This window comes from Mya arenaria, chromosome 12, assembly GCF_026914265.1.
Source record: "Mya arenaria isolate MELC-2E11 chromosome 12, ASM2691426v1".
In the NCBI taxonomy this organism is placed as follows: Eukaryota; Metazoa; Mollusca; class Bivalvia; order Myida; family Myidae; genus Mya; species Mya arenaria.
In genome coordinates this window covers 25693533-25765621 of record NC_069133.1, presented here as the reverse complement: position 1 = coordinate 25765621, position 72089 = coordinate 25693533, and the positions used below count along the sequence as shown (strand labels likewise).

At 36.2% G+C, this 72089-nt stretch overlaps 2 protein-coding genes across 5 annotated transcripts; both read left to right on the top strand.

Moving 5' to 3' along the window:
* Positions 1 to 5092: 5092 nt before the first annotated feature.
* Positions 5093 to 28001, top strand: LOC128212238 (cytochrome P450 26A1-like). 4 transcript variants are annotated; one of them, XM_052917589.1, is made up of 6 exons: positions 5093 to 5197; positions 10113 to 10355; positions 16704 to 16948; positions 17291 to 17543; positions 23046 to 23468; positions 23959 to 28001. In XM_052917589.1, exons 2-6 carry the CDS (start codon positions 10122 to 10124, stop codon positions 24328 to 24330), a joined length of 1527 nt encoding a protein of 508 aa, XP_052773549.1. In that variant the 5' UTR covers positions 5093 to 5197; positions 10113 to 10121; the 3' UTR covers positions 24331 to 28001. The 4 variants fall into 4 exon arrangements, with proteins under 4 accessions (XP_052773549.1, XP_052773548.1, XP_052773547.1 ...); XM_052917588.1 differs by having other exon boundaries at positions 5142 to 5271; XM_052917587.1 differs by having other exon boundaries at positions 5143 to 7538.
* An 11397-nt stretch (positions 28002 to 39398) lies between these two features.
* Positions 39399 to 71623, top strand: LOC128210402 (hephaestin-like protein). Its single transcript, XM_052914745.1, has 16 exons — positions 39399 to 39821; positions 50722 to 50844; positions 51164 to 51294; positions 55778 to 55990; positions 60810 to 60988; positions 62036 to 62184; positions 62644 to 62750; positions 63376 to 63553; positions 64056 to 64154; positions 64783 to 64970; positions 65264 to 65472; positions 65855 to 66005; positions 66597 to 66809; positions 68518 to 68740; positions 69730 to 70661; positions 71284 to 71623. Exons 1-16 carry the CDS (start codon positions 39676 to 39678, stop codon positions 71556 to 71558), a joined length of 3516 nt encoding a protein of 1171 aa, XP_052770705.1. The 5' UTR covers positions 39399 to 39675; the 3' UTR covers positions 71559 to 71623.
* The last annotated feature ends 466 nt before the right edge of the window (positions 71624 to 72089 follow it).

Sequence of the window (72089 nt, the reverse complement as noted above, 5' to 3'; positions counted from 1 at the left end):
TAATATAAAATTAGCGTCCACCTACAATACGCCAATGAAGCATTTAAAGTTTAAAAGGAAAGCTTATAAAACGCTTTAATAGTTGGCAGACAATTGTTATTTAACAAATTTGAAATTACACTACTCAAAATTGTCTAAGGATCAGATGCAATTATTTTGTTAAAACCGTTCATAACAAGTGAATTGTATGCTGGTTATATATATTATTAATGATAATAACCAATTGGCATACTGTTCAGAACTGTTAAAGTTAACAGCTATACTAACGTCATTGTTGTTAACTTTCAATTGTTAACTACACTGAGGCACTTTTCATCTGCTGTACTTCTTATAAAAACATTCAACATTTCACGTTGAAAATTTATAAATTACTGTAAACGAATTTAATTTCTTTGATAGAAATTTCAAGAATTATTGACAAATAGACGCGCTTGTTTGCGTTCAAGAACTGGTAAAAGTTATATGAAGTGAATAGACGTCAAAGTGAAATGATATCAAATTACATTTCAACATCATGGTCTAGATCATATGAAAAAGAATAAATACCTTATTATTCAGGATGATGTATCAAGTGACTTAAAGGCGTTTTGACATGGATCGACACGGGTCACGTGACGTTAATGTCTAAATAAAGGATTTTTTGACAGAAAAGATATAAAAATATATCATAGCCTATAAAAACTGTGCTATTCTTGGCCAAAATTTCAGCGTTTCATTGTTCTACAAAAATCCGCCATTAGATTCTACATCATTCAAATCTTACCAAATCTAAAATATTTCACACGTGTCACAGTAGAAGCAGAATACCGCATAGTTTTTTTTAATCTTTTAAAGAAATATTTTAAGAACCCCTTTAAAGTCACGTAATTCATCACCCTTATATTATTACTCGTGTGTGGTGGCCGAGTTGTTTCGAATGCTTAAATCAGTGCCAATCTGTATGTGGTTTCTCAAAAATGATCAAGACATGTCATTACATCTAATAGACTAGGATCCTTAGCAATTTTGAACAATATCCATTGTGTTAATTTCAAACCAGCATACGTTTATGTGAGTTGGTGTTTTATTTCATCCTCTCGATATTAGATTTCTATGGAAGCGTTTTAGTGCCAGAGTTAACAATATACGTTAATGCATTGTCCCCAATAAGAATTTTATCGTTATTAGGCTATACGAAGACTTAAAGGGACTCACTCATGTTTTTGGCCCAATAACTAGTTTCTGAAAACACTATTTTATCATTATTTATCGAAGTTGCAAAAAAAAAAATAAAGTTTAAAAAAGAAGTATTTTGGTTTTCGTGGGGTCATTACCCACGTCGGTAAAGGACAAAAAAAGAAGTGGATGACATATTCACTTGGCCACCAGGAGTTAAACAAAGGTTCTGGATATTTTAACAATTTAATGATACATTGACAACACCACGCGACAATGTCAATCAACCAATCACGCAACAATGAAATCGCTGAAATTTGTAAAAGTATTGAAACATATGACCTTCAATGATCAATGTTCCAGCTTTTGGAGTTTTAGCTTTAACACCGGCACCTTGTGATTTGCCACACTTTATTTGTTAATTTAATAAAGAGATACTTAGTGCTAATTACGAGATAGATTCTCTGATTATGAGAGAGTAAGTCGTAATATGTTCCAGCTTTTGGAGTTTTAGTTTTAACAACGGCACCTTGTGATTTGCCACACTTTATTTGTTAATTTAATAAAGAGACATTAGTGCTAATTACGAGATAGATTCTCTGATTATGAGAGAGCAAGTCGTAATAAGGAGGTAATCTCAAAATAAATTTATAAATCTCGTAACCATGGGATATTGAGATAATTAAGAGATACTATTAAATATGTACTAATCCAGTGTGTGTATACCACGTGATAAATTACGTCATATATGCTACGTCGAAAGGCAATATTTTGCTTAAAATGAAGACTTAAATCAAAGATAACTTTCCTTTTACTTAACCATTTTAAATGAAACAACGGGCAGTCTATGTCGCTTAAAGAGCCCCACTTTTGTTTTATAACCGGAGTTTGATAAGGTGATTAGTTTCATCAAACACTTCGACAAACCTGTTTCAAAAACAATGTTTTGACAGTGCTCCGTCAGACAGCCGTATTGTGAAAAGGTTTGTTGAAGTGTTATTTTATAAGAAACTAAACTCTCAATCAAAATTTGGTAAAAGACCGAAGGTGGGGCTCCGTAAGCGGCATAGACTGCGCTATGTTTCATTTAAAATGGTAAAGAAAATGAAAAGTTATCATTGTTTAAAGTATTTATTCGAAGCAAAATATTGCCTTCCGACATGCCATTTATGACGCAATTTATCACGTGGTATACACACACTGTAATCAAGATTATCTGATTACAAGATAGTTTATAACTATTAGAATAGGTCATATTATCTCATAATCACGAGCTAGTTTATAACTATATAAGAGTCTCCTATTTAGGAGGGTTTTGATCTCGTTATAAGGATATACTCTCGTATTTAAAAAATAGGTCATATTACCTCATAATCACGAGATAGTTTTTCCTACTTAGGACGTAGTTTCTCCTAATTAGGAGCGAATATATTCTAATTATGACGTACAACCTCCTAAATATGACTAAGAATCTCCTCGTATATATATTGCAGCCCATCCTTATTTAAGTATTGAAATGTCAAACGAGCCCACAAGATCCGGTTTCTTATTTAAATTCCTTTTATAGCAGTGGTAAAACAAATTACTTCATCATCAATGACGAATTCTTATTGTGTTGAGAAAAAAAACAACACATGGTGTTCTTATGAATAACCAGAAATCGTTCGAGACTCTTTATCGTGACCGACTTATTATCAAGTTACCCTATATTTCACCGAGTGTGCTCCAAAGGTTATAATAAACCAGGGGCGTAGCCACGAGTTAAATATTCAGTTTTTGTGTAGACGAGTTAAATATATTGAAATCTTACACTGAAACATTTTTTTAATATATGCCTCAACTTGGAAATAAAAGTTATTAATAACATTTCATTAGAAAAATTGGTATGCACACGTAACGTTATTTCGGAAATGACGTCGTTGATATTGTGTTCCAGTGCTGTGCATGCTGTTGTTGTTGTTGTTTTTAATTTGAATGAGTGAACGGGCTGATTTCAAAACAGTGAAATATTATTTTTATTTCACTGATGACTCTCTTCAAACAACCGAAAGCAAACTAATCCAGGCAGTCCAACTTAAATTATTTTTGCGGATTTTTAAGTGAGGGAAATGTTAAGTGCGGAACAAAATGACGGATTATTTGAGTGTTTTTGAATTTTAAAGGATATGTTGACCGGGTAAGTAGGTAGGTATTCATCCTTGTTATCGTTATATAAATACGCCTCCCCATTGTGATAGGGTACCATTGCATAAGTCATTCGGAACTCCTCGGCTATTGTTCATCGAAAACAACCTCAGATGTATATGGACGTTTTACAATGTCAGAAATCTTTATATTTAACTACGCTGCAGGTAGATCGCGCAGTAATTTGAATTGAGCTGATTAGCTGAGCGACTTTACTCTTGGCAATCTTTATCAATTATGCAATAATTAACTTCATTGGCAATCATTTTAAACTAACATATAATAAAATACACGTTAAAACACTGCAATTAATTAATACTATTATTTACGATTTTACGGAATACTTCTACTGATGCACCGACATACATCCGGGGTTGTTTTTGATGGAAATGTTCCAAATGGGCACAAGTGAATCCCTGTATAAAGGGATTGTGCGTAAGGGAAACGTCGTTTAAACATTTATAAGAGATTCGTTGTATATGTGCGTTGTTTTTGAAAATCGTTGCAATCGGATATCGTTGTTGTTGTTTTTTTTTTTTTTTTTGTTTTTTTTTTTTTTCTTTGTTTTTTTTAAATCGTTGTTGTTGTTTTTGAAAATCTTTGTAATAGGATATCGTTGTTTTTGTGAAATGTTGGTAGGCAGCCGTTGATTGCATTGCAAACGGAAATTCATTTAGCCAATAACAACCACTAGCGCATTCGACACGAGCTCCCTCTATACTGGTCGAAGTTTACTTAACATATCAATTATGTAAAGAATACAAAAAGAAGTAATAGAATACGCCCAAAAAGCACCATTTCGGACTAGAAATTTTCTTTGGTGAATACCAACACTTTAAACAACATAAATTTTGTTTCAGAGCAAGGGGCCCAAGTCTAAAGGTTACGCCCCTAAATTTACGCCCCTCTAACATCGAATCCTGGATCTACCCCTGATAACATCAATGAAACACCAATTTATGAATTAGCCAGTATGTAAATGATTGACAAACGCTTAAAATAGCATTTAAGAGACTCGTGTGTAGTCATGCATGAGACAACTAAACGCGTATAAGCAATCGGAACTCCTCGGCTAGTATCAAGATATGGCTATCTCGAAGCTTGCCGGAGATGGCCGAGTTGTTACGATCGGCATATAAGGCCATAAAAAGTGTGGGGTTTTTCACGACATTCTTAAAGATAAATGGGGTAGGTTGGTAGACACAACTGTATTTATTTATTTTTGAGAACCTGGATTTTGTACCAAACCGACGTACATCTCAGGATATTTCACTGTTGTTGAAATATTTAAATATTAAATGGTCAAAAATTAACATTATCACTCAAATAAATGCACATTTTTTAGGAAACTTCGACAAAAAAATCCACACTAGGTCGGGGGGAAAAATAGGGTCGGTCGGGTTACACCAGTCAATTGTAACCACGCCCCCCAGGTCCGAGGGTATACAGGGGATAGCCGGGGAAATAGGGTCGGTCGCGTTAGTGCAAAAAAAAATTCTTTTGAACACGCCTTATTTTAGCCGCCGAAGTAATAACAATTGACTTATAAGCTTAGAATAAATGTTGCATATGAAACAACGTTTATAACACAGAAGTATGTTGCAATGTTTTGCAACACATTTTGAGGGCTTAAAGCAAGACTGTTTTAGCGCATTCTATTTTCAAACTGCGGGTAACAATCTTCTTGCACTAAGCCCTCGAGTTTTATCACGTCTAGCTGATCTAAAACCAACTTTTTATTTTTACGTCACAGCTTGCGTCGAATAACTATAAATAACTTAATTGTGTAAACATAGACAGAAGTCAGCTAAAACAGTTTCAGTGTGATTACCTTTGAATGGATATACCGCATTCATATGTTCGTTTATAATAATTATATGTTTATCTTACATTACTTACGATAAAGCTAAATTTTGTATGCATGGATGTATGGTGAGACCATATATTTTTGGTATCATTTCAAAGGGCTTTGTTTGCCGATAACTGATTTGTAAAAACAATATATCTAAAATGTTTTTGTTTTTTTTAATCGGGCTATATTTTGAACCATATAGGTCTGTGGTGGCTCTATGAATTTTGATTAACAAGTCAATGTCCTAGTTTAATATAGCAGATTTTTCACAGGAATGTCAATGTTCTGTTTTAACCTTTTTTTACTTGTCTACATGTAAGTTGAAACGCTGAGATTGCGCAATTTAAGCCTGAGCCCAGGAAGTAAATAGGTGCATAATTGGATCTGACATACGGTCAACGCCCTTAAAGTTTAAAGCAACATGCTCACCCAGATAACTTTTTGCACGGAGCGTATATACATGCAAGCGAATGTTACACTGAATGTCAGACTTATATTTGTTATAAATGTTGCGCCATTAGTATAATTTCATTGCGTACGAGGCCGGTAGTCCGTGTGTACGCATTCCACATTCGCAGTCCGCATACGTAAAAACGAACTAGTTGAAGACGCATTCCGCATTCGTAGTCCGCATACGTAAAAACGAACTAGTTGAAGACACATTCCGCATTCGTAGTCCGCATACGTAAAAACGAACTAGTTGAAGACGCATTCCGCATACGTAAGAACGAACTAGTTGAAGACGCATTCCGCATTTCTCTCCGCATACGTAAGAACAAACGAGTTGAAGACGCATTTCGCATTCGCAATCCGCATACGTAAAAACGAACTAGTTGAAGACGCATACCGCATTCGCAGTCCGCATACGTAAAAACGAACTAGTTGAAGACGCATACCGCATTCGCAGTCCGCATACGTAAAAACGAACTAGTTGAAGACGCATACCGCATTCGCAGTCCGCATACGTAAGAACGAACTAGTTGAAGACGCATTCCGCATTCGCAGTCCGCATACGTAAAAACGAACTAGTTGAAGACGCAGTCCGCATTCGCAGTCCGCATACGTAAAAACGAACTAGTTGAAGACGCATTCCGCATTCGCAGTTCGCATACGTAAGAACGAACTAGTTGAAGACGCATTCCGCATTCGCAGTCCGCATACGTAAAAACGAACTAGTTGAAGACGCATTCCGCATTCGCAGTCCGCATACGTAAAAACGAACTAGTTGAAGACGCATTCCGCATTCGCAGTTCGCATACGTAAAAACGAACTAGTTGAAGACGCATTCCGCATTCGCAGTCCGCATACGTAAGAACGAACTAGTTGAAGACGCATTCCGCATTCGCAGTCCGCATACGTAAAAACGAACTAGTTGAAGACGCATTCCGCATTTCTCTCCGCATACGTAAGAACAAACGAGTTGAAGACGCATTCGGCATTCGCGGTCCGCATACGTAAAAACGAACTAGTTGAAGACACATACCGCATTCGCAGTCCGCATACGTAAAAACGAACAAGTTGAAGACACATTCCACATTCGCAGTCCGCATACGTATATAAGAACGAACTAATTTACTATCGTTTAGTCTATTCCATATACACGCATTCAGCATTCGTCGTAAAATCTATTTTATGTGCACGCATGTCGCATTCGTAGTCCGCATATACGTAAGAACGAACTAGTTGACTAATGTAAAGTCTATTTCATGCGCACGCATTCCGCATCCGTATTCCGCATACGTTATAAAGAACTAGATGGCTATCTTCAAGTCTATTCCATGTGCACGCATTCCGAAATCGCAGTCCGCATACTTTAAAACGAACAAGTTCAATATCGTTCAGTCTATTCCATGTGACCGCATTCTGCATTCTCTGTTTTGCATACGTAAGACGTCTATTTTTTAAGTGTGGTTGCGGATGCGGACTACGCATGCCGACAGCGTGCACATGGAATAATGGCCCCTATTTTTTCTCAAATAGTTTATCACAATAACAATCATTAAGATAATTTTCTTTTGAAGTCCAAAAGCTCTTACGATTGTAAATATTACGCAAATAATACCAAAACAAAAAGAAACGATCATATATTAATCCTATTATAAGAAATTTGGACCCGGTCGATAAAAAAAACAGCTGCTTCAGTAGGTTAAAGAGTTAGCTGTGTTAGTAGGTCAGTGGCACAGTCACGTTCGCACAAATCAGAGATTGTTCATAACGACCTTAACGGGGTATGTAATTCATGGTTTACTTATATTTCACACCAATGTTATAATTTAGACCGAATCAAAGCTATATTATTAACAAAAGGATTTCTTGAATCGCTTATAAACACGGATGACTCTTTCAGGTAAGTTTTTTTATCAGTTAATTGATATAAAAACATGAACAATTATGTATAAATTTGGTCAATTAAGTGCAAAAATATATATAAACGGTTTCACATGACCTATTTAATAATAAAAGTGGAGTCATGTTTGCACTGTTTATTCTTTATTCTTATTCAAATGAAATGTTTTTTTTTTTGTTTTTAGTAATTAAGTTTAAGTAATAAACGACATGTTAATAATTATGTGCTCTACATTTTCCCTTTTTCATGTTTAATAGATATTAAATCATTCTAGCACATATTTTACTGGGATGCTCGGCACGAAATCGAAGGTGGTCTTTTTTGTTAGTACTATTTCATACGTACAATGCGTTCAACAGTTAAATTTAAACGCACCAGTAAACACTATCGTTTTAAGAACTATGTCATAATAATGTTAATTTATATCCGGAATGTCGGTATTAGTGTCTATATATTTCATACTGTAAATAATGTAGATATATTCAGTAAAACCACATTCAATCTATATATTTACATATTTGGTAGTATCCATTACAAGTTGTTGCAAGAATGTCATATACGTACATTAACACAATTTATGTAAACAATGAACTATTTATTATAATGTGAAGTAAAGTGTCAAGATTTTTTGTTCATGTGATAAAATTATTCTGCCAATAAGTAGCCTTTTAATGCATGTTTAAAGGCTGGTAGCTTATCTTGACATTTAATGTATGTAGGAAGATAATTCCAAATTTTCATTGCTTTATAGGCAAATGTATTTTGACATAGTTTGTTCTAGGTTTTACAACAAAAAGATCCTTGTTTTCTGAAGAACGCAAGTTATAGTGCTCATTTTTGGCAAATGTTAACAATTCTGTGAAGTACGAAGGAGTCAAACATTTCATGCTTTTGAAAACAAGTAATGAAAGATGATAATAGCACCTGTCTTCAAAAGATAGCAAACCTGACTGTTTGAACATGTTTCCACAGTGGCTTGTTCCCGACTTCGTTATTAGCTTAATCGCTCTTTTCTGAATATTAGTGATTTTTGTGGTATCTGAGGAATGTGTAAGTCCCCAGACACTACAACAGTACTCCATGTTTGACATGATATATGCATTATAATACAATGATTTCATCTCGTCTGTTAAATAATATGCTATTCTTCTTAGAAGTGCCAATTTTGAATTAAGCATATTTACTACAGTCTTAACATGTGTATGCCATGACAATGTCTGATCAACATGCACCCCGAGGACCTTTTGACATTTCACGTTTTCTATTGACAATCCATCTATTGATAGTTCAAGTTGCAATGCATGTTTTGCCTTATAATTAGTACATAGAATCATACATTTGGTTTTTGATGGATGGATGGATTGACATATTATTTGTCTTACACCAACAGTTCACACTATTAAGACTTTTTTGTAGATCTGATGGTGTGTGGTATCCACGACGGATAAGAGAGTTTCCTGTGGGTTCTCCGGATTCTTCCACAAGATAAACCTCACACTCGCGTAATATCGCGTTTACGAGAGGGAATTATTATTTTTATAACTTACGGGGCTAGAAGGTGACCCGATGTGGGATATAAGGGGCGCAGGAAACCATATCAGGAGAAGGCGAAGCTCGAACCCGAATATGGGTTTCTGCGCCCCGTATACTAGTATCCCATATTGCGTCACCTACTAATCGGTAATCCTGTAACGTATATATCACGTCGACAACCTGTTTAAGTGTTTAAGTATTGCATTTATTCATCGGAATCGGAAAAGAGACGTCATTTTGGTACTGTATAAATTTGTGGACCCAATGTAGAAAAATATGGGGTCACCGCGTGACCAGTCCTTGACCAATGGCGTTGCGTCATTTATGTTGGAGCCGTGAAATTATAATGTTGAACAATGTACTATAAACTTGTTCCATAGTCGTTGTTAAATCAATAAGTTTAAACGTGAACTTTACAACAACCATGTAATGTCCTTCATGCAATGCAGCGATGCCGATTTTCAGCTAATTTCCTCTTTTTTGCCGCAAAACTGTGTGATGGGGAAACTCTTTGTTTTATAAATTAGCATTGACATCCCTGGTTATGGTTTATTTTCGTTTCATTTTCAACTACAGTAAAAAATATCGCTATGTCGAAGTCGTTGGGTCCACTGAAAACACTTCGAGATAACGAACATTCGATATAACCGATATACAAAAAAGGGAAACTTAACCGAAAAAATAGAGATTTTTTTTCGACATGACCAGCATATCAAGATATCGGATTTCGACAGAACGAGTTTCGACTAGATTACTTATAAACAGATACACAGTATTTATTTAATACTGGCCACTAGCTGAACCGTGGGTGGGCACCCCGCCCCTCCTCCCTAGAATAGTCCATGTTAACTTACTAACATGTGCCAATTGCATCATTACTTTTATACACCCGAATCTGCTTAAGGACTGTGGGTATGAACATTGTAAAGGACTGATATTCTTATGAAAGCGTGTTGCATCACGCAGGAAATTTATAAAAAAAACAACAACGTTCAAACCTTGTCTTTTAAGTAGTGGCTTGTATATCTTTATTATTTTCAGGGGAAATAGATGGATTCAGTAACGAGCAACTCCATATTTTCTGAGCCTTCCATATTTTTGGTGATACCAACAGTAGTCTCACTTTCAATCCTCTGTCTTCTGCCATTGGCCAGCTGGATAAGGTGGGCGTGGCAATGGTACCACGTCACCATTGTGTCGCGAGAAGAGTTTCCCGACCTGCAACTTCCGCCTGGAACCATGGGATATCCCGTTGTCGGGGAAACGATAGCGTTCTTGAAAAAGGTTCGTCATTGTTTTCCCCATTGTTTAAATGACACTCTTATTCAAAATCAATACATACACATGTATAATAAACATAAATTTTGAGTGATAAACCGTTAACTTCTTATTAATTAATTCATTTATGGAAAATGTTTATAACTGATAACAAGAATGTAACCGTGTAATGAATGGCTTAAAACGCATTTTTTTAATAATTGGTGAGTGCTAAAAAATTTAGTGCGATCTACTTTTGTCTCATACGGTAGAACAACCATTTTTTTCTCCATCCATCTTTCAAATTTAAATCAGAAACCTTCATGAGAACCATTGTGTTCTACATTGTTCATCCTTTTTGATATATTAAAACAATTGTATTCACCTTGGTAAATCTAATTTTGGGAGTAAGAGTGTATCTTTAATAGATTCATTTTGTATTCAAGATATAATAGTTTATTAAATAAGACGCATAAGAATGAAGTTTCTGGTCACTTGACACCGCAAATGTTACATGTAACCGCAGCGGAGAAAGCCAAACAAAATGGAAAATTGAGAGATGGGTATTTAATTACTTTAAACTTTTTTATGTTTACAACGATTGTGAAGAAAGTTATATTAACTTTAACTGTGTCACTCACGTTGGCACGATGCTGCACGAGAGTGTGGTCTTGTGTTGTTGGGGAAACCGGAGAACCCGGAATCCCACTTGTACGGTTTGGCGACCAACTCACATGCACTCAGGCCGGGAACCAAACCTGGGCCGCCATGGTGAGAAACGAGTATTAAATTAAACAAGAGAAGCAATTTATGGATAGGTTTTTATAGCAGGTCATTTAACAAAAAGTTATATGGTTAGACAAGAGTTAGATTTAAATGCTGGATAGTTACTGACACAAGAGGAAGATATAATGAATGCTGTATAGATTATCAAACAAATGTTTGATATTTAAATAAGCACGAGCTTAATATCAATGCTAGATAGTTCATCAAATAAATGTATGATATTTAACCAAACAAGATGTAATTATCAATGCTTGATAGTTAATCAAACAAATGTTTGATATTAAACTCAGCAATGGGAAAACTTCAAGTTTTGATAGCCAATCAAACAAATGCTTGATATTTAACCAAGCAATAGGTGAATATCAATGCTGGATTGTTAATTAAATAAATTCTTGATATTTAACCCAACAAGATTTAAATATCAATGCTGGATAGTTCATCAAATAAATGTATGATATTTAACCAAGCAATAGGTGAATATCAATGCTTGATATTTTACCAAGCAAGATTTAAATATCAATGCTGGATTGTAAATCAAACAAATTTTTGATATTTTTCCAAACAAGATTTAAATATCAATGCTGGATTGTTAATCAAACACATGCTTGATTTTTTACCAAGCAAGAGTTTAATATCAATGCTGGATAGTTCATCAAATAAATATTTGATATTTAACCAAGCAAGATGTAAATATCAATGCCTAATAGTTAATCAAACAAATGCATGATCTCTAACCACTAACCAAGAAATAGGTAAACTTCAAGTTTTGATAGTTAATCAAACATATGCTTGGTATTTGACCAAGCAATAGGTGGATATCAATGCTTGATATTTTACCAAGCAAGGGGTTAATATCAATGTTGAATCAAATAAATGTTTGATGGTTTTAGTTAATCAACAATAGATTGATATAAATACTGGAGTGTTGATCAACGATTAGTTGAAATAAATGCTGGATAGACAATCAACAATAGATTGATATAAATACTGGATTGTTCATCAACGATTAGTTGAAATAAATGCTGGATAGACAATCAACGAGAGGTTGATTTAAAAAAATATTAAAAATACTGGATGATTGATCAACATTAAATTTATATAAATGCTTGATAGATAATCAACGAGAGGTTCATATAAATACTGGATAGTTGATCAACGATAAATTGATATAAATGCTGAATAGATAATCAACGAGAGGTTGATATAAATACTGGATAGATAATCAACGAGAGGTTGATATAAATACTGGATAGATAATCAACGAGAGGTTGATATAAATACTGGATAGATAATCAACGAGAGGTTCATATAAATACTGGATAGATAATCAACGAGAGGTTCATATAAATGCTGGATAGTTAATCAACGAGAGGTTGATATAAACGCTGGATATTTAATGAACGAGAGGTTGATATCAATGCTGGATAGTTAATGAACGAGAGGTTGATATAAATTCTTGATAGTTAATGAACGAGAGGTTGATATAAATGCCGGATAGTTAATCAACGAGAGGTTGATATAACTGCTGGATAGTTAATGAACGAGAGATTGATATAAATGCTGGATAGTTAATGAACGAGAGGTTGATATAAATGCTGGATAGTTAATGAACGAGAGGTTGATATAAATTCTGGATAGTTGATCAACGAGAGGTTGATATAAATGCTGGATAGTTAATCAACGAAAGGTTGATATGAATGCTGGATAGTTAATGAACGAGAGATTGATATCAATGCTGGATAGTTAATGAACGAGAGGTTGATATAAATGCTGGATAGTTAATGAACGAGAGGTTGATATAAATGCTGGAAAGTTAATGAACGAGAGGTTGATATAAATGCTGAAGAGTTAATCAACGAAAGGTTGATATGAATGCTGGATAGTTAATCAACGGGAGATTGATATCAATGCTGGATAGTTAATGAACGAGAGGTTGATATAAATGCTGGATAGTTAATGAACGAGAGGTTGATATAAATGCTGGGTAGTTAACGAACGAGAGGTTGATATGAATGCTGGATAGTTAATCAACGGGAGATTGATATAAATACGGGATCGTTAATCAACGGGAGGTTGATATAAATGCTTGATAGTTAATCAACGGGAGATTGATATCAATGCTAGATTGTTAACCAACGAGAGGTTCATATAAATGCTGGATAGTTAATCAACGAGAGGTTGATATAAACGCTGGATATTTAATGAACGAGAGGTTGATATCAATGCTGGATAGTTAATGAACGAGAGGTTGATATAAATTCTTGATAGTTAATGAACGAGAGGTTGATATAAATGCCGGATAGTTAATCAACGAGAGGTTGATATAACTGCTGGATAGTTAATGAACGAGAGATTGATATAAATGCTGGATAGTTAATGAACGAGAGGTTGATATAAATGCTGGATAGTTAATGAACGAGAGGTTGATATAAATTCTGGATAGTTGATCAACGAGAGGTTGATATAAATGCTGGATAGTTAATCAACGAAAGGTTGATATGAATGCTGGATAGTTAATGAACGAGAGATTGATATCAATGCTGGATAGTTAATGAACGAGAGGTTGATATAAATGCTGGATAGTTAATGAACGAGAGGTTGATATAAATGCTGGAAAGTTAATGAACGAGAGGTTGATATAAATGCTGAAGAGTTAATCAACGAAAGGTTGATATGAATGCTGGATAGTTAATCAACGGGAGATTGATATCAATGCTGGATAGTTAATGAACGAGAGGTTGATATAAATGCTGGATAGTTAATGAACGAGAGGTTGATATAAATGCTGGGTAGTTAACGAACGAGAGGTTGATATGAATGCTGGATAGTTAATCAACGGGAGATTGATATAAATACGGGATCGTTAATCAACGGGAGGTTGATATAAATGCTTGATAGTTAATCAACGGGAGATTGATATCAATGCTAGATTGTTAACCAACGAGAGGTTGATATGAATACAGGATATTTAATCAACGGGAGGTTGATATAAATACTGGATATTTAATCAACGGGAGGTTGATATAAATACGGGATATTTAATCAACGGGAGGTTGATATAAATACGGGATATTTAATCAACGGGAGGTTGATATAAATGCTGGATAGTTAATCAACGATAAATTGATATACATGTTTGATAGTTTATGGATAGTTAATCAACGAGAGGTTGATATAAACGCTGGATCGATAATGATATAGTTTTCGGATACGTAATCAGACAAGTACTGGATGGTTAATCAAACACGAGGAAGATAGGAACAATAGATAGTCAAAATGAGTAAGATTATATGTTCATGTTTTAAAGTTGATCAAACCCATTCTCATTCGTCAGAGGATTGACTACGATAAATTTATTCGTACGCATAGCAGTGTCGCTCTAGTTTACGATTATTACAAAACCTTAATTAAAGCTGTTTTCAAAGATCGACCGTTTTGACAACTTTTTTGTCTTGGAATTACCCAATATTTGCGTAAATGCATGAAAACCATTGATATTAAAGACGGTTGACAAAAATCACATCGCAGGTTTCCATAATTATTTTCAAAAATTGATGTTTTATGCCGAAAAACTCATTTTTCAAAAGCTTTTGTTTCACCTTCAGTCACTAAACATTTCGTAATTACATATGAAAAAGTTCGATCTGATATTTTGTCAGGGGTCTTAAACCACTGTTTTTCAGATATTTACGCGAAATTGGCTCATTCCAAGACAAAGAAGTTGTCAAAACGGTCTCTCCGTGAGAGTGCAGCTATAACAGCTAATTGGACAAGTTATAAATGGTGGATAATTATTCAAATAAAAGGTGGATAAAACCATGGATAGTTTATAGAAATGAGTTAGATATATATGTATTAAATAAAATATATTTTTAGTTGATCAAACAAAGGTCTTATTGCTAATTTGACAAGGTATATATGCTGGCAGGGCTTTTTCTATAGTACCCACGGGTCTGACTATCGGCCCCATTCCCAAAGCAAAATATATGATATGTTCCCAATCTTCAGAAAAAATCCCAATCAAAAGTAAAAACAAATAAATATTTCTTTATGAAAGTCTTGTACTGGTTCATTCAACATCCTAATAAATTATGTGATGTGAAGTTTATGAGATAATTTAATTCAGAAATCATTAATTTTCATCACTTTCAGAGATCAGTATGAAATATTATCTGTCATTATTTATTGCAATAAATGTTAACTACCCAAGGATTAGCCATTTTGAGTCTTTTGAAAGGGAAAAGAAACCAATATTTAATATTTTCCTCATTCGCAGGAGACTTGTTCTTTTAACTGTAAAATTTCCCAATTTCGGCAAAATGTCAAGGGTCGTTTTCCCAAAATGGGCAGAAAAAGCCCTGGCTGGATAATAAATCAAACAATAGGTCGATATAAAAGCTGGATAGTAATTCAAACAAGTATTGTAAATGTACTTGGGCAATACGTCAATGCTGGATAGTTAAGCAATATATAAATGCCGGGTTATGAACCAACTAACCAAGGCTAACCAAACAAGTTGTAAATGCTGGATAGGCTGAATGGCTAACCAAACAAGTTGTAAATGCTGGATAGGCTGAATGGCTAAGCAAACACGATATAAATGCTGGATAGGCTGAATGGCTAACCAAACACGATATAAATGTTGGATAGGCTGAATGGCTAACCAAACAAGTTGTAAATGCTGGATAGGCTGAATGGCTAACCAAACAAGATATAAATGCTGGATAGGCTGAATTGCTAAGCAAACACGATATAAATGCTGGATTGGCTGAATGGCTAACCAAACGAGTTGTAAATGCTGGATAGGCTGAATGGCTAACCAAACACGATATAAATGCTGGATAGGCTGAATGGCTAACCAAACACGATATAAATGCTGGATAGACTGAATGGCTAACCAAACAACATATAAATGCTGGATAGACTGAATGGCTAAGCAGACACGATTTAAAAGCTGGATAGACTGAATGGCTAACCAAACAAGATATAAATGCTGGATAGGCTGAATGGCTAAGCAGACATGATTTAAATGCTGGTTAGGCTGAATGGCTAACCAAACACGATATAAATGCTGGATAGGCTGAATGACTAAGCAAACAAGATATAAATGCTGGATAGGAAATCAATCAAATTCACTCGATATGTTATAAACAAGATATAAATGCTACATAAAGTTAACCAAGCAAGATATAAATGCTACATATAGTTAATCAAGCAAGATTTGAAAGATGGATAGTAAAATAACCAAGAGTAAACTATATATGTTGGATAGTTAATCAAGCAAGTGGTAGACAATCATTCTGGGTAGTTAAGCAAATACGTGATGTATGTGCTGTATATTCAAGCAAATCGTACATTTGATGTAAATACAATCAAAACTCGCTATGTAGAAGTCGTTGAGACCACGGTAAATACTTCGTGATAACGAAAATTCGATAAAACCGAAATACAAAACGTGTATAACTAAACCGAACGCATTCGAAAGTGGTTCGATATAACCAGAATTTCGAGACAACAGAGCTCGACATAGCGAGTTTGGACGATACTGGAAAAAATGCTTAAAAAATAGATGCTACAAAATTATTTCAGGGCTCCCAGTTCTATAAAGAGAAGATGGAGCAGTATGGCCATGTTTACAAAACACACCTGCTCGGGCGTCCGACAATCCGGGCCATGGGCGCTGACAACGTGAAAAAGATCCTCATGGGCGAGAACACATTGGTGACGTCACACTGGCCGACAAGTGTCCGCCTATTGCTTGGCAGTGGGTCCATATCACAGTCTTCTGGTCACGTTCATAAAGTTCGCAGGAAACATATGATGCATGCCTTCAGGTTGGTACGTGTTTACACTCAAACCTAGTCGTAAGGCCACCTGTTTTTTTAACAGCCACCTGTATTATCCGGCCGCTCAAAATTCTTACGTTTTACTATTCAAAGTACATTAATTAAGCGGCCAACTATCTAACGCGGTCTCAGTCAATAGACTTTGATCCTATGAGGCCAGAAAATAATTTACGGCCACTATATCTTTAGTCCACGGGCAGTGTCGCACTTGAGGGGTATATTTTACTATTCCGGTGTGTGTGTGGAGGGGGGGATACCAGAATGTATCTCAAAATATTTATAGGGCCAGACCTTTGGAAAAAACCTTACCAGATCTTTATTGCATTTCAGTCGATGTACGCTTGACGATATGACCAACGTTATTCAGAATTGCGTCACTTCCTGTATGCACGAGTGGCCCGCGGCGGGTCGCATGTACGCTTACCCGGAGTGCAAACGTCTGGCGTTCACGGCCGCCGCACGTGCGCTCCTCGGAATTGAACCCCACCATTTTGAGCAGTCGCAGATGCACGAGACCTTCTGTGAATTTCTGAAGAATCTTATGACCATTCCGTACAACATTCCAGGGTTTGGTTTTAGAAAGGTGAACATTCTGCTCATATTCATTAAAAGCAATCGTAACAACTCGGTCATCTCCGACAAATTTCGAGATGATGTTCGGTAATGACCAAGGTGTTCCGATTGAAAATTAAGGAAAAAAATGATTTGTATCTGTAATTCACATGTACATTTCCGATGCAATTTAAAGGCGCACGATATAGGTTGGCGCACTCGCTTCTCACCTAGGCGACCCGGGTTCGATTCCCGGCTTGGGCGCATGTGAGTTCGGTATTTGGTCTCCAAGCCGGACAAGTGGGCCACACTCTCGCGTAAAATCGTGCCAACGAGAGCGGTTAATATAATGTTGTAATAACTTGTTTCACAATCGTTGTAAAATAAATATGTTTAAACTAGGGATGCAAACGAATGGCAAAATTGATATTCGAATATTCGGTAATTCTTTCGATCGAATATTCGAATATTCGAATACCAAAATGAACCTTTAAGAATTGTAGTAAACTAGTATTCACTAACGTAATAGCCGGGGCCCTGTTACCCTTCTGTGTCGTATACGGTACACGCGACGGACCCTTATTGTTCCACAAATTAGCCTCTGAATTTCCCTATTTTCAAGATATATATCCCAAGAAAAAGCGATATATCTTTAGAAAAAAACCCGAATTATACCAATTCCTCTGCGTTCATTTTTGTAAACAATGCAAAATAAGATCAGGTAATTGCGTATTTTCCCGGATTTGCATCCTCGTTCTGGGATTGATGTTTACGAACTATAATTATAGAGAACGACACCATGGCAAAACGTCGATTTTGACTCATGTATTGTACAACAATACAGGACATATATCCTTAAACGTTAAACCATACAGTTAATTTGTACGCAAGAGCGATATATCGAAAACCTGGAAAACAGTTTAAAGCACATAACTAGCACATGTCCTTCTTATCATCAAGGTGATTTTAGCAATATCGCCAAGCTTGATTAGCAGTGAAGACAACACATTGGTATAAAGGCCGATCTCTTAAACCCTAATTGGCATGGCCATTTAAATGTACCCAAAATAATTAGAATGTGTTTGATGTCACTTGTTTAACAACCAGTAAATGTAAAATTACGGGGACTGTTTATAGTTCCCGGCGATATATCCGATATGACGCGTGTATAGTGTCATCAAGTTCACACCTCTGGCATTAGGGGTCCATCGTTGTAAAAACAAGACAGACGAAGATGACAGTTGTAGGCAAAAAGTTAATTAATTTATTAATTCAACAAAAACATCGAATATTCGAATACCTATTTTGACATTCGAATACCAAACGTTCGATCGAATATTCGAATATTCGAATATTCGTTTGCATCCCTAGTTTAAACTAACTAGGTTCAGATAAAAAAATATAAGCGATATTTTGGCGCTTTTTAGATAATTTTCTTAAGATTAAATACAAAATGTAAACTAAGAAATATCATTAAACAGTGCTCAAGCTAACTCTAAATAGCAGGATGGGGCACCCTGCTGCCCTTTTCCAGCACCCTGCTGCCCTTTTCCAGCACCCTGATGCATTTTTACTACATCCTTCTGTGCCCTTTTGTTTGATAGGGTCAATTTTCAAACATGATTATAAAAATAATAAATATACATAATTTTGACACTAAAGTAAAGATAACAGCTCAGGTATTCATAACAAACAATAAGTATTAAAAGCAGTTACAACACATACAAAACATACAAAATAAAAAATTGAACATTGGCCCTTGCAAGTGCCCCAAAAGATCAGATCGCAGATGTTCATATTTCCATTCCAAATTTAATGTTGGAGCGGAAATATGAAAAACTGCGATCTGATCTTTTGTCGCCAGTCTTTTATCACTGGTTTCCAGATATTCATGCAAAAACTTGCTCGTTCCAAGACAAAAAATAAAACAGTTGTCAAAACGTTCAATCTGTGAGAGTTGCAGCTTTAAGGCTCATTCAATAAGCACCAAATTGCCCTTCCTGACCTAAAAACACCCTGCTCTGTTCAAATCATGCCTGGAGCGCTAAATTATATGATGTACATCAGAATAAGTTCACACTGAATGTATGACATTTGTTCAGTTATGCGGGATATGAACTAATAATGTAGTATAATGTATTAGCCAATTTCAGGACATACTTTAAAATGTTAATATAATCTCCCATCCCCATCCCGAAATAGAATATATTTGCATTGGTTCATTGCATACCCAGTGAATGTTGATATTGTGTATTGCTATTGCAGTGATTTTTTAGGAATTAATTTCACCCCTCTTCCTTTCAAAGTAGGATTATTTTTTTTTCAAATTTGGCTAATTTAATACAAAGTCATGCTAAAATAGCAAATATAATTGCCAATATAAATGATTTACTAATTTACTTTGCATACATTATGCTGTAAAAAAGTTAGTCTCATCAAGATTTTGTTTATTATTTAAGAAATTCATTGCTTTTTAATTTATTCAAAGAATCTGTATTAAATAAATTTGGGAAATAACATGACATTTTGGGCAATTAAAAATTCTTTCGCAAGGGAAAACGGCCTTTAGAAGGCAGTAAATTGTACAAAAAAATCATTGTATTGAAACCTTATTTTGAAATGTTGGTGTTTGCGTTCATATCTCCGCCAGAGGTATCGGCAAACGGATGACGATTAAATAAATAAAAAAGTTTTAACTTTAAAATGCATCAAAACTGAAAAAAATCAACAGTAATCTTTGCATAAACCTGTTTTATGCGTCTTTAAAGCTGCACTCTCATAGATTTACCATGTTTACAACTTTTTTTTTTAATTTTTTGTTTGGGGATGAGCATTTTTTGCGTAAATATTTGCAATCCAGTGATAAAAGACTGCTGACAAAAGATAGCATCATAGATTTTCATATTTCCGTTCCAAAATTAATGTTTATTGACTTAAACCGTTACTAACAGTTAAAGAAAAATGCATAAAACATCATTTTTAGAACTTCAATATAAAAATCTGCGATATTTTTCTTGTCAGCAGTCTTAAATGACTAGTTTACATGCATTTTCAAATTGGGCCGTTCAACCACAAAACTTGTCAAATCCTGACTGACTGGAACACTGGTTATATCATTAATATTAGAATAAGTTCACAGTGAATGTATGGCATTTGTTCAGCTATGCGGGCGATGAACTATTAATGTATGTAAAGTACATTTCAAAATGTAATCATGTATCTTTATCCCGAAATAGAACTATTGCAGTGGTTCATTGAGTAATCAGTAAATGTAGAATATTGTGCTTCGCTTTTGAAAACCTATTCTGGAAATGTAAGTGTTTACGCATTCGGAACTCCTCGGCAATTTTTATCGAAAACAACCTCGGATGCATTTGGACGGTTTACATACTCAAAAAGTGGTACGTTTACGTCCGCTGCAAGTAGATCGCGTAGTAATTTTATTTTAATAGCAGTTAAACTTTATGACTTTACTGTTGGGAATCTTAATAATGTTTGCAATAATACACTTCACTGGCAATCAATTTAAACTAAGATCAATAAATACAACTCTAAAACACTGCATTTAATTAATGATATAATTAAAAAAAGTTACGAACTACTTCAACTGATGAACCGCCATACATGCGTACGATGTTGACGTACATTAGCGTAACCGACGTTATCGTTATTTTTAACTGTTTTAACTTTACAATGATTATTTGAGGTGTTTGGGCTACAGTTTTCATAATAAAGCTGAAATGTCTTTCGCTCGCCGTTTTTCCCCGGAAGTCTTGAACTGCATATGAATATAAGTACGTCATATATTGTTGACGTCACGTCACCGAGTCTTTTTTTTTGGGGGGGGGGGGCGGAAAAAAATAATTTTATTAATTTTAACAAGCCGTTAGATAATGCACATTGGTAAATTATGTTAAATCTTACTTGATGTTTTTTGTGATATTTTTGATTGTTATATGTGGAATAAAATTTATACTTATGAATAAACATACATACAATCGCATTTACTAATAGGGCGATAGTTTTGCCTTTCTTGTCATATAGAAAATAAACAATCGTATTTCTATCACAAATTTCATAAAGCATTGAAGTGTAAAAAATAACAAACTCCCGATGTACGCCAACAACGTACGCAACGTCATATAGAAAGCATCTGACTAAGGCGACCATATAAGAAAAACTTAATCGTTAGTTTGGTTTAAAAAAGTGGGCTTATCAGCGGTTACCGCATACCCGCTGGCTAGTTTAGAGATATTCGCGCCAACACTAAAATATTTGAGCTTATCACCTTATCTGAAACCTTTTTCTGTAGCCAAAGAAATCATTTAGCAAAATAAATTTTACTAGACTTTATAGACATGACGTCAGGTTCCCCGCCTGCAAATAAAACCACCACACATTATAATCTAAATCATTTAGAACACGTGTAAATTCTTAAAGAATAAAAAATGGCTCGCTCTGCTTACTCCAACTTGTTTAATCATATAGAATTACGCAATTGGTTCTAATTAAAGCCCCCTCAAAGTTTGTTTTTTTTGGGGGGGGGGGGGGGGGGGGGCGGTCGGTCGGTTTTCAACTTAGATTTGCCAAAAACACGGTGTCCTGATTATAGCTCATGAAGGGGTCACTGGGTTTAAATTGATTTTTGATACGCATGTGTAACACCGTGAACTATATTTCAAGTTCGACTTTGGTTACAAACCACCAATATTTGACGGTTAAACGGCCGACTGAATAAAATAATATTTGATACACATGTTCAGCACCATAAAATACAGGTCAAATTCGCCTGTGGTTACAAACAACCACATATTGAAGGATTGATAGGCCTTTTTCAACTTATATAATTTTATGTCTAAGACAGGTTCAATGTAGTAATTAGTTATGGTATATTTGGGTGTTAAAACTATGAAATACATGTCAAGTTCGGCTTTGCTTACAATCCACTAATGTTTGGCCCCTTTTCCAAAGATGTTTACCATAATTGTGTCCAGGCGGCGTTTGGGGATATTTGTAACTCCTGTGACAACTTTAGTTATTATTAAGACAGAAGTATTTCATTGATCAGGAGGAATTCGTTCAAACTTAGTTTTGACAAAAATCATTCTTCCGTATGGATGCGGCTCAGTGCGAAAGTACTTAAATCAATTTTCAAACAGGGAGTTTTTTTATTAAACGTTTATGCACCAGTCAATTGTAACCACGCCCCCCTATTCCCAGGTCCGGTGGTATACCGGGGGATGGCCGGGGAAATGGGCCGTGTTTTTACCTTCCAAGTGGCCCCGCAGTGCCGAGTGAATGCGGAGGTTTTGTCTTCGCGCCAACAATAGCGGAGAATGGTCCTTACCTATGGTTCCTGGAGTGCGGGGGCATTTGGCGGGGATTTAACCAACAGTTCGTCCCCAAAGGGCAGGGATTTTACCCGGGCTTGGCTTGACCGAAAGTCAAAGTCCCCGCTATTCCCCGGACCTGGGGCAGCCGTGGTTACAATTGGCTGGTGCATTAGCATAACGCATTCATATTCTATTACCAGGGCATAAAGGCGAAGACACGCCTGCTCAACAACATCCGCGACATCCTACCTGACCTTGAAAAGCGGCCATACACGCCTGTTATGCGCGCCTACTATGACTCTACGCTTGGGTCGGGCACGGAGACGGAAACAGAAATCCTAGAGGGTGTCCTTGACCTGCTGTTTGCGGGGCACGAGACGGTGGCCAGCACCGCCACCAACTGCCTCATGTTCGTCGGGCAGCGACCGGATGTGATGGACAAACTACGAGAGGAGATTGAGAGAACTTTGCCACAGGGCGACGGCTGTTGTCAGACAGCAGACTTGTCGTATGCACGTGTTAACGATATGAAGTATTTAAATTATGTGATAAAGGAAGTACTTCGGGTGTGTCCGCCCGCTGGCGCTGGGTTCCGGAAGGCGCTCAAATCGTTTGAACTTGGGGTAGGCTAGCATGGCAGCTTAATATGTCATCGTTTTGCGCTAATTGTCGGACGTCTTTATCTTTCTTGGCAAACTGTTTTTAAACAAAATAATATCAGTCTAATTAGTATACCTCTTATTTGGAGCGAGGACGAATGGCCAATTGTTTGACATAGTCTAAATGAAGCATCACTTAGTTTTTTTATGTATTTCAAGCTAGTGCACAATAACAAATAGTTTTGTTATGTTTTTCAAATGAGTGCACAAAAGCAAATAGTTTTTTTTCATGTATTTGTAACTAGTGCACAATAGCAAATAGTGTTTTATGTATTTCAAACTTGTGCACAATAGCAAATAGTGTTTTATGTAGTTCAAACAAGTGCATAAAAGCAAATAGTTTTTTATGTATTTCATACTAGCGCACAATAGCAAATGGTAATATGTTGCAAGGGAGATAACCACGCCACCTTAGTAATATCGAGTTTGGGTTAAGTTCCGTCCCTTTTTTCAGGGATACCTGGTACCGAAAGGCTGGACGATAATGTACAGCATCCGAGAGACCCACCACACGTCCCCCGTGTTCGAGGACGCGGCAAGCTTCGAGCCCGACCGCTGGGCGGCGCTCACTCAAACGTCTGACGACGATGGACACGATCTGGCCAAGTTCCACTACCTGCCATTCGGCTACGGTGCTAGAAGCTGTATAGGGAAGATGTACGCTCAGCTCGTGTTAAAAGTGTTCTTGGTAGAACTCGTTCGTGGCTATGACTGGCGACTGGAGAATCCCGGCGCGGAGATGAGGTATATTCCAATACCAGTGGCGGTGGACCATCTTCCAATCACAGTGACGCGGCGGCCGGACATACGCCGCTGCGAACAGTGAACGAAACTATGGGCGGTGTATGCCATCGCTGGGAGGCATATAGTAATCGCACTGTCCGTCAATCCGACGGTTTCATTAGATTGTTTCTCCATATATTTTTAGCAATATAATTCGTGTATCGGTCATTACTTTTTTTAAATGAATGACAATTTACAGAGGTAAAATTCCTTAAGTTTGGACGTTCTGTAGCGCGTAATATTTGATGGTCTCATCAGAAAGATCAATGCCACATTTGGCGGCCAATACTTCACAGTATGGATTTTTAGAGATACTTTTTAAAGCTGCACTCTCACAAATTGAACGTTTTGACAACTTTTTAATTTTTTGTCTTGGAACGAGCCATTTTTTGCGAAAATCCATGGAAACCAATTATTTAAGACTGCTACCTAAAAAATAGATCGCAGATTTTTATATTTAAGTTCAAAAATTGATGTTTTATGCATTTTTCTTAAACCGTAAGTAACGGTTAAAGCCATAAAACATTAAATTTCGAACGGAAATATGAAAATCTGCGATCTAATCTTTAGTCAGCAATCTTATATCATTGGTTTGCAGATATTGTCAAAGACAAAAAAAAGAAAAAAAGTTGTTAAAATGGTAAATCTGCGAGAGTGCAGCTTTAAATATTTTATTTGTTAGTGGGAATTCGGCAGATCTACACCGTATTGTAGGGAACCGTTTGAAGGCGTTTTTACAATAGATGGGTATTTTTATTGCATGCTCTAGACGTTTCCTAGGAATAACTTAGTGATGCACATGGACTGTTTACTATTTTGTGTGATTGTCTGTGATAGTTATAAGAACAACATGTGATTGTGCCGTCAGCCATTTCCATGTTTGTCATTCGTAGCACATCGGCCATTCTCCATCTAATGTATGAACGGTTAACAATGTCAGAAATCTTAACATTTGACTACACTGAAAGAAGATCGCATAGTAATTTTGATGTTAGCAATTTATCTTAATGACTATACTTTTGGGAATCTTAACTATGTATGCAATACTACACCTTTCTGGCAACCAATTGAATATTAGTTAAAGTACACGTTAAACATACAATTAATTAATACTATTATTTCGAAATTGACGAACTATTTTTTGTTTTCGATGGAAAATGGCCGAGAAGTTCCGAATCCATGTAATGTATGAACAAAAGCTCTGGTCGCAAAAATCATAGTTACGAATCACTACGAGTACGGGTACTTGCTTGCTTCTTCTTGTGTACTACGTCATCAATGTATGTGTACAATGAACATATTTCAAACATCATGTACACGAGGGAACGGTTTTATGCGAGTATCAGCGAGTCAACAAGTACACGTATGAAGTGAATGTTCGCCAACTAGTTTGAAACTCAACTTAACTTCTACAGGTATACATTTTTCGCGAATGTTTTCTAATAACAGTTGTTTATTTACTGATTAATTTCTGTACATAGTCGAGATGTTAACCCTAATCCATACCTACAAACAAGACACGTGATAAATTACGTCATAAATGCTACTTCGGAAGGCAATATTTTGTTTAAAATGAAGACTTTAAACAAAGATTACTTTACTATCAATTCATCATATTAAATTAAACACGGCGCAGTCTACGCCGCTTAGATAGCCATGCATTCGGTCTTTAACTAGAGATTGATCAAAAGTCATCACTCGAAACAAAATGTTTCCTTATGACGTAGCATTTGTGACGTAATTTATCACGTGGTATACATACACTTGAGCCAGTAAAAATGACAATCATAACTTGATACAGGGTTTGAAAATAACCTCTTACCCTAACAGTTGGGTCTGCTATTACAAAATTATTCCAAACTGTTCTTATGGTCAGCTCATTGTGGTTGTACTTTTGTCAAATTTTAACGATTTAACCGTTTTCTTGGATTTCTTTGCAAAAAGTAGAATACTCATTTTGGTGTGTTTTTCTGACGAGTTTGTTTTTTTCAAACGGTCGTTTTAGATTCGTTTCAATATGTATAAAAAGGGAATTGAAATATATATGCTTGGTAATTCGCAAAATTGTATATACAATACAATAACATATATGCTTATAGAATGACAACCAAAATTAGACTCAGTCTTCGCTTTTGTTTTATTGTACAGTCATATGCTTAAAGAATGACAAATGATATTAGATTTCATTACTTGTATTAATTTTACCGTCATATGCTTAAAGAATGACAAATGATATTAGATTTCATTACTTGTATTAATTTTACCGTCATATGCTTAAATAATGACAAATGATATTAGATTTCATTACTTGTATTAATTTTACCGTCATATGCTTAAATAATGACAAATGAAATTAGATTTCAGCACTTTTGTTTAATTTTACAGTCATATGCTTAAATAATGACAAACGAAATTAGATTTCAGCACTTTTGTTTAATTTTACAGCCATATGCTTAAAAAATGAAAAACGAAATTAGATTTCAGCACTTTTGTTTCATTTTACAGTCATATGCTTAAAAAATTACAAACGAAATTAGATTTCAGCACTTTTGTTTAATTTTACAGTCACATGCTTACAGATTGACAAACGGAATTAGATTCCTGCACTTTTGTTTAATTTTACAGTCATATGCTTAAAAAATGACAAACGAAATTAGATTTCTGCACTTTTGTTTAATTTTACAGTCACATGCTTACAGATTGGCAAACGGAATTAGATTCCTGCACTTTTGTTTAATTTTACAGTCACATGCTTACAGATTGACAAACGGAATTAGATTCCTGCACTTTTGTTTAATTTTGCAGTCAAATGCTTAAACAATGACAAACGAAATTAGATTTCAGCACTTTTGTTTAATTTTACAGTCACATGCTTACAGATTGACAAACGGAATTAGATTTCTGCACTTTTGTTTAATTTTACCGTCATATGCTTAAAAATGATAAACGATTTTATTAAATAGTATTACTATGATAATACAACATTGTCTACTTTCAATTTGATCACAGGTAAATTAAGAACTGGTGAAACGATTACTAGCGAATTTATGAAATGTTTTTTGCACTACAATTTAAAAATGTTCTGGTGCCAAATATGTTGTAAACAAAAGTTACCAGCTTGTCCAAATGAAAGTGTTAGGTTTCAAAGAGCATTAATTTTTTACTAAATCGACTAAAAAATGGTCATATAGTGTTATAGAACATGATGTTATGAAATTCATTTGCATTTCAATTCTATTGTAAGATAAATGAAATGTGAGTGTTAAATAATGTATTTCGTAACAATTTTTATCCGATAATATTGTATTTAGAAAGACTGTTTTTTTTATATACAGAGATCTCTGACCAGTTTAAAAAGCATATGTTTCTCATGTTTATTACTATGTCTTTGATTTGAATTGTTTTAATCAATACACGTATGTGAGTATTTGTAAACGCATGTATTTTGGTAAATGTTTCCGAACGTCCTGATATTTCTTACATTTTTTTAGGCTGTGGTTGACATAATTATAATTATATTTGAAATCTGTAAAATGTATTTTCCTCCGCTTGTGTATAGTTTATATTCGATGTAACTGAACATCGTTCAAGTACCGGTGACTTATTTTATTTTTTTATTATATAACAATCATATTATTATATTATTAGACTAACCCTGTGATTTCTTTACAATTCATATGCCATTACCATGACATTTTGCATAGTAAAATGTTAACTTTTCTGACGTTTATTTTTTCAAGACTATACACACTTTGGGCGTTTTTGTCGGTACCAAACTAGTTTTAGTTTTGGTTTCAAGGGGTACGGCGATTGTTTTGTTTGAAGTAACAAACGAATGCTTTCGTGGACAGCTTCAACAATATAATGGAGCTTCTGCATGTAGCCATTATTTTTGAATTTCTTCAAAATAATGATACAGTAGATGGCCTGTTTTGACTAAATGGTTGATCAATGTCCGCTATGTTGTTTTTTTCAAAGTGATCTAGTTTTCGGATGAAATGAACCGACGAAACTGCTTCCGGGGGGTGTTTCGATAGTGCCAAAAAACAAAACAGTTTCGATTTTCGTAAGACAAATTATTAAACTGGTTTTCGTTTTACCTGAAACTGTTACAACAAGTACACAGTTCGTGAAACCGATATAAAACCAAAACTAGTTTATACCAACGAAAACGCCCTTTATAAAATAACAAGCATGCACTACGTTGTGTTGTTCAGCACAGACTGAACGGAAGCCCCATACAATACTATGTATATGTGTATCTGGCGAGCAGCGAACCCACGAATCTAGCCCGTTCTACAGAGGGACACTACCGCGCCGCCATTAAAGCCAGTCTGATAAATATCAAATACCAATTACACATATGTCCTTCATTTTTGAAAATTGTCCTTTAATTTCGGAGACAAAGGCCGACTTGCTTAGGCTTTACTTTATTAAGTTTATTCAAGTCGAATACGTTTTGTGCTACATTCGACACACTTCACACTACACAAATAGGTTTTGTGCATCTGTTGGGGATCGAATCTCCAAAAGGCAGACGAAAACACTTCTACGCCCCCTTTTACGCTAGCTAAATAGCGAGACAGAATAAGTTCTGCTATATATCAAATACCCTGTTACTTATCGTAGCATGTAAGTCATTAACGTTCGGCGCCAAATCTGACACACTTTATATTAAATAGAAAATATGAATTGTGAATATGGTTGGGATCGAACCCACAACCCCTCGCGATGTAGACGGACACTCTTCTGCGTCGCGATAAAAGTAAGCTCAATAGATCTTCCGAAGTGAGTCATTCATGTTTGGCGCCAAAATACAGAAATAAGCTTTTTGCATCTTTTTGGGAACGTGCCCACGACCCATCCACCTGCAGGCGGACACTACCGCATCGCTATACAAAATAGCTCTATAGCGAAACAGTTCAAGTGACATTATATGACGAATATCCGCACGGTGGAGAACCCACGTGACTTATTTGGTAAAGTGCACGGTAACAAATGTCAGCAAGTCTCGATTCAGGTAAGGTTTTTAAACATAACTTTCTTAATAATTGGAGAATTTTTGTGAAATAAAGACCATAAACCCCACATTTAAGAGCTCTATTCACGGTAATAAAGAACTTTCTCTATTATTCTAAAGTTTTCCTGAAAATCTTGACTTACTGATTTCTCATAGTTGAAATCTAAAGCAAAGTACACGACTTTTAACAAATCTGTCGCTTTACTTTATGTTAGCCGTAAATAATTCATACACAAATCTTATTTTAAGCAAATTTTATGTATTTTAAAGTTTTCAGCGTGTATTGTTGAACTTCTTATAGTTATTTCAAAGGCGAAAATGAACTAAAACCAAATTGATAAAGTACACGGACATTTAAGGTTTGATAAAGTACACGGTCGTTTACAACCTTCAGTGTATATACTCATTATTTCACTGACTGGTGCTAAAACGAGTTATTATAAATTTATTATTTCTATTCTTCAAATTCATTATTGAACATTGCTCCATGTTTGAAATGACGCATTGTAATGGAGTGGCAGTGGAAGAATGGACGCGTTTTAAGTTAGACCGACTGAGTCGCCTAAATGATGGGCTCATTTTTATGAATCATGGAAACATGTGTTATCACACTAAAATTCAGTCCCGTATTTTAACAATATATTCGCAAATGACATATAAAGTGCTTGAAGTTTTTGTAAAGGGTGTTCCACTTCTTTTTCGTATCGTATATGTAAAACGTGTTTGTTTTCATTATACATGGTAAACAGTAACGCCTAACTGCTTAATAACTCTTCATTTTGTCAATTTTGAGAAAGAAAAGTGTTCTTGTACTTTTAATGTTTGCTAGCTGATTTGATAGACTTATGATTTTGTGACATTTGTTTTATTTCAGAATATGAAGACTCCTACTTTATGCACAGAATGCGGAATGGCATTTCAAAAAAAACAAAAACATCTAGTAGACCACGATAGAAGGCATTCTGGTCAATTGCCATCGTTTTTGTGGGAAAGTGTTTACACAGACACAGGCTAGTTTTTAGCTTTATTTTTTTTTCACAGAGAAATAAGAATATACTTACAGTTATTATGACTCCCCTCGTGTAGAGGTTAAGATTTGCCGTCGTCGGACTGTGTTTTCAACGTTTTTAGGGGTTGCGTTTTTTCACATAATAATGTCGTCCGTGTTTCAGTGGACAGGGTCGTTTAGTTTTATGATGCTGATTACACGATCAAACACTCATTGCGTGGCAGTAATATTGTGTTTTTTTATAAATTATATTCAGGTACTGACATTGCCAGCATTTCTCGCTAACTTGTGACAGTAGATGTCTTTTTTATAGGTGTAGCAATCACGGCGAGACAAAGTTGCACGTTTGCAAATATTGTGGCAAAACTGCTCTTGCAAGACTTGAAGACACACAAAAGACGCGAAAGCGGCCAATTGAAGCTACAGGTTAAACCTGTGATGTGTGTGTGTTCAAATTGGGTGACACGACCAATCTCAGTGACCAGATTTCTACTAGACACGGGGGTATGACACGTCATAAAATGTCTACAGTGTCGCTCAGCATTCAAGTTCAAATCTGGACTGCGCAGGCACGTTAAGACGAAACACACCTAATCAGGACACATTGAAAGATCACAATGGTCTAGTTAGAAGTGCATTCCAGTATGTTGCCGAGTTAAAATAACGTTTTGATGAGTTTAACATCTTATTAAGATAAATAGCAAAAAGTACTGTTACTAAATGGTGCTCTTTCAAAATGTTCGTTTGTCTTACAGTACTGAAAAAAAAATGTTGTGTAAAATTAGTATGAAAACGGATTGAACATAAAACATTTTCACAGGGTTTAGAGATGCATTGTTGTCCTTTTTTCCATTGATGTTCAAGTCTTAGTCCTAGCCTGTAAGTTGGTAATATAGTGTGCTCCCATTCCTTCTTGCTGTTTCCCATTAAACTCCGAGCCTCCATCTTTACAATGAGTTCATGTCTGTATTGTTCGAACGACCGCAGTTTTACTGATGTAAATCAGATAATATTTGTTCAGACTGAACCAAATAAAAGATTCAGCGTCACCTGAAAGGTATGAACAATATGCTTTAAATGTGGAAATATGGTTAAACTTATTGTGTTGTGCCTATTTTATTGTTTTATATCACTTCAAAATAGGAACATTCATGAAATTTATAATTACCACAGACGGGCCGATAACTACAGAGATGTTTTATTCGACGTCAGTCCAGATTATAATTTATAAGTAAAACTATCTGATTTTTGAAGAAATGTATGTATTATTCTGTATTGATCTGCATATTGATTCTGTATTGATCTGCATATTTAAAAGTAATCGAAATTATAATGGCAGACTTTCTCTTAAATTATCCCATAGACTATCTTTCAACTCCTCATTAAATATGATTGCTAAATATTTAGTTATTTAGGTGTGCGTTTTAATGCAAAACAAATTATTGATACAAATTAAATAAAAACTAAACACTATACATTCTGACTTCACGAATAGGAAATGCTTATATATCTATTAGTTTGTAAACCGCACTCTACTTTCAAACATAAACGAAAATGACCGTGTACTTGATCATCCTAAAATGTCCGTGTACTTTATCAATTTGGGTTTAGTTCATTTTTACCTTTGAAATAACTAGAAGTTAAACAATACACGCTGAAAACTTTAAAATACATAAAATTTGCTTAAAATAAGATTTTTGTATGAATTATTTACGGCTAACATGAGGTAAACCGATAGATTTGTCAAAAGCAGTGTACTTGCCTTAGATTTCAACTATGAGAAATCAGTTGGTCAAGATTTTCAGGAAAACTTTAGGATATTAGAGAAAGTTCTTTATTACCGTGGATAGAGCTCTTAAATGCGTGGTGTATGGTCTTTATTTCACAAAAATTCTCCAAATATTAAGAAAGTTATGTTTAAAAACCTTACCTGAATCGGGACTTGTTGACATTTGTTGCCGTGCGCTTTACCAAATAAGTCACGTGGGTTCTCCACCGTGATCCGGTTACATCATGCTTTTGTTTCGTTCTGGAAAGTTGTAGCAGCGAAAAAAATGGACCGGACTACCGCACTGCGTCACGACAAGTTCATTGGTACGTTATAGATGGCCACCTGAGTACAAGTCAACCCATTTTTTACCACGAAAAGCTAATATTGAAGTGGTCATTACAATATAATTATTATAGATTGTTGCTAATAATCAATTAAGGCGCTTGCCTGCAAAAAAATGGTCAATTTTAAACTGATTACCGTTAAGCTCGGAGAATCTATTTTGTATAAGAATACAGGTAAATCAAAGTACTCAGGTTGTCGTTTGCATGGTAAGCTTATGCTTATTTACCTGTTTCTATGAAATGGTATGAACCTTCATTATCTACTTAGTTTAGTAAATTGAGCAATTAATCCCCCCTCCCGCTAGGACAAAATATTTTGTTAAACAAATAACCTCCACATGAACATACACATTTAAAATGCAAACTGTGACGAATTCTCTTGGAAAACATTGTGTTCTATCGAAATGGTTTTTACTTGATTTAGTGCTACATATGATTCTGAGGTAAGGTGTAGGGATTTTTTATCGATTTTTCGCTCGAAAAATCTAACATTAGTTTATACCAATCTCTGTCACTATAAGATTATAAATATCAATGCAGATTAAGTAAACGCAAGTATAATCAGGCACAGGCACAAACAATGAATGATATGCGAAATAAAAAACCAAAAGAATTTTGGAAAATGTTTCGACGGGCGCCAGTAAATGATAACAGTGAAAATGTCAATATCAGTTCCTTTTTTGAGCACTTTAAAAAATTATCAAGTGAAACGGTAATTGAAGAAGACGTAGACATCCAGAATTTTGTTGAAAACTTTTCTACTGAGAATTTAACAACATTCGAAGAACTCGACTCTCCATTTACAAAGGATGAAATTAGAAAAGCGGTGAAATTACTAGGAACAAATAAAGCATGCTCTTTTGATAACATTATTTATGAATATTTTAAAGAGGGGATTAACATATTGGAAACTCCTTTGGAGATTATGTTTAATTACATTTTAGAAAAGCAATGCTTTCCGAATTCGTGGTCAAAAGGCGTAGTTTTACCCATATTTAAAAAAGGTGATAATTCAGATCCTAATAATTATCGAGGCATTACATTGACTAGCTGTTTCGCTAAGTTTTTTACTGTGTTGATAAATGAAAGACTGAAACGATGGGTTAAGGATACAGACTTACTCACCGATGCACAATTCGGTTTTAAAAGCAATTATAGTACAATAGATGCAATTTTCTTGTTGAAGTCGTTCATTGACAAACAACTGCAAAATAAAAAGAAGCTATATTGTTGTTACGTTGACCTACTTAAGTGTTTTGATTCTATTTATAGAAATGGTTTGTGGTTTAAGCTATTGAAGTCTGGATTAGACGGTCGTCTATTTAACGTTATTAAGTCAATTTATTGTCAAGTAAGATTATGTGTAAAACATATGGGCTCGCTATCTGATTTTTATGATTGTGATATTGGCCTTTTACAGGGAGAAATATTGTCACCGATTTTATTTTCAATGTTCGTTAATGATATAGAACTATATTTAAATGAAAATAACGATGCAGGTTTAACATTAGACCAACTTTCAATTTATTTGTTATTGTTTGCAGATGATGCTGTAATATTTTCTGATACTGTTGAAGGTCTTCAAAGATCTTTAAATAATTTGCATGCATATTGTGAAAAGTGGAAACTTAAGGTTAATGTTAATAAAACAAAAATAGTTGTTTATAAAAAGGGAGGTAATAACAATGAAAATGTAAATATTTATTACAATGATGAATTGATAGAAAAGGTTCAATCTTTTAACTATCTTGGCATTGTTTTGTCAAGTGGGGGATCATTTATGAATGCTACGCAAACATTAGCAGATAAAGGACTTAAGGCTATGGGAAATTTGTTTGGGATAACTAGGGGGAAAGAAATTCCTGTTAAAATTATGTTGGGTTTATTCGACTCATTTGTGTCATCAATTTTGTGCTATTCGTGTGAAGTATGGGGCTTTTGTAGAGCTGAAAATATAGAAAGGGTTCATAGAAAATTTCTGAAAAGACTTCTTGGTGTAAAAATAAGCACTAGTAACTCTGCAATATATGGTGAACTAGGACGGTACCCTCTGTATGTTACTAGACATATACGAATTGTTAAATATTTTCTTAAACTGTATCAATTTAAAAGAGACAATTGCATTTTATACAATACATTGCAAAGCCTTCGATATGATGCGGAAAATAACGCAAATTCAAACAATTGGTGTTCTAATGTACGCACTATATTACAAAATGCAGGATTCAATGAAGTATGGTTATATCCGGAGTCGATTAACATTGATTATTTTATTCCTAATTTTAGAAGAAGGTTAATCGACTCGTTTATTGGACATTGGAAAAATGATATAAACTCATTAAGTTCACTAGTGTTGTACAGAGAACTAAAAGGCACTATACATATGTCATCGTATATAGATAAATTGTATAGCTATAGACTTAGGAATATTATTGCTAGATTAAGATTGTCCTCTCATATGTTAAATGTTGAAAGAGGAAGATATGTTAATATTGAAAGAAATCAACGTAAATGTGTTTTATGTGTTCATAATGATATCGAAGATGAATATCACTTTGTTTTGATTTGTCCGAAATATAATGACATTAGGAAAAAATACATAACTAAATTTTACTATGCAAGACCAAGCATGTTTAAATTCATTCAATTATTAAACTCGGAAAATGCTACATGTCTACGAAAACTAGCTTTGTATTGCAAACATGCTTTTAAGCTACGATATACTGCTTTGAATAATAATGCTTAACTTTTAACATGTTGAAATCATTGTTAGTTCATATATGTATATATGTATAATGCACTCTCGCATTTATCAACTATTGCCATGCCATGTGTTATGTTATTGTAACAACGATGAACTGTATATGTTCAAGTTAACAATAAATTTTCTGTTCTGTTCTGTTCTGTTCTGTTCTGTTCTGTCATCTTGATTGTTACGATTTGTTTTGTTTTCACGACTTAAATTGTGTTTAAATGCCATAAGTGACACGAGATGGAAGTGACAGCAATTCGCTGTCAAATCCAGACATTTGAAGACTTGAAGAAACAGAGTGATCCGGGTGCGATACCCTAGCTCTTTGCGAAGAGACCTCTTGGTTCTTTAACGTGCTTGGTGTAAAGCACCGATACACGGGATACAACTTTCCTGGGTTGAACCAGTACTGAGTACACCACTTTTCCAAGCACTACCCTTTAAATGCCGAGCGCCAGGCAAGGGAGTTACTTGTACAAGTTTTTAACGTCTTTCGGTATGACGCGGCCCGGGATCGAACCCACGAACGGTCGTTACTAGTGTGTATGTAAACATATATATACTCCCACTCAGGCCTTGCCCATTCGGCGAATGCTCCGATAAAATTGTAAGTCATTTTATTTTGGAGCATAGTGCACAGATATTTGTAACCCTGGTTAGAGCTACCCTGGTTCTTTAACGTGCACCCGTGTAAAGCACTTCATACCCGGAAAACGATTAGTATTTTTATTGGTGCGGCGGGGAATCGAACCTGCGACCCTTGGATTGACATTAAAGTGTGTTACTACTAGACCACGAACCCGCCACAGTTGTTGAACTGAATATGTTGATTCGGTTGTATTCTGATTTCACCATTTTATGACGGGAAAGGATCTGGTACCTTGCAGAACCAATGAAAATACCTGGCCCCAATTTCTCGAAACTTCTTAAGTCCCTTATAACAGGATTAAGCTAATCTCACTATTTTTGTTGTTCTATATAATGTGTTATATTTACTTCTTCAATAATTTTTTGAAATTATGTAGGAAAAATCTGTATGATTATCAGAATAAACCATTTTTCATTTATCAAAATCCATTTTCAGTATGTATTTTGGCTAATTGAAATAAGCGACTTAAGCCTGCTAAGCTTAAGAAGTTTCGAGAAATTGGGACCAGGACGTTAAATGGGGGTCCCTTGTTACAGTGCTATACACGGATGCACTTTAAAGAAGATGGGTAGCTCTAACCAAGGATACATTCTGTCTGTGCTCCAAAAACCTAAAATGAATAACAATCTTATCGGAGCACTCGCCGAATGGGCAAGGGTCGATCGCGAGTATAAATAAGCTTACACATCACCAGCAGTACACTAATTTTAGACAGTAGATATCCCTCGGCAATCTATGCGACTGACCGTACAGGATTATTGAAGAGTATTTAACTGTAACGTGCAGTCATACGACGAAGAGTTGTCTCCCCTGCGACATGCATTTTCATTAAAACAAGGTTTTGTCAATTAATTGTCCCACGGTATTGATATAGTATAACGGAATTAAATACCGTAAATGCCGACGATGTGGAACGGTATACAACTGTTATATCAATTGTATAAGTCTTAAAAATGCACTTTTACTCCCAAATACGAGATTACACAATTGATACATTTGATTTAATATACCAAAAAGGAGAGATAAATGTCCGAGACAATGGTTTTTATGAAGGATACCGAGATTAATTTGAAAAAAGGTGTAGAAAATATGGTATTTTTACCTTATGAGACTACAGCAGATCACAGTATATCTTTTACCACTCACCAATCATTTCATATTTTTTGCGTTTTCAGCTATTAAGTACACGGTTACAGTCTTGTTATCAATAATTAATATTTTCCATAAATGCATTATTTAGTTAGCAGTATCACTTAAAATGTATGTTTGTTAAACATGTGTATGTATTGGTAAGATATCTAAGTCGTTAACCTTATGCTGTCTTAAAGCTGCACTCTCACAGATTGAACGTTTTGACAACTTTTTATTTTTTGTCTTGAAACAGCCAATTTTTGCGAACATCCATGGAAACCAGTTATATAAGACTGCTGACACAAAAATCAGATGGCAGATTTTCATATATTAGTTCAAAAATAGATATTTTAGCCATAAAACATTAATTTTCGAACAGAAATATGACAATCTATGCTCTGATTTTTTTGTCAGCAATCTTATATCATTGGTTTGCAGATATTTACGCAAAAATTGCTCTTCCAAGACAAAAAAAGTTGTTGAAATGGTCAATCTGTGAGAGTGCAGCTTTATAGTGCCTGGGAACACCCGTGAAGTTACGGGGAAAATCTATGCGATAAATGTTCGTACGTTATTTTTCTTATTTACACTCAGTTACCACAAAACGAAGTTACGCATAAAAAATACGATCTTAAAGCTGCAACCTCACAGAAATACCGTTTTTACAACTCTTTTTTTGTCTTGGAAAGAGCAAATTTTTGCGTTAATATCTGGAAACCAATGACCAAAGATTACTCACAAAAGATCAGAGCGCAGATTTTCATATTTCCGTTGGAAAATTAATGATTTATGGCTATAACGGTTTAAGAAAATTGCATAAAACATCAATTTTTGAACTTAAATCTGCAATCTACAATCTATTTTTTTTTTTGTCAGCAGTCTTATATAACTGGTTTCCATGCATTTTTTGCAAAAAATTGGCTCGTTCCAAGACAAAAAATAAAAACAAGTTGTCAAAACGTTCAATCTGTGAGAGTGCAGCCTTATATCTTACAATCATTATTGAAACAGTGACATTGCTTTGCCCTACATTAAAATGTAAATAAGTGTTTCGTTACATGCGTAAACGGATTGTGGTGCCTTTTAGATGCTCGCATCCACGGGCCAGCAGGACCCGGGTCCACCTTTTTAGCACAATAATTTTAGTCGATACACCAACTCGTTGAGGCTACTGACATTATAGAGACACCGAACAATATTTACATTCGGAACTCCTCGGTCATTTTTTCAAAAACAACCTCGGATGTATGCCGGTACATCAGTTGAAGTAGTCCGTAAATTTTTGAATAATATCATTAATTAAATGTAGTGTTTAAGAGTTGTATTCATTGCTCTCAGTTTAAACTGATTGCCAGCGAAGTATATTATTGCAAACATGATTAAGATTCCCAAGAGTTAAGTCATAAAGTTTAACAACTAATTCAGATTACTACGCGATCTATTTGCAGCGGACTTAAACGTACCACTTTTTGAGTATGTAAACCGTCCAAATACATCCGAGGTTGTTTTCGATAAAATGGCCGAGGAGTTCCGAATGCAATATTTAATTAAAACATTTATTGGAAGAAGAGTTGTCTCCCCTGGCTTATGCTACACATACAAACGAGATTTTGCCAGTTTATAGTCCCGCGAAATTTATGAAGTATAACGGAATTAAATACCGTCAATGCCGACGATTTGAAACTGTATACAACTGTTACATAAATTGTTGAAGTCTTAGCCGTTTGTCACGATCATCATCGCCAAATTGTTACGTCAAGATATCATAGTCATTGATATTACGCTGCCTTAAAGCTGCACTCTCACAGATTGAACGTTTTGACAACTTTTTTATTGTTTGTTTTGGAACTTGCAATTGTTTGCGTACATATCTGCAAACCAGCGATAAAAGACTGCTGACAAAACGGCAGATCGCAGATTTTCATATTTCCGTTCCAAAATCGATATTTTATACGTTTTTTCTTAAACCGTTAGTAATGTTTTAAGCCATAAAACGTTATTTTTGGAATGGAAATATAAAAGTCTGCGATCTGATCTTTTGTCAGCAGTCGTTTATCACTGGATTGCAGATATTTACGCAAAAAATGCTTTTTCCAAGACAAAAATAGAAAAAGATGTAAAAATGGTATATCTGTAAGAGTGCAGCTTTAAAATGTAAATAAGTGTTTCGTTTCATGCGTGGACGGATTTTGTGACTTTCTATAACACACAAATTCTTTATTTATCACCATTAATGCTAATTGAGAGAAGCCGTTTGGAATATAGATGCTCGCCTCCACGCTTAAACTACCTTCCGTGAACTGTAAACTTGACCCCATAGTACTCACGGTCCATTTATCAGACGGTCAAGAGATGTGTCGTTGACGTGTGCCAACGTTAACGTATATAACGCGAGAACGCTAAATGCTTTGACAGTCGCTTACGTCCGCCGCTCGGCTCATCTTCGTCCGCCTAGTCATGCATGCAGTAAAATAAAACGTACTTACATAAAACTTATTTAAATGAAACAATGCGTAATCAGAATCCAACGTGAAGAAAATATTAACGCCAGATTGTGAACGGATCGCTGCATAGCTAAAAAACGTTGTGTCATTGAAAACACGTTAAAATTCAGCGTTAACGGATAGCATTTTCACAGTGAATGATGGATAATATGTAATCGGACAATGTATTCTGGAACGTAACGTATCGAGAGCGGAACATAACGTAAAGATGCGAGTGTTAGTGAATTTGTTAGTTTTATTTTCACTGCTTTTAAGCAGGGGGGAATGTGCCATACGGAGATATTACATAGCGGCGGTGGACCAGGAGTGGGACTATGCACCCAGCGGCCGTGACCTCGTCTTCAATCATCAAAGGTAGGCCATATATAATATCCTGGTTAATTAATAACTATTTTGACCAGTCCTTTTCCAAAATATAACCCTGTCCCTCCCCCATTACCCATTTTGGTACAGCAACTTGGTCGTTGGTCTTTTTTTCAACAATTGTATAAGCGGTATATATAGTGGTCTTTGGTCGATGGAAATTTGACCACTGTTTACATTACCAAACATGTAGGTATAAACCCATCAGAACTCACATCTCCTCGTTCCGCTATTACACTCTTAAACATCGCCATTTCCTCCATTTCCCCCCCCCCCCAAAAAAAAAAAAACTCTCGCATCCCCAGCCCTCTCGTGTTTACCTGAACGTTTTTTTTATGTCTAATTGCAAGTCTGCTCCCCCTACAAGCCCACCCCCTCCCCCACTCCCCCATATTTAAGCATGTTCTCGCAGGTACGGAAAAAATGATTTATTTTAAACATTGGCTTGAAGGTAATAAACTACGATTTAGGACCATGTTTCCAGATCTGAACTTTGACGAGGGCGTTCTTAGCGACAGAGAAGCCCCATAAATCGCACACCATATGTTCAATATATTTTTTGCAGCTGACAGTCCATAAATCTGCTCTTGAAGCTCGATTACATGTTTATCGGTTGTTAAATGATTATGTTGACGAATGCGAAGACATTAAATGTCATCGTTTTATTTGTTATAAATTCACATAGATTAATGATTGAAACACTTTTACTGCACAGTGAATAGTTTAGTCTGAAGCTTTTCCTGTGACACGTTGTGACTTGGGACAAATTATGAACATTAATAATAAATGCAAACTTTGTAATAATACATCATAATTTTACCAGACAAATTGGGAGGTTTTGCAGAATACACCTTATACGTGAAGTTCATTTCATCAGATGAGATTGTAGAAGTTAAAGTTTGCTCAAGGGTTTGGCGCCAAATGGTACCTTAATAAAAGAGATTGTAAATGGTCAAAGATATAAATATTTTCGGGGAGGGGGGGGGGGGGCAAAGTTGTTGCGCCCGTACCTCAATGCGAACAATATTTCGTTCGAAAGTGGCTATGTTGTTTTTTTGCACCCCCTCCCTGCGAAAAATGGCCTTTGGTAATCTGTACGTCGCATTTTTTTTCTGCGATATCTTTTGGGGGTCAGTGTTTTTTAAAGATGGGTATATGTGTTTCAACGTATGTGTATATGTTATGTAATAGTATTTGTCCAATAATATACGTTGTAAATTATAAAGATATTAAGTGTATAAAATTATATTTTGTCTATATTCAGCAAAATACCTTAATACAAAATGCTTTTCAAAATACTTAAAGCTAATGATGAAAATTATACTTGGAAATTGAGCACACAGCATGTCAGGTATACATGTTTTTTTGTCAAATGCTGACTTTGCTAATTATGAAACATAATGGCAATGGACAACTTAATCATTTTACGTAAGTTTAATGAATTACAAACATACATATTTTCATAATTAGTTTTAACCATAATATCAGTGCATGTTTGTGTATGATTACAATAACCACTTGTGTCTATTGACATTAAAATACCGCAAGCTACTGTCAAATCAAAGCAAAACTTAAAAACAGCGTAACAGACGACATAAATAAGCAGTCACCAATTTGGGCGTATGTTTTTTGGTTGCAATCAAAAGGTGGCAATACGGATGCGTTACATGTTATACGTTATTAGCTCATCCAATCAAAAAAGTATTACATGTGTCACAATCGCCGATGTTCTTGCACCATATATACTTTCAGGAGGCGTGCATCTTTTTCTGTTTTATCTGTATTTTTCCCTACCCAGATCACAGGGGCAGGGTGCGTTGTTATGCCACACCCCTATGACCTCGTCCCTTCCCCGAAAATAAATTAATAAAAGCAAAATAAATAAATATTCACATGAGTATTAATAATGATGGGGAACTGTATCTAGTAATAAGTAACTAAATTATACTTTTTATTTTATTATTCTATAATCTATGTTGGGGTGGGGGCTTTATCATACGAGTAAGGCATAACAACGCACCCTGCCTCTGTGCCCAAGATAAGTGGAAGCGTGAAACTAGAAAACAATCACATAACTTGTTGCATACAGAAAATAAAACGTCTATCATTGTGGAAATTAAACGTCAACGTCATGCAAGTAGTGCATTAAAAAAAAAAATTCGAAAAATACTGCCATCTCATAGGTCCAAAAATAGTATCAACCATAATTAGCTCATGTAAGTGGTTGGTGTTTTCCCCGTTTCATTTATCACATATATAATACGAAGTGAAGCACTTCACGCAACTACGTGTAAATCAAACATTAAATTAGCATCTTAGCACCTCAGTGACAATGGTCATTATATATAACTGTCCAGTACCGGTCAGATTGCTGCGCGCAGCCACCTGGCGGCACCATTAACCCTCCCACGCGCCCGGAGCTCCATCCATCACAGCCGCGGGGGAGGGGTCAATTGGTTTCTTGTCACATTTATTTCCTCTGTAATCCATATTTGGTATCACGAATATCTGATATGGGTCACCATCCGTGATGTTGTACTTTTTCAACGTATGTAATGGCTTTAACATTTGGCCTAAAAAAGATTTACTGTTTATGTTTTCACACGACCACGTGTCCAAATACTGAACGACTCCTTATTTCAGAGTTGTACAAGGTACACGGGAAAGTTTAAAAAAGGGTTATTGTAGAAAAAATCCCGCAAAATTCCAGTTAAAATTTCGAATTTCACCAAGCCTAAGGAATTAGAGTTGCATTTTTTTGTTGATACAAAACTATTTTCAGTTTTGGATTCAAGAATTTCGGCGGTTTTGAAATCTCTTTCAAAAGTTTTGCTTGAAGTAACGAACGCATAGTTTTGTGTGCAGTTGCATTAATATGTTGGAGGCATTGCATGTAGCCATTATTTCTGAATTTCTTCAAAATAACGATACTACCTATGGTCGTTTACCCGTTTTAACTAAAAGCTTTTTCAACACACGCCTTGGATCGCTGTCCGCCATGTTGTTTTGAAAAGTGAGCTAGTTTTCGGATAAAAAGAACTGACGAAACTGACTCCGGAGATGTGTGTAAAGTTGGCACAGTCATCGGCAATCGAGAATCGACATTCGATATTACATAGAAAATCTTCAATGTCGAGCTGGAATATATATATATATATATCTTCTGATCGCAATGATCCAAATAATTATAGGCCAATTTATATCCTTCCAACATTGTCAAAGGTGTTTGAACGGCACTTGGCAGATCAAATCAAAACATATTTTTAAAAAAATACGAATATCATACATGCATTTTAATCTGGATTTCGAGAAAAACATTCTTGTCACACAGCGTTGATAAGAATAATTGATGATTAATTTAATGGAATTGACAATGGAAACTATGTAGGTGCTCTCTTTCTTGATTTACGAAAGGGGTTAAGTCTAGTAAATCACCAAATACTTTTAAATTAATTGAAATTATACAATTTCAGTGATAATTCCGTTCAACTGATAACTGAAAAGATAGACACCAAATTGTTTGAGTTTGGGGATTCCCAATCTTCACGAAGATGTATAAGGTCTGGAGTTCCTCAAGGATCCATTCTTGGTCCTATTCTTTTTCTAATATATATATATATATATATATATATATATATATATATATATATATATATATATATATATATATATATATATATATATATATATATATATATATATATATATTAATGACATATCCTTTGAAATTGAAAATTCCTTGATTGACTTATATATGCTGATGATACTACACTATATGCAAAATGTTAAAATACGCAGGAAATTGAACGTACGTTGCAAATAAATTTAGATATGGTATCGGATTGGTGCAAAGCGGTGATACCTTAAAAATGTGGATGTAATCTCCGTAGTATTCAACTAGTACGGCCTTAATGTTCAAAGTTCAACTGCCTGCATTAAATTGCAGATCACTGTCCTATGTCATGTCCTAGGCTGACGTCTAGACTACACTGTGGTTAGGTGTCAGTGATCCCTCTTCTTATCTATAAGAAATATGTATTTATATATTTATATTTATAAGATATCCCGCTATAAATAGTTGAATACTACGGAGCTTACATCCACATAATTAAACCTAAATTCCACAGACTGTCCAAAAGCGAACTCCAGTGACCTATGCTATAACCTATGGCAATGCCTAAGCCACACTGTGGATAGGAGGCAGTGATCTCCTTTCTCCTTTTAACGGTACCACTGCTAAAACTTTTTTGAAATTCTGACGGAAATTACCTCGGGTATAAGCCTATAAGTATACAGAATAGAGCCTGTCTTTAATCGCAGTTCAGTGACCCATGCATTGACATACAGAAATGTCTAAGCTTCACAGTAGTATAGGTGTCAGTGGTCTACTAATCATATTTCAGATCTCACCCAAATAAACATTTTAAATTTCGATAGAAACTTTCTCGTGTGTAAGCTTATAAGTATCAAACACTCAGAACCTGCCTTAAATTGCAGCCCAGTGACCTATGCCATGACTTAGGTAGAGGCCTAGGCTAAACTGTGGTATAGGTGTCACTGGCCCCCTTTCTCATTTTTAAGGTATCACCGCTACACATAATTGAAAAATAGATGGAAAATGTCTACGGTGTTAGCGTATAAGTACCAAACACTCAAAGCCATCATAAAATCGCAGAGCAGTGACCTATGTCATGACCTAGGTTCATGCCTAGGCTACACTGGTATATGTGAGAGTGGCCCCTTTTCTCATTTTAAGTTATATTAGCTATAAATAGTTGAATAACACGGGGCTTATTGTCACATTATGCGACCGAAATTCCGCAGTCTGCCCAAAATCGCAGTTCAGTGACCTATGCCATGACCAAGAGCTACTCCTATGCTATACTAAAATAACACTTATTAATATGCTTTAGTAAAATTCCGGTGATTCGATGCTAGCACCGTGGTTGCGGTGATATCACCGTGGTGCTGCGGTGTTGCGGTGCTGCGGTGCTGCGGTGCTATCTTCACGCACATTGCTGAATGAGTAGAATCTGCACAAAAAATAAAAATCAAAACGACTAAAAGTATATTTGATCTGTTTCTACTACGACTGTGTCGATCTTAACGTACAGACTCGACATTAAAAGTTCACTATTATATTAAATGTTGAGTTATGATTCCATACAGCGGAACATTGCATTGTTACTGTATAATATCTAACGTCGAGCTAAAATTCAATGCAGCTCGATGTAACAGCTCAACATTTAAAAAAACACAACACTATAAGTCATCGGTTGTCAACCTAGGATGCCGTTCTGCATTGAAAATTCACTTTGTTTTATCGAATGCCAAAGTTTAATTCCTTCTAAGCCGAAATTAAGCCACGGCATGAAAATTTCCGTCCAGCTCGAAATTGCAGCTCGACATTGAAGATTTGCTATATAATATCTAATGATGAGCTAGAATTCCGTCCAGCTCGCCATTGCAGCTAAACAATGAAGATTTGCTATAAAATATCTAATGTAGAGCTAGAATTTCGTCCAGCTCGACATTGCAGCGCGACATTGAAGATTTGCTATATTATATCGAATGTCGAGCTAGAATTCCGTACAGCTCGACATTGCAGCTCGACATTGAAGATTTGCTATATAATATCGAATGTCGAGCTAGAATTCCGTCCAGCTCGACATTGCAGCTCGACATTGAAGGTTTGCTATATAATATCGAATGTCGAGCTAGAATTCCGTCCAGCTCGACATTGAACCTCGACATTAAAGATTTGCTATATAATATCGAATGTCGAGCTAGAATTCCGTCCAGCTCGACATTGCAGCTCGACATTGTAGATTTGCTATATAATATCGAATGTCGATTGCCGATGGCTGAGCCAACTTCACACACATACTCCGGAGGGGGTTTCGATAATTTCAATTTATTTGAAACTGTTACCACACATACACTGTTACCACACATACACTGTTACCACACATACACTGTTTGCTTTTTAACCAAAGCTAGTTTATTACCAACAAAATCGCCTGGAGACTACATATTACGTGTTGACTTATTCTTTTAGCGTTTAATTGTAATCGCTTTTTCTCAATCCATCAACCCCAAATAACGGATCGTGTGTTTTTCTCCATGATAAATCACACTGCCGTGCTTGGTTCTCATGTCGCCAAGGTTACTTTATTTTATTAGCTCACTTTCATGTCAACCATCCGTGGGTAACAAGGTTGACGCAGTTTGTGTAATTTCTATAAATAGCGATAAATATACTGTAAAATCATTTAAAACGTATTATAATGTAATTGTGCATGTATCTATTGAATATGTGTGTGTGTATTTGTGTATGTGACGATGAGCTGTTTATGTTTAAGTAAAAATACATATTCTGTTCTCTTGTATTATTTGTTTATTAGTGAACATGGACGAACGCAATATCATTTTTTTCTAGGCAAGTTTGTGCGATTTGAGGATAGGTGAGCGATTAAGGGACCTTTATGGTATTCTTGGAAACCCTAAAGTCATATCGCATACACACGCACTGATTGAGTAAAGTAGTTCTCTTTGAAAAATAAATGGCGTCATTGTAGGCGTATAAGTTAAATGCATGTAGGCATTTGGTGACCATAGATATTAATTGAAGACTGAACTATAATATGATTGTTTTGTCTCCCGCATCATGAATTAGCCAAGATGAAAAATTTGGCTGGACATATCTACGTACATGAAATTTTCATTCGACTCCTTCGACGGGAGATTTTTGTGTCCCCAAACATCTCTTTTTAGTGAAATGACTAGACAAGTCATATTGCATACACCCGACACATAAATCAGAACAAGAAATTCATGGCAATTGACAAAACATGCATTTTGATTGAGTCCAAAATTTCCTAAAGCTGTAATATGTGTGAAGTGAGAAAATTCTGTGTAATGCAGGTTGCTAACAAATTATCAATTCATGCTGAATTTGTTTTATTTTTTTGGCAAAATATCACCAAAATACCTGTCTCAAAAATGTTAAACAAAGCATGGTTATACCACCTGAAACCATTAGCTACCTTCCATATTAATAGGGTTTGAAGATGAATGGTTTGTTATTTCAAAAACAGGCTGAACATGCTGGATCTATTTTTTTATTGTTAACATTTCACCCGCATTGTTTGTCCTCGTACACCGGATATTGTCATTTTACCGAATACACATTGGTTAAGTTCAACCAATTTTATTTTTTCGAAGGAGGAACGTAACTTTTTTTCTAATTTTGTTTTATGTTTAGAACACAAGTGGAGCTTTCTTCTCTTTTGTGGTATTGGGGGTCGTGAAGGACTAGAAATCAGTGTTATTCCGCGTGCAAATTGGTCGGTTGTCTATAGAATTTATACGGAATTTGTTTAGTAGTCTGTGACCTTAGGCCAACGACCGTCTTTCTGAGTCCGTCTGCTATATTGAGAGTCAAGGGGCGTCTTTAACGTTTATATACGTTTACATAAACAACATATAATTTATATACATGATTTGGTATTGATTTAGTGGGCCTTGAATTGCCATTTTCATTTATCAGAGGTTTGTAGTTAATGATTAATCTAACGTACACATATCATCATCACTCTGATGAAGAGGATGTGCATTGCCGACATTTAAACTTTTCAACGTGAATTTCGAGGAAGTATTTAAAAAAAAAATTATCGCTTCTATTATTCGTTCTCAGTTTCTCCCAAAACAGACAGCTAGTGTGCTGACCTGCTGACTCACACTCCAAACCAGGCTCCTCTGACACCTTGTGAAAACGTTAAGCACTTTTAAGTGACAGTTTTATTTCCCCTTTTCTGGAGGTTAATGAGAAGCGAATAGCGTGTTTTTAAAATTACATAAATTATTTCAATGTCCCGTAAATAAACTTCGCTGACTTTTAATGTGCCATGTTCCACGTTCTGGCGGTCGCAACCTCCGTCATCGTGTTGCGGTGGCATTACGTCGGTGAGCATTGTGCTGTTTCTGCTTTTTCATCGTTGGTCAACGTTAAATTTTTAAGTAAAATCGTGGTCAATAAAGACGTTGGTTGGTCATCTTGTTTTTCACCGTGCACGAAATGTACGTCTTTGTATATATGATCATTAACTGATGCAATTGTTTACTGTTGTCGGTCTCTCGCGGTTTTCCCATACATGATTGGTTTAAATGTCAAAGGGACTAGACACCAGATGGTTTTAAAATTGGCAAATACAGTGTTCCCTCAAAACAAGCCTAAAATGTCAATTTGAGGTACTAGGATGCCGACAACACATCACTTTATGTGATCATAATAATAAGCGCGACAATTATGTTGCTGTCTTATCTGTATTTTCCCGTTTAAAATAGCGCATAATGGTTTCCCAGTTTAAATCATATCTGTTAATGAGTACAGATAAATATACTGATGCTATTTTTAAACTTACTGGGATTTACGTGGAAGACAACCATGGTGAATTTCGAATTGGAAAACTGCGCAAAAACTTCTTAAGTTGCATGTGCCACGGTAGTAAGCGATGTGATACATCCGTAAGCCAGATTCAGTGCGTTGTACACGATGTCAATTTTATGTAAGTTTTTGACAATTTTCGTGATGTTTTTCTTGCAATTGTATAATCTGGTGTCTTGTCCCTTTAAAGGCCCACTCCACAATAGTGTTGTGCAACAACTATGGAACGCCAAATCTACATAAACTCATAGATTTGAAGAGCTTTTTTAAATTATTATAGAGCTCCTCAATTTCATTAAAGAGAGCTAGATTCGAATTAATGATGGCGTCAATTTAAGGAAAGATCTCTCCGAATCATTCAAAGAGCTCTTCAATTAATTTTAAGACATCTCCAAATCGACTGAGTTTGAAAAGCTCTTCAATTTAATACGATATATCCTCCAAATCAATAAGAAACTCTAATTCAATTCGAGATATTCCTATTAAAATCATTTAATTGTGTTGTTTCAAATTTAGCCGAATGAATGATCTCAGCAATTGAATTAAAGTGCTTATTTGCAAAATAACATAATAATCATAAAGTCCGGATTCGATAGAATTGGAGCTATCTTCAAATCATTAATTGAATTAAAACTTCAATCGATTTGAAGAGGTCCCTAATTCAATATGGGAGAGCAACAATTAAAGATGCAATCTTACTCCCAGATAAGATTTACCACAAATATATTTTTTATATTGGTCAAAAAAGGGTAAATAAATATCGAAAACAATGGTTCCTAAACTATGGGATTACGAGTTAAATTTGAAAGAAATGAGCATAAAACACGGTATTTCTACCTTATGAGACTACAGCAAACCACAGTAATTTTTGAGCACTCACCAATCATTTAATATGTTTGAGCTTTCTGCTATTAAATACACTGTTACAATTTTGTTATCAGTAATTAAAATTTTCCATAAATGCATTATTTAGTAAGTTGTTAAAGGTTAATCAGTCAAAATTGATGTTTGTTATACATGGGTATGTATTGATTTTGAATAAGATTGTCAATTTAAATGTTAGCAAAAGTTAAATATAAATGATAGCAACATATAATTAGAGACCGCCTAAAGTCAATTAAGGAGGTATTCAATTGCTTTGACGGAGTCCTGAATTTACTAGTTTAGAGAAGAACAAGTATCTATTTATTTGAAGAAAAAACCCACCTCTTCAGACAATTAAAGTTAAAGAGATTTGACGTTCGCTTAACTACAGTTTCAGTAAGATAATATGCAGTTTTACTTTCCGTACGTATACTGCGAAAACAACCCTGATACGTTTTAACGTTCACGTTTACAAAGATATATAGTTACGCCTAAAACGTTATAATGGTTTTTGCAATTTCAAGAAATGCATTGACTAGTAACCCATATATTTTTTATGGCCTATATGTCAACCTTATTGAGCTGATGCAGTACAGCGGACTCATAAATCATAAAGACTAATTATATGGACTTATATTGTATGTCGTAATGTATCATTAACAGTTCAGTGATTGAATAAAAATAGTTCTCTTTGAAAATAAATGGTGTCGTTGTAGGCGTATAAAATACATGTAATGTAGCATTTGGTGACAATCAATATAAAAAAACATCATCATCATGATCGTCATTTTGATGATGATAATCATCATCATCATCATTCCCCGTCGTCTTCGTCTTTGTCACCGTCATCATCATCTTTTCCATCACCGTCACCGTCACCATCACCACTATCGCCACCACCACCACCACCACCACGACCCTTCCCCTTCCCCCTCTCCTCCTCATTACCATCATCACCATCATCATCATCATCATCAACACTAAAATGAAACATATGCCTGGAAATATCTACGTACATTATTTTCTCTTTCGACTCCATCGACGGGAGATTTTTGTGTCCCCAAACATCTCTTTATAGTGAAATGACTAGACAAGGCGACGTTTATGAGCGATCAATGTTTTATTTTGTACGACGTTATGGCTAATACAAATGTATCAATCAATTAATGAGCTGTAAACATGTCTTTCCCACACTTGCCTTGTCGAGGCACATAATTATATTAATATGTCACTGATGTATGTTAACATTGTTTTAATATTGACCCCGATTTATGGTATGTTCATTTTGATTACTGACTGATGTAATTTATGGCCATAAAAATAATAATGACTTTCTTGTAATGTGATGATAATTCGTAGAATAAATGCCTTTTTAAGTGCTTAATGATAATTTAGTGTTCAACATTTTATTTTGTTTGATGGGATGGCCTTATTTAAAAAAAACAATAATAATGTACATTTATTAAAGTTAATCAGTATCACATGCTAAATCAGTAATAGGAATATTATTTTGAATAGCTGGATTTTGGTATCAGTTTTCTCAGAGATATTGTGTTACATTATGCTTTTTTTTATTTCCAGCGAAGCTGATCTCAAAATAAAGTCTGCAAAAGATCGAATAGGGAGCAAGTATATGAAGGCTGTATACAAACAGTTTACAGACTCCTCGTTTTCACAAGAAATTTATAAACCTGCATACCAAGGGTGAGTTCCCTGTTCTATGGAAGCGTATATAGTATGTATGGATGACGTGAAAATATGGTCGACAACTCATGTTAAACGCATTATGTTGATTAACAATTATTAAGGCGATATAGCGTGTTCGCGTTCTGTCGGCAACATGATCGATACATTTTTTGGTATTAAAGTTACGTGGGGCAGGTGTTGCGAGGGGATTATAATTATCCATACCATGGTGTAAGATCCATTGTCTATATTAAAGTAACGTGGGGCAGGTGTTGCGAGGGGAGGTAGAACTATAATATTCCATACCATAGTCTATAACCCCCTGTCTATATTGTAGGTACGTGGGTCCGGTGTTGCGAGGGGAGGTAGGGGACATGCTGGTGGTCACATTCCAGAACATGGTCACTCAGTCGTCAGCCAACATCTCCATCCATCCACATGGTCTCTTTTACACGAAATCCCACGAAGGTGAGTGTAAAGAGGTCTATCCGCGCCCATTGCCTGCATTATGTTCCATGATGGAGAGTATATAGAGGTCTATCCGCTGCAATTGACTGCATTATGTTCTATGTTGGAGAGTGTATAGAGGTATATCCGCTGCAATTGGCTGCATTATGTTCCATGTTGGAGAGTGTATAGAGGTCTATCCGCTGCAATTGACTGCATTATGTACCAAGATGGAGAATGTATAGAGGTCTATCCGCTGCAATTGGCTGCATTATGTTCCATGTTGGAGAGTGTATAGAGGTATATCCGCTGCAATTGGCTGCATTATGTTCCATGTTGGAGAGTGTATAGAGGTCTATCCGCTGCAATTGACTGCATTATGTACCAAGATGGAGAATGTATAGAGGTCTATCCGCTGCAATTGGCTGCATTATGTTCCATGTTGGAGAGTGTATAGAGGTCTATTCGCTGCAATTGACTGCATTATGTTCCATGTTGGAGAGTGTATAGAGGTCTATTAGCGCTGACTGCCTGCATTATGTTCCATGATGGAGAGTGTATAGAGGTCTAAACGCTGCAATTCGCTGCATTGTGTTCCATGTTGGAGAGTGTATAGAGGTCTATCCGCTGCAATTGGCTGCATTATGTTCCATGTTGGAGAGTGTATAGAGGTCTATCCGCTGCAATTGGTTGCACTATGTTCCATGATGAAGAGTGTATAGAGTTCTATCCGCTGCAATTGGCTGCATTATGTTCCATGATGGAGAGTGTATAGAGGTCTATCCGCTGCAATTGGCTGCACTATGTTCCATGATGAAGAGTGTATAGAGTTCTATCCGCTGCAATTGGCTGCATTATGTTCCGGTATAGATGTGTATTAGCACTGACTGCTTGCATTATGTTCCATGATGGAGAGTGTAAAGAGGTCTATTCGCGCCCATTGCCTGCATTATGGTTCATAATGGTCCTTAATTGTGAGTGTATAGAGGACTATCCGCGCCCATATGCTGCATTAGTGTTCAGTTTGGTCCTTGATTGTGAGTGTATAGAGGACTATCCGCGCCCATATGCTGCATTAGTGTTCAGTTTGGTCCTTGATTGTGAGTGTATAGAGGACTATCCGCGCCCATATGCTGCATTAGTGTTCAGTTTGGTCCTTGATTGTGAGTGTATAGAGGACTATCCGCGCCCATATGCTGCATTAATGTTCAGTTTGGTCCTTGATTGTGCGTGTATAGAGGACTATCCGCGCCCATATGCTGCATTCGTGTTCAGTTTGGTCCTTGATTGTGAGTGTATAGAGGACTATCCGCGCCCATATGCTGCATTAGTGTTCAGTTTGGTCCTTGATTGTGAGTGTATAGAGGACTATCCGCGCCCATATGCTGCATTAGTGTTCAGTTTGGTCCTTGATTGTGCGTGTATATAGGCATATCCGCTGCAATTGGCTGCATTATGTTCCATGTTGGAGAGTGTACAGAGGTCTATTAGCGCTGACTGCCTGCATTATGTTCCATGATGGAGAGTGTACAGAGGTCTATCCGCGCCCATTGACTGAATTTTTGCCAATGATTGAGAGTGTACAGAGGTCTATCCGCGCCCATTGACTGAATTTTTGCCAATGATGGAGCGTGTACAGAGGTCTATCCGCGCCCATTGACTGAATTTTTGCCAATGATGGAGCGTGGAGCGTGTACAGAGGTCTATCCACACCCATTGACTGAATTTTTGCCAATGATGGAACGTGTACAGAGGTCTATCCGCACCCATTGACTGAATTTTTGCCAATGATGGAGCGTGTACAGAGGTATATCCGCGCCCATTTACTGAATTTTGGCCATTGATGGAGCGTGTACAGAGGTCAATACACGCATCTTGGCTGCATTATAGTTTAGTATGGAGAGTTCAAAGAGGTCTATCCCTGCAAGTTGGCTGAATTATGGCCAATGCTAGTGCGTGTATTGAAGTATAACTTCGCCCATTTGCATTTTACCATGACGTCATATTTAAAATGATGTTTGTAGCCGATTTTCAAAATTATACTTCATATTACAAATAAATTCATTGCTGTGTGTTATTAGTATACACTTGATATATGATATATTTAGATTGTAAATATAGCATTAAAGCTGCTATTTCAAAGGTTGAACGTTTGGACAACTTGTTTTTATTTGTTTTTGTTTTGGAACGAGCCGCTTTTTGCAAAATGCATTGAAACCAGTGATATAAGATTGATGATAAAAAAAATCAGATCGCAGGTTTTCATATTTATGTTAAAAAAAGTGTTTTATGTCTTAAAGCGTTAGCCATAAATCATTATTTTTTGAAGGTAAATATGAAAAACTGCGATCTGCTCTTTTTTCAGCAGTCTTATATCACTAGTTTTCAGATAATTACGCAAAAATTTGCTCATTCCAAGACAAAAAATAAACGGTAAATCTGTGAGAGTGAAGCTTTAAAAACCATTCAAATGACACGGGAATATTATAAACGGAGCAATATAGTTTCAAGTTTTTAAGTTTCAAGTATTATTTATAATCAACCAGAAGGCCGTAGACCCATGAGGCATAAAGTGCACAATGGTGACAAATACAAATCATATGTACTTGTGCGGTAACATATTAACTAATAATTTTATACAAAAATAGATTAAGAACATGCCTTCATTTATAAATCAACTGTTCTAGTAATTTCACTCTTACTTTTCCGAGTTCATAAAACATCCTCTCTTTCAATCTAAGTGCGAAAAAGTAATTACCTAGAGCGTATACAGGAAAGATATTAAGGTAACTCTTCCCAGATAAATCAGACAACATTTGCCCAAGAATCATGAAAAACATTACTGTAAGTCAAATGTCAATCTCATGCATTCATTTACTTCATATTTGCATAACCAGATTCAAAATAGTTCATGTTATTTTTCTAAATCTTTTTAAAGGCATTCGTTGATGTTGATAAAAAGCATCATTGCTCAGAATACTTATTATTAAAAAAGTATTTAAGAGCAAAAGTAAAACAAAATTGAAATATTGAACTCAAGTTCAATATTTGCTATAAAATCAACTATCTTTGAACTAGTTGAAGTAGTGCTTAAAGGTCATATAAATAACATAATGCAGAACATATTACACTTTTGAACATGTATTAAATTTGAATAATTCGTATGATGTATGTGGTAAAATGAGTTTGAGATAGAGATTTGACTTAAGTATGTATGTGACATAGGGATCAACCCGGTCCCTGCCTTACTGTCACTTTTTGACACTCGTCCTGGATATTACACGTTTCTATCGCCATGCTGTCGTTATGGTCTGTATTAACGTCGTTATGGCCTAAAAATCGTTATGGTTTGTTTAAACATCGTTATGGTCTGTATTAACGTCGTTATGGTCTGTTTTTACTTCGTTATGGTTCATAAACTTAGTTATGGTCTGTATTGACGTCGTTATGGTCTGTATTGACGTCGTAATGATCTGTATTGACGTCGTTTTCGTCTGTTGTAACATCTTGATGGTCTGTAATGACCTTGTTATGGTCTATTTAATCGTCGTTTTGGTCTGTATTAACATCTAATGGTCTGTATAAACGTCTTTATGGTCTGTATTGACGTCTTTATGGTCTGTATTGACGTCTTTATGTTCTATATTGACGTCTTTATGGTCTGTATTGACGTCTTTGTGGTCTGTATCGACGTCTTTATGGTCTATATTGAAGTTGTTATGGTCTGTATTGATTCGTTTTCGTCTGATGTAACATCTTGATGGTCTTTAATGACGTCTTGGTGGTCTGTATTGACGTCTTTATGGTCTATATTGACGTCTTTATGGTCTGTATTGACGTCTTTGTGGTGGTCTGTATTGACGTCTTTATGGTCTGTATTGACTTCTTAGAGTCTGTTTTGACATCGTAATTGTTGTATAAACGTATTAATTGTCTGTATTTACGTCTTTATTGTCTGTATTGGTGCCTCATGGTCTGTTTTGTCATCGTTATTGTCTGTTCTGACGTCGTTTCGGTCTGTTTCAACGTCGTTATGATCTGTACTGACTTCGTAATGGTCTGTATAAACGTCTTTATTGTCTGTATTAACGTCGTATGGTCTGTATTGACGTCGTTATGGTCTGTATTAACGACGTATGGTCTGTATTGATGTCATAATGGTCTGTATAAACGTCGTTATGGTCGGTATTGACGTCTAATTGTCTGATCGTTATGGTCTGTATTGACGTCGTTATGGTCTGTATTGAAATGTCACAGAAGTTGCTCTTTTTTGCCGAAATCTAGTAACGCGATTTAAAATTATTTAGGGCTTCGATGTACGAACAACACTTGTTCTTTACAGTGTATATCACATTAACACGAAAACCCCATTTAATTAACGCCCCTCCTGGAAGTGATTAGTATCTTTTAAGTGTGTGTGTGTGGGGGGGGGGGGGGACCACAAGACCACTGATTCACGATGATCGAACCTGCGAACTGTACATAATTCATATATCCATTCCAGGTGCCTTGTATCTTGATGGTGAGAAAGGCATCGCCAAGCGTGACGACGGTGTGCCACCAGGGGGCAGGTTCGTGTACATATGGAACCTCACGGCAAACTTCGCCCCGACCCCCGATGACGACGCGTGCGTACCATGGGGCTATCACTCCCACGTGGACTCTATGGTTGACATCGAGACGGGCCTTGTCGGCGTTTTGCTTAGTTGTAAACCAGGTTAGCGGGAGAACTTTGGATATCCAAAACTGTCTTAGAAGGGATACATTAGAGTGTGTTTTTTTTTAAATTTGGTAGCTTTCATTATTGTTGATTAAACAGACGATGGTCCGATTGTTCAGAACTTTGTTAAAGTCAACAACGTTGTTAACATTGGCATTGTTAACTTTAAAATCTTTGCTGCTCTGGACGATAAATGATTACTTTTTTGATCTGCAGTGTTCCTTGCAAGATTTGAGACAACTCTTGCAGGTGTTTTTGTTTTATTTAGATAAATTAGCACATTATCAAACAGTTTGCGTTTGAAAGTTAACAACAATATCGTTAATCACATCGTTAACAATTTTTGAGCAATTAGCCTGACAGTATATAAACCTCCGAAACAAGTCGGAATTTATTATCATTAACAAACAATAAAATTGATTAGTTTTATTTAAGGCACTGTTATACGAATTAGACTTTATTGTACCTCTGTCAACTTATTAAGTATGTTGTGGATACATGAAAGAAAAAGGCAATTCATTTCTTGTTTTAGAGAACAAATATGCATGACTAAGGTACTGTCCAACAGTTTCTTTGATCACTTAACCCGGATACGTATATCCAAATATCTTGCAATGTTGGAAATCCTTTTCTTACCCATTGGAAATGACAAAAAAGTACCCGTATGTAAAAAATAAATAAAAATTAATAATGCGTTACTATGCTTAACTGAGGTGGGAGTAAAAGCATCTACCATGGCCCCTTGTGTACGATAAGTTCATCCCAACCAACCGTTTTCTCATTCATCAGAGTTTTGAAAATGATAAACCTAATCTAATCTAGATCTATCTAAATCCTAATTTTAAAATCTGGTACGCAAAGCATCATCTCTCTGTTATGCACCAGTCAATTGTAACCACGCCCCCGCCCCCAGATCCGGGAAATAGCGGGGACTTTGATTTTCGGTCCAGCCAACCCCGGCTAAAATCCCCCTTCTGCGGGGATAAACTGATGGTAAAATCCCCACCAAATGCCCCCGCACTCAAGGGACCTTAGGTTAGGCCCAATACCCGCTATATTTTGCGCGAAGACAAAACCACCGCATTCACCCGGCACTGCGGGGCAACCTGAAAGGTAAAAACACGGTCCATTTCCCGGCTATCCCCGGTATACCCACGAACCTGGGTGCGTGGTTACAATTAACTGGTGCATTATACGAAAATGAACCAACCCTTGCTCAAGTCGGTAGTTCTCGTACTCGCAAAACATTCCCGAGTCGGGATGTACCTATCATACGCTCACATCCATGGAAGCTACTTGTTTTCTTACGTAGGGACGTGGCAGTGTTCGTCTACTGGAGGTAAACGTGATTTATCCTTGAAGTGACATTCCAAAAAATGATGAAATATGATTTGTCACATGCTTTCTTTAATATCGCTATCAATCTTGTCATGTGCATTAGGAATATTTTCTGTTCGAATCACGTTTACTCTCAAGAATTTATGCCTGTAACAGATAGGCATAGCTCTCATTTCAGGCAAGAAGTTCTTGCTTTTAACCAAAGTTAAGGTGACAAGTTTAGCGGTGTTAAAAACGTACTTGTCATATTCTTAATTTAAGTTGATATCAATCTTTTCTTATGATTCGGCATTATACTCGATCACGTTTACTGGCAAAAACTAGTTGGAAACAGGCGGACGTGACAGCTTAAATGTAAACAAACATGTATTTGATTTGTCACCCACATTAAGTTGACGACAATGTGACACATTAACCTGGGAAAAATTTACATGAGTTCAAATTGAAAGTAGACACATCTTTTAAGAAATGACGATATTGTTAAAAGTTTGGTTTGTCAACGGTTTGTTTGGGTTATCAGGATAAGATTTTAAACAAAGGTTTTGAAACCTAAACAATAAATTATATGAGAAAAAAGGCAAAGAGAGAAAATACGAAACTCCAAAATCAAAATGTAAAAAACCCATTTACGATATTATCAACACAATGCCATGTTTAAAACATCTAAAAATTCGGTTATTGTTTCGTGTACCAGTTTACCAAATTCAAGCATAAACTCATTTCAGAGTGTCTTGGCTGGTATTATTGGTCTTAATTGAACGATTTAGCTAATCGGATTACTTGTTATTAATAACTCAAACTCAACTCAATTTTAACTCAATTATCCACAAAACATCAAAAAATATAAAAACGTATTTTTCGCTTTTTGAAAAGACATTATTTCTCATGGAAGACGTTGATTAAAGCCTTTGATCGATAGAAAATTAATTATAGAGCAAAAAATTGACTTCGAGTTATTGTTACAAAATCAATGAGTTTTACAATTGTGCCCTTTTTACTGTAGATGACGTTTTCTTTGACATTTTTACCAAAGCTTTTAATTCATACAGTATATCACGGACCTATAAACCATGGATTGGAGACGGGCCAAAATATATCGATGAAATGATAAGAAATAATAATTTACCCACAATCCTTAGAGCGCGCTCGGCGAGTACCGGGAAATTCCGCCTGTTCTTCGATTGGCGATAATCGGTAATCTCCGTTTCTTTCTGTCGCCACCGCTGATTATGAGGACAGACGTATAATTTGCAATTAATGTGTTTGTAATTATTGTGTTTTTTTTTATAAGTTTAATTTAAAATAAATCATGAATTTACAATATTTACAATAATTTATCATTTAACTCCTTTAATCATCGTACTGTGATGAAATAGTCGGTTCGTCTTCAAACGGATGTTTTTATAATTAATTTCTCAATTGATTTGAATTAATAACTTTGCATGTTAACACGAATCTAAAAGGTTTATATGTGCTTTAATGTGCTTTTAAACAGTGCAAAAACGTGTAATATTTTTTTAAATAACTTAAGTTATATGGTGAAGGGGTTTGAGATTGCGATTAGATTGAGACTGGACTTAAAGGCCTACTTTAAGGAATGTTTGGCATGATAATCCCAATTTCCTGTGTATTCGTTTATTGGCTCAGTGCCATTTAGGGTCCATTTCTATAATAAAATTTCAAAAACTGCACAGCAGGATACTCAGATCAGAGATCTGATAAGACAATTAGGCAATGAGATTAATATAGATTATCGAGGTTGAGTACACACACACGTTTTTTTTGGGGGGGGGGCGGGGGTTGGGGGTCACTTATACACTTATAGAAGGCTTAAACTAGGCCTTTAAGTATATTCGTGATATTGGGGGCCTGGATGTGAGTCCGTACAAAACACTGTGTAGTAAACTCCTGCAAATCTAAAGGCCCTTCTACCTCTGTGTGGGCTTTACTATATTTTGGCCCAATTTTGTCTGAAGTTCACGCTTGAGGGCGAATCAGATAAAAAAAATCCAGCAAAAATACTTTTTGCACAAACTAATAAAAAAAGGTTCAATCGCTGAATTTCAAATGTGTTTATTAAAGTGAATGTCGCCTCATATTTACTCTTCTTCAGATTTATTCAATTCTAAAGACCTTCTACCTCTGTATGAGCTTTACTTTCTTTTTTACAAAAGTTTGAAGGTTGATGTGCACTCTTAAAGACGAATCAGATATTTTTTCCAGCAAAAATACTTAATGCACAAACTATCAAAAATGTTCAATCGCTGACTTTCAAATGTGTTTATCAAAGTGAATGTCGCCGCATATTACCTCTTAAGCAGGCTCATGCAAATCTAAAGACCCTTCTACCTCTGATATAGACTTTACCATTTTTGGACCAAATTTTGAAGTCTGAAGGACACGCTTAAAGGCGAATCAGATTTTTTTTCTAGCAGAAATACTTTTTGCACAAACTACCAAAAAGGTTAAATCGCTGACCTTTGAATGGCAACAAATAAAATGTACCAACTATTCCTAGTTGTTGACAAAAATAAGTTTTTTTTTTTTTCTATATTTTGACTTTCATTATACAATCATGTGAATTTGATGTTTGATGCTTTCATATTAGTTTTAAAAAAAAGAATGACCATTTCGCGCCCGATTTCAATTCCTTCATAAAAGGTGATTATATCTTAAAATCGTATGTGTGACATAAAAAAAATAAAGTAAAAAGTAACTGGTTAAAAGATTTGTCGGCATCTTCAAAATGTTCTTTATTTTATCCGGAACAACATTTATGCGTGATTATCATCCCGAAACTGCAAACTTTTATTTCATGCTTTCCAGTGGTTTATTAAAATATAAAGATGGTTTATATTTCGAAAAGCCAGTGACTTTAGCGAAATGTAAATTCACTGTCTCATCAGATTGTATCCGCTTCATTGTAAAAATGGTAACATAAAACCATACAATGCCAGGAAGAAAACAAAACGACGTCATTAAATTTCGTTTCAGGTGGACATTTCGCGCGGTTTTCATATCAAATATCAATTAAAATTTTGTTTTTATAAAATTATAAGCATGAGATAAAAACAATAATGTTCCAATGTAAGATTGCAATATATGACCTCGTGAGCACCAAAAGTAAACAGTACACTCGTGGCAAATCCACGAGGAAAATATTACTTTTTTTTGTTCATTAGGTGAACTATACAGACGAGCCCGTTGGCTCAAACTCGCTTGGGTCGAATTCATCGTTGGCTCGAACTGAATGTTAAGGACCGATTTCTTTATGCTGAAGGTAAGCATTCCCGCTTGGCTCGATTTTCAGAAGCTTTCGCTGGTCCCTGGGAGTTCGAGCTAACGAGTTCGATTGTTTTGCATGTTTTAAACTGAAACACACAATTATCATCTTTTTCTTTCTTTAGATTAAGGAACTATGAGTTTGAATGTGTCATTACTGTCATCTATTATCGTTAACGTTTGTCGTCCGTTCCAGGGACGTTAGGGCCGACAGGACGTCGCAATGACGTTTCGCACGAGCTCGTTTTCTACGTTGACGAGACGGACGAGGCCAAAAGTCACCTGGTCAACAAGAACTTACGGCGATGTCAGGAGCCGCGCGAGTGTCTCCAGCTATTGCATAATAAAGACAAAGCATTTCTTGAAAGTAATAAAGTATGTTTATGGTCTTCCAATTCTAATTTTGATTGCTTATACCTTTTAAAAATGTGTTTGCATTTTACCTTTGCATGCTGACATTCTTAAAGCTGTACTCTCACACATATACCATTTTTATAACTTTTTTAGTTTTTGTCTTGGAAAGGGCAAATTTTTGCGTTAATATCTGCAAGCCAATAATAAAAGATTGCTGACAAAAAATCATATCGTAGATTTTCCTATTTTCGTTCGAAAATTAATGTTTTATGGCTTAAACCGTACTAACGGTTTAAGAAAATGCATAAAACATTATTTTTAGTACTTAAATATAAAATCTGCGATTTGATTTTTGTCAACAGTCTTATATAACTGGTTTCTATGGAATTTCGCAAAAATTGGCTCGTTCCAAGACAAAAAATAAAGAAGTTGTCAAAACCTTCAATCTGTGAGAGTGCAGCTTTAATACGAGGTTTGCTAATTTTACTAGCAGTATAGTCGAACCCCGTTGGCTCTAACGCGCTTGGCTCGATTTCATCGTTGGCTCGAACTGGATGTAAAAGAACGATTTCTTTCTTCTGAAAGTAAGCATATCAACTTGGTTCGACTTTCTGGAGGCTAAATGTATTTCCGCCGGTCCCTGGGAGTTTGATCCAGCAGGGTTCGACTGTAGTTAGCGAATATTATCTTATTTAACCAGCAAACATGATTTTTTAAAGATGAGTAACAGTTTATCCTGTCAGTTTTTTTTTGGAAGAAAAAATGAGGAAGCAGTCTAATAAAAAATATTTGCATTGTTGTTGTCGGTGGTGCTGGTGTCATTGTTTTGTTGCCGTTGTCGTAGTACTTAAACTTTCTTTGTGAATATTAAAGATATTCAGTATAATCTTGTGACACACGCCCCCCCCCCCCCCAGTAATGACTGTTTAAGTATTTTACTACATCTCACCGGCTGATTTACCGCATTAAAAGTGACGTGAACACGAACACGAAGTCATAATTCAAACAACACTGGTACCTGTATATTGCTTACCATTAATGACTGTATTACTAAATTCTCCGCTGCAGTTTGACCACATTAACGGATATGTGTACGGGAACATGCCTGGACTGGACGTGTGTGAGGGGGAGGAGGTGGCCATCTACGTGTTCGCCCTGGGGAACGGCTTTCACACAATGCAGATATATGGGCAAACATTCGTTCATCAGAAACACAGGTGAGCCTTACACATATGTTCATATTAACTGCAGTTTCACTGTTCACCCTGGTGAACGGCTTCCACACCCCTCAGACATACGGGGAGACATCCGTCCTCCAGAAACACAGGTGAGCTTCTATATACACATATTCATATTTCAACCTGTTCCACTGTTTGTCCATGAGAACGGCTTCCACACCCCTCAGATATACGGGGAGACATCCGTTGTCAGAAACACAGGTGGGTGTCTTTATACAGTGTAACACATATTCATATTTCATCCTGTTCCACTGTTTGACATGGTGAGACATTTGTCCTCCAAGAACGCAAGTGAGCATACGTGTTCATTTTTTTACCAGTCCCACTGTTAGCCTCGCGAAATTGCTTCCATAACATACAGACACCATTTGCGTCCACATTTATTGCTAATTGCTAGTTCAGCTTATTTTAAACTCTTCTCTGTTTATCTGTCCGTAGGTCGGACGCGGTGGACATCTACCCGGCCTCGTTCTACGCGCTCACCATGGTCCCCATCAACATCGGCACGTGGCTCCTCGTGTGCCGGAACAACGACCACCTGCACGGTGAGACTGTGGTGTCGAAATTGACACCCTTGCACTGCTCATTGGTCTGCTAGTGTTAACCAGGGACGTGCCTAGGCATACTCATGTACAAATCAATTTTGATTCCCCAAAGTGGCAAGTGCTTTAAGTCTCGAAATCAGCAATACAGACTAAGGGCATGTATATACATGTATCGTTTTACTAGTTACCGAGCGTCGAAAGTTCACTCTATGTAATTCTTTATAGATCTTTAGAAAAAGTTATTTCATAACTGCATTCTTTTGAAAAGCTCGCCCCCACCACATAATACATACTGGCACCAATCCCATCGGCACATCGTTTAAGTATACGGACGTACAATTCAAATGGTGAATATATCGAAATATGTCGTAAAGAAGTAAACAAATGAGTGAGTGTTATAAATTATGTTGTGTTGATAAGTACATCCACAATTCGTTACTTTGTCTAAATTATGAAATTGAGCCCGCGAACTGATTTTTTAAAGACAGACGTATTTTTAACAGTTTATTAACCCATCGATTTTGTATATATGAAGAAGCTGAACTTTTAAACGACTAATTTTCTATTGAAACATGATTATTTTCAATTCCAATACTAAGGTAACACATTGTGTTTCCCCCAACAGATGGTATGACGGCTTTTTTCCACGTGAAGCAGTGCTCGGCGGAACCACTTCCGGAGACGCCGCCGGGAAAGAAGAGGCGGTACTTCATAGCGGCGGAGGAGGTAAACTGGAATTACATGCCGGGCGGCAAAGATCTATTTTCTGCCGGAAAGGTAGAGATGGACCATGGATTTTCCAGGTATGCTTAATTTTTCCAGTTGCTAGCCTGACTAGAAAAAAACAAACACGAAATGGATCATTTCAGTAGAAGCAGTAGCATACCGAAAAGCAGGTTCAAGTGCGAAGGTAGTAATTTCTAAAAGGAAAATCGACAGCTTTCCAAAGAGCAGGATCATAAGCATACAGTTATTTCCAAAAATGAAAACCAGCATAAATACCCAAAATTGAGGCTCAGAGCATAAGCATATAGTTATTTCCAGAAAGAAAGAAAACAACAAAATACCGAAAAGTAGCTTCATGTGCATACAGTTAATTTCAATAAGGAACAAAGCATTATACCGGATGCTTGTTCATGAGCACACACTTATTTCCTAGTAAGAAAATCAGCAGCATAACATTAACCATGTTCAATAACTTATAAAAAGGACATGATTTAGGAATACCGCATATTTTCTATGGTATATTTAATCCATTTAAGTACTTGATTTTCACGGTGAAATATCTCTACTTTATCTCCACAGCAACGCCCACCACCACATGCATCACGGTGAACACCATGACAGTGTGGGGAATACCTACAAGAAGGCGGTGTTTGTGGAATACGAGGACGAGACGTTCAGGTAACTATGGCAACAGTAACTGACAACAGGACCTATGACAACAGGACCTATGACAACATCTACTATGGCAACAGTAGCTATGGCAACATTAACTATGACAACAGTTGCTGTTGCAACAGGGCCTATGGCAACAGTAGCTATTGCAACATTTTTTTTATGGCAACCGTAGCAATGGCAACAGTAACTATCTCAACAGTAGCTGTGTGGCAACAGTAGCTATGGCAACAGTAGCTATGGCAACAGTAACTATCTCAACAGTAGCTGTGTGGCAACAGTAGCTATGGCAACAGTAGCTACTTAAGTAGGTTCCCTAAAACGCTGATAATAAAATGAAGAGTACGAGAATTTCAACTTAAACGTGTATAAACGTACGTAAAATTAATGAAAACAAAGTGTTGTACAATACGATAATATTAAGCGGTTATATCGTTTGACCAGTTAGCTACTTGACTGAGGAAATCAACTTTAAGTTAGGAATTGAATTAAGATGTTTTATGAATACCGAACCTGATATATCGCCGTTTATATTACTGGAGTTGGCATGTTCATCAGAAAAATGAGTACATATATTCAGTATACAGTGTGGAACCCCTTTCACCCTGATATATTCGCGTTTTACCCCCTCCAGGCGCATGAAGCCTCGGCCTATAGACGAGGAACACCTGCACATGATGGGACCGCCGATCAAAGTGGAGGTCGGGGACACTGTGGAGATAGTCTTCCAAAACAAAGCTTCTCGTCCCTACTCCATCTTCCCGCACGGGGTCGCCTTCGACAAGTCCATGGAGGGATCCGTCTACTACACTGCCGATAGCGGTAGGTACTATAATTAGATCAAATCTTTGGTAAAATTTTGATTTTTACCAACTGTATTTTCATAAAACTAAATTGTTTTTTAAGTCAAACACTGGACGTCGGGATGGAACGAAATTAAACTGAACATTGCTCAGATCGGATTAACACATACGCGAATATGGGTGACAGCGCATAAAAGTAGTTCCCATAATTATAACATTTTAGTTAGTTCTCCCTCTATTTGTTTATAATTATTCTGATGCTAATTCGAACATCGATAACTCGAACTCACCAATATTTCATTTTCCCCCCAGAGGTACCGTATGGTTTAATCACACAGGCGGCGGGTTTCACGACGTACCGCTTCACCGTGCCATGGACAGCGGCCCCCACGGCCGACGACCCCAACTGCCTCTCGTACACGTACCATTCCGCCGTCGACGTCCGCAAGGACACCAATACCGGCCTCATAGGACCGCTGCTCGTGTGTAAGCCGGGCTCACTAAACGAGCAGGGACGCCAGGTAGGAAACATGCACCATATTTTTGTTAGAACAGTTGCTACATGTATTTGATTGTAAAGGTTTTCTTTGCAATTCAATGTGCTAAGTAGCATCATTCTTTCGTTAAGATATTATTTTGAACCGCCATACTGTCATGATTAGTTGTCAGACTTACAAAAAGCTTTATATGGATAGACCTACACAATTTTGACGATGAACTTGTTGAAAAGACTGTTCATGTGTAGTATTCGTTAACGTAATTCAGACCAGACTGCATTTAAATCGCTTTAAAACAATCATTTTGTCATAGAAAGCAGAAAATTTTATTGCGTGTATTTATCATTCCGTGAATTATGTATTGCTATCCTCTGTTAACCTTGCGTCCCTCCCACCGTCCCGCTAGGTGCACGTGAACAAGGAGATATTTGTGCTGTTCGCGGTGATAGACGAGAACCTCTCGTGGTACATCGATGACAGCGTGCGACAGTTCGCCCCCGAGAAGGCCTCCCTGGACAAAAACGAGGAATCCTTCAAACATGGAAACCTCATACATGGTTAGCTGTTTATACATGGTTTGCATACATATGTAGGTTATATATTCCAGCATGCCGCCCGCGTCCCCTCTCCCACCCCCTCATAAAATGCGTTTGTCCCAAAAAAAAAACCTTCTGTATGTGAATATCACAAAAGAAAACCCCCATAACAAATTATTAATTTCAGACTTAAAATATCCAAAAATGCCTTGGGCGAAGTCCACAAACCCAATACACCAAAATTCGACCGATTCTTTGAAAGGGGATGCATGTCCATAGATGTGCCCCAAGTTTCTCGAAAATACTTGAGTATACTCAATAACTGACTCCAATCCTTTTACCACTTAACAGCATTGCCTTGTGTGTTTTTTTTTCGAGCAACTTGGATCTCAACCGACGTATTAGTCGATTAATCGATTGATTCTTTAATAATTCATTTAATCAACCGAAAACTCGATATTTTTCAATCAATCACTCATTCCATCGATATATCTATTTATCGATCAACCATTTAATCATTCAGTCGTTGAATTAGTCATTCAATCGATATAACGATTTATCAATCAATCGTTGAATCCAGTCGGTCAGTAAATAAATGTTTATCCATTACAGCGATCAACGGGCGTATCTACGGGACGCTGAACGGCATGGACATGTGCCTTGGGGACCGGGTATCCTGGCACTTCCTAGGGATCGGCTCCAGCAAGGACCTTCATGGGGTCGCGATGGAGGGGAACGCCATGGCCGTCAACGGCCGCACATTGGACGCCAAGATCATCATTCCGGGGCTAGGCTTTACGGGTTACATGCATCCGGACAACGTCGGTGAGAACCGTCTTTGTATCTAACATAGCTAATAATTGTAAACGTTTCTTTAAAGCTGCATTCTCACAGATTTACCGTGTTTCCAACTTGTTTCATTTTTTGTCTTGGAATAAGCATATTTGTGCGTAAATATCTGCAAACCAATGATAAAAGATTGCTGACAAAAAATTGGATCACAGATTTTCATATTTCCGTTAATAATAAAATAATAATTTTCATAAAGGTTTAAAAATAAATGCATCAAAAATCAATTTTTGAACTTAAATATAAAAATCTGCGATCTGATCTTTTGTTGTTTGATTTCCATGCGTTTTCGCAAAAGTTGGCTCAATCAAAAAAAAAAAAGTCAAAACGTTCAATCTGCGGGAGTGCAGCTTTAAAGATGCACTCTTACTCCCAAATAAGATTTAACACAATTAAAAATATTGTTTTATTATTCCAAACAAGATAATCAAATGTCGAAAACAATTGTTCTTGTGAAGGATATCGAGTGCATAAAACACCGTGACAGTATTTCTATCATATGAGACTATAGTAGACCGCAGCAAATCTTTTAGCATTCACCAATCATTTAATATTTTTGCGCGTTCTGCTATTAAATACATGGTTACAATCTTGTTATCAGTAATTAATATTTTCCATAAATGCATTATTAAGTAATTAGTTAAAGATTTATCAGTCAAAATACATGTTTGTTATACATGTGTATGTTTTGATTTTGAATAAGAGTGTCACTTGGTGTTAAGTGCCTTATACATGCTGTTTTCAAGGGTAAATTCTAATTAATCCTCGGAAGAAGCGAATGATATACGTTAATGCAAGTATACATAATATCTTTGTAGCTAAAAAAATCTAAAAAAATGATTTGAAATACTTATAATTATAATGTAATATGTTATATAATTACCGTTTGTTATACATGAAGTCAGTTTGCATTGACACAAAATTGTCAAAATTATCCAGCGGAACGAACTATGAGTATCCAATAATTTTGATTGTAAATCTTGCATGCCGCCATATCAGTTTCCCAAACCGTAACGAACTGCCCTATTTTGTCATATATCAAAAATGTCAGTTTTAAAACATTTGATCTGATATTCACACTGGCACCGGATTTTCAAACTCAATCATTTTTTTTTTTAATTAGTATATTATACAGTACAAAGTAAATATTTATATATATAAAAAAATAATATTTTTTCACATATTCGGTATTATAATTTTTAGTAAGGAATTATAAGATTTTTTTTGTGATTTTTAAAAAAAATGCTTGAGTTTGAAAATCCGGTGCCAGTGGATATTCCAGAAAAGATTATTAAGACTAGTCGGCTTTCATCACTGACAACGGATTTTCAAACTCAGTTTTTTGTTGTTGTTTTCTCTAAAAAATCAAAAAAAATAGTCTTATAATTTCAATCTAAAAATTACAATGCCAGACATGTGAGAAATTAAAAATATTTTTTGAAGTAAAAACATATAGAAATTACAAAGTTCATATTTATGAGAAAAAAAATCAATAAGTTTTCACATTTCTGGCATTGTAATTTTTAGTTCGAAATTATAAATAATAAAAAAATCATTTGAGTTTGAAAATTCGGTGCCAGTGGCTTTCATGTGTAAAGAAATCACGTTCAAAGTTTATCGAATGATTTTTTTCTCAACCATAACTCACCATTGCCCAACTCTTCATACATTCCATTTCACCCAGGCCGGTGGGCGTTGTACTGCCATACCCACCATCATCTGATGGCCGGCATGACCTCCATCTACAACGTGAACGTGTGCCGCACCCCCCAGAGCCTCCCTGTGGTGCCCATGAAACCCTCCGGTGCCGTCCGCCGCTATTACATCGCCGCGGTTGAGATTGACTGGGACTACGCGCCTTCCGGCAGGGACAAGATTAAGGACGAGTCGCTGTCTGAGTCGCACACGTAAGTGTTCATCAGATAAATGTCGTCTGCAGTTGTATACTGTATCTAACTCCTTCCAATATGTAGGTCGGGTAAATGAAAGATATTTAGTGAATTCATTTTATATTTACCCTACGGTTGAATATGTTGTCTTGATACATATGTTACTATATATAGTAATTACGTCGGCTACGTCTCGGGCCATTATGAGTCACTCGGGCCAATCACTCAACGGCCCGGCTACGCCGTGTATTGACCTCTAAACAATTTGCGTCAACGTCGCGCAAGACCATGGTGTCACCTATTGTTTCACTGAATTTGACATTACGCGTACTCGCAGATAACGTGTTCATGCTATGTGATGCTTATTTCACAATTAAGGAGAGCATCGTTGTGTAATATTGTACTTAAAGGTGCTCTCTTACTCCAACATACGATTTGCCACAATTAATAATATTGCTTTTATATTCCACAAAGGATGAATAAATGTCGAAAAAAAATGGTTCTTATGGATATCGAATTAATTTGAAAGAAATGTGCATAAAACACGGTATTTCTACCCTATGAGACTGTAGTAGATCACAGTAGATATTTTAGCATTCACCTATCATTTAATATTTTTGCGTTTTCAGTTATTAAACACACGAATACAATCTTGTTGTCAGTCATTAATATTTTCCATAAACGCATTTTTTAGTAAGTAGTTAAAGATTTATCACTCAAAATTTATGTTCGTTATACATGTGTATGTATTGATTTTGAATAAGAGTGTCACTTTAATATTTATGGTGCATACAAATTTACAATACTGTATTTCTTTACACGTGTTTAACTTTTTATTTATAGACTATTACAAAATTAATATTTTCCAAAGTTATACGGAAAATTTATTTAATAATAACTAAAAAAACTCCAGCTAATCAACTGATTGTTTTTAATAAAGTTTATTGAGCCTTTTAAAGAAAAGACATTTTCACTATTTTCTAATCCGTTCCATTTATATTTTGTAGACACGGGTACCTGTACACGCGGACGGACGGCGGTTTTCTTGGCACCAAATACAAGAAGGCCGTCTATCGAGAGTTTACAGACGACAGCTTTCAGTTCCAGAAGAAGCGAGGCTATCGCGAGATCCATTTGGGTCTCCTCGGACCTTTCATACGGGCAGAGGTCGGTGACGTCATCGAAGTTGTGTTCTGGAACAATGCCTCACATCCGTTTTCAATAAAACCCCACGGCGTGTTTACAAATAAGGGCAATGAAGGCATGAAGTACAACGATCAGTCCAACTTTGACGACGATGATGAGGTCCAGCCAGGCAACAAGTTCACGTACCGGTGGACCGTCCCACAGAGGGCCGGCCCGGGCCCTAACGAACCTAACTGTATCGGCTGGATGTACCACTCCGGATCCAATATGATTAGGGACACACCCAGTGGCCTTATGGGACCGCTCGTCACGTGCAGAAGGGGGATTTTGGACGCCCGGAACCAGCGCCTTGACCATCATACGAGAGAGTTCGCTCTGGTGTATTATATAATAAATGAGAACAGGAGTTGGTACATAAGAGACAATATGAACAAGATAAAGGGCACGATGGCTCCTCATATCGAATTCGAGGAGAGTAACCTAATGAATGCTATTAACGGCTATATCTACGGGAACACGCCGGGAATGGTGATGGAGGTCGGCGAGCATGTCACGTGGTATGTGTTGGGGCTGGGATCCGAGGACGACTTCCACACCGTCCACTTCCATGGACAGACGTACGTCCACCGGACGTCTATGTCCCACCGCGGGGATGTGGTCGAGGTGTTCCCGGGCACGTACGAGACGGTTGATATGTACACGGACAATCCCGGCACGTGGCTCATCCACTGTCACGTGATGGCCCACCTCAGCCACGGCATGGAGGCCAAGTACGCCGTCGTACCGAAAGGAGGTATGAAGAGATGCGGAATTTTATGTTATTTTAAGTTGTCCTATATTCAGTATACAACGTGTTCCAGTGTGTGTATACCACGTGATAAATTACGTCACAAACGCTACGTCGGAAAGCAAATTTTTGCTTCCAATGTTGACTTAAAACAAAATCAAAGGGCAGTCTATGCCGCTATAATAGCACCGCCTTTGGGGTTTTTACCGGAGTTTGATAAGGTGATTAGTTCTGAAACACTTCGACAAAACTGTTCTCCAAAATAATGTTTTGACAGTGCTATATCGTTTTTTGGAAAATGTTTGTCGAAGTGTTTTAAGGAACTAAACTCTCAATCAAACTCTAGGAAAATACCAATAGGTGGGCTATATAACCGGCGTAGACTGCGCAGTGTTTCATTTAATATGAGGAATTAAAAGTAAATTATATTTGTTCAAGTCTTCATTTGAAGCAAGATATTGCCTTCCGACGTAGCATTTATGACATAATTTATCACGTGATATACACACACTGATGTTCTAAGATCCTAGTTTCATGAATTTACAGGCGTTTGTTTAATTTTACATCACGTATAACCCCGTTTCCAGTACGTTTGCCTGGGTTTCACAATAGTGCATTTTGTTTTCAGGCCTTAAAGCATTGGAGGATGCCGAGAGTAACCGCCGGCGGCCGATTGTTCTCCACAAACTTCCGGTCGTAGGCCAGACTTCCGAGTTCGTAGATCCGGGAGTTCAGGTGACGCGCATTCGAAACATCCCTCCAGCTAGCAACATTGACGTCAATCGGAATCCAACTTCCGATGCCCGGTCGACGGCGCGCAGGAACAACAGGCGCAGAAGCGCGGCGCTGGCGGCTCTCTACCAAATTGGCTTACTTCCTGGCAACCTTCAAACACGATCTTGACAGCACACAAAAATGATCAGGAAATAAACCATGCCATTATTGATTATTAAATTGTTACATTTTCATTTGTGTTCTAGTTGCTAATGTTTGCACATATTATAACCAACTGTGTTTGGATCGATTTTTTTGTCCATTATGTTTTCAAATTATTTTCAAATTTATCTGCGGACAAGGTGTCCAAACAAGATACACTGCGACCTTTTGAAGACACCGAAAACAATAGGGTACGTCTATTGGTAGGGGGTTCAGGTGATTTTAACTTAGTGGTCATAGTACACATGACGTTAGGTATTGATAAACTACCCTCTTTGTTAAACTCATAACTTTTTATTTCGTCCAATTCGGTAAACTATGTGAAAAGTTATGCCATTTATTAGCTTCATTATCGGGGGTATTGGTCAAATACAGCACACTGACGTTTCTGACGTTTAACTGTTATAAGATAATTGTGCGGACATATATTTTATATCATTGTTTTAACTGACCGTGACTTTAATCAATGGTAATATTTTACTGAAGTTTCATAGCCCT

What these genes read in the sequence shown, in the direction of transcription:
- LOC128212238 (XM_052917589.1), top strand. Translation starts at nt 10,122, where the DNA reads ATGGATTCAGTAACGAGCAACTCCATATTTTCTGAGCCTTCCATATTT. An exon ending in CGATAGCGTTCTTGAAAAAG is followed by an intron (nt 10,356 to 16,703) that starts GTTCGTCATTGT and finishes AAATTATTTCAG; the next exon opens with GGCTCCCAGTTCTATAAAGA. An exon ending in CAGGGTTTGGTTTTAGAAAG is followed by an intron (nt 17,544 to 23,045) that starts GTGAACATTCTG and finishes TTCTATTACCAG; the next exon opens with GGCATAAAGGCGAAGACACG.
- LOC128210402 (XM_052914745.1), top strand. Translation starts at nt 39,676, where the DNA reads ATGCGAGTGTTAGTGAATTTGTTAGTTTTATTTTCACTGCTTTTAAGC. An exon ending in CATTTCTTGAAAGTAATAAA is followed by an intron (nt 60,989 to 62,035) that starts GTATGTTTATGG and finishes TCTCCGCTGCAG; the next exon opens with TTTGACCACATTAACGGATA. An exon ending in TTCGTTCATCAGAAACACAG is followed by an intron (nt 62,185 to 62,643) that starts GTGAGCCTTACA and finishes ATCTGTCCGTAG; the next exon opens with GTCGGACGCGGTGGACATCT.